Here is a 72,089-nt window from a genome sequence, read left to right as displayed (position 1 = left end):
AATACTGTGAACAATTTTGTGTCTTTTCTTTTTGCAGTTAACGGTACATTGTAATCGCCTCTTTATACCATTAAATTGTGTTCAAAAGTTTTATTTTTATTAGTTCTGTAAGATATTCTATTTATATTCCATTCTCTTTCTATTTAGATGGAAACCAAGAATGAGTCTCACTAGTATAAGATTTCTTATAACTTTCTTGTTGATTATTTGGGTCCTTTTTTTTTTTTTTTTTTTTGGTAGAGCAAGAACCCAGCGAGTTGAGTTTCAATGGGAGCAGGATGGAGAAGAGGTTGAGAAAGTGAGTCTTGTTGCATAGGGGCTGTGCATGTGTGTGTGTGTATCTTTGTGGAGTGAAGAGGGTGTGGCCTTGATATCCGGAGGGCTCCCCATATGCCATCCATGGGGCTGCTTGGATTCCACTGTTGTATTTCAGAAGCTCATCAGTTGAAGAAGCTGCATAAAGCTTGTTCTGAGATGTGGCTTTTTGTGAGCTGGGGCCTAATACAGCAAAACAAAGAAACAAGGTTTACAATCTTTCTGATGAGTTTCCTCTTTATTTATTTATTTATTTATTCATTTATTTATTATTTTTGAGACAGAGTTTGGCTCTTGTTGCCCAGGCTGGAGTGCAATGGTACGATCTTGGCTCACCGCAACCTCCGCCTCTCGGATTCAAGAGATTCTCCTGCCTTAGTCTCCCGAGTAGCTGGGATTAATAGGTGTGTATCACCATGCCCAGCTAAATTTTTGTATTTTTAGTAGAGATGGGGTTTCACCATGTTGGCTAGGCTGGTCTCGAACTCCTGACCTCAGGTGATTCACCTGCCTCAGCCTCCCAAAGTGCTGGGATTATAGGCATGAGCACCGCGCCCGGCCGGGTTTCCTCATCTTTTTCAGGCTTGAAATTTGAAGACATTAATAATAACTTCCCAAGGTGCATTTTTTCAAAAGCATGAGAAAGCTCCAGTTTGGAACAAGTGCTGAGATGGACGGTGAGTCAGGGTCAAGTTCTGGGCTGCCTTTGCACCTGGGCTTGTCTTTATCCAAGCTTGTGGTAGCCATTCTCCAAAGAGGACCCCCTAATCAACCATGCCTCCCAGTATTTCTTCCCTCGTATAGTCCTCTTCCCTTGAATCCAGGCCAGATCTGTGACTTGATTTTGACCCATAGAATGTAGCAGAAGAGCCCGCATGGCTTCTGAGGCTGCAGCTTTTGGGAGAGGCCATCTACCATTGATGACAGACATGCAGTGTGGAAGCCAAACCAGCCATGTGGGGAGGCTACCTGGACAGAGGCACAGGGCCAGCACCAGCTGTGTGTGGAGCCAGACATGTCAGTAAAGAAGACATCTTGGATGCACGGCCAAGTTGAGCCTTCAGATGACTCTGCTTCCAGCCACCTTCAGACTGCAACCACATGAAAGATCCTAACTAGAAACCTCCCAGCTGAATCCAGTTAACCCACAGTGCTGAAGGGGATAATAATACATTGTTGTTTTAAGCCGCTAAGTTTTGTGGGGCTTTGTTGCATAGCAATAGATTATCCAAACTAATTTATTGCAAGGTATTCTAGGTGTCTGTTGAGCTCAGGAAACTGGGAACTTCTTCAAGGCGGGGACTGCATCTTAGCATTTTTGTTATTGTGAAGGTTAAATCCTTCGGCACAGAGAGGCAAACCTGGAATGTTCAAACAGTGCTTTGTTAAAAGTCCTGGGATAACAGAAGCAGCAAATACAGAGAAGTATATGAAATGCTAATCTATCTACAAAATGTATCTTATTCGTTTTCTGCTTTGCTCCACCACGCCTAGTAGAGAGAGGGTTTCACTGTGCTGGCCCAGCTGGTCTGGAACTCATGGCCTCAAGCAATCAGTCCGCCTCGGCCTCCCAAATGCCCAGGGGCTGGGGAGTCCAGTACACCAGAGGGTCCCCAGTCACTATTCCAGGCACATGCTTCTATTCCAGGGACTTGACCAGCTTCTAGGTGACAGAGGCCATTTTTTTTTCTTTATATACTTTTGAAAGAGTAAATATACTGATTTAAAATAAATTGGTTTAAAATGGAAAGATACAAGTCTCCCTCTCGTCCCCGTCCACAGCCATCTGATTCCCTCCTAAAGGCTCCAATAATACCAGTTTCTCGTGTACTGTCCTGGAAATATTAGATCACCTATATGAGCATTTTATATGTGCATATGCTATGCATCTATCTGCACATATATGCAATAAATACGCTATGTACGCTAGCATACCATGTGCGCTTTTTTCATATAATATCTTGGAGATCTTCCCATATTGTTCTTTTTTATGGCTACCTAGTATTCTGTTGTTTCATTGTACCACAATTTATTGAATATCCTCCTGTTGAGAGACATTTAGAATATTGTCAATATTTTGCTATTAAAAACAACACTGCTATGAATACCATATGTTATAATATTACAATTTATACCAGTACCACTTCGCATGTGCATATTCCTCTGGAGAGTGTATTCCTAGGACTAGCATTGTTGGGTCCGGCTGTCTGAATTCATGGTTCTCATGGGAGATGGGGCCTTTTCTGGAGAAACTGCATCTGGGCACTAAAATGCCCAGATGCTTGCAGCCACAGCAGGATCTATTAGGCCTGGAGATTCTGATTTCCTCCCCCACAGCCCAAGTCAGGGAGTGCTGGTTGGTGAGTTTGTGTGAGGGGCCTCGGAGGGGACTGGCCTGGAACGATAGAGCATCTCACTCTTCTTTAGGGTGGGAACGAGGGAGTTATTTTCCCGTGTACAGCTGAGTTTATCTGGGTACTGGGGGAGAACAAGGACTGAGTTACTTGCTGAATCTTACCCATCAAGAAACTTTCCCCAGTTTTCAAGAAGAATAGACCAGGCTCTGGCCCTGCCTCCTGGCTATTGAAAGTTTAAAAGTATCTTTTCACTCGTGAGTGACCTCCAGCTTAGATTTTTGGCCAAATTAGACTGGCCTTTCCCCTAAACTAGAAGCAGAGAGGCTTTGTAGCGCTGAAGGTCAGTAGGCATCATTACTTTAGCTCTGTTAGTTGAAGTTCTCGAAAATAGCCAAAAGATGGCACTAGACACAAATGATTCCACCTGGTTCCAAGGCCACCGCTGCTTTCAGGGACGCCGCCAAAGCCAGATCCTGCTTGAGCTTCCTGCCTTTTCCTAAGCTTCTGAAGCACTTAATCCTTACTAGAACATGATGTTAATGAGGATGCCAAAAACGGGAAAGGAAGCAGAATGAAAGCAAGCCAACAAACAGAACAATGCCAAGGGAAGAAATAAAACGGTTCTGCTCGTGTGACAGAGGGCGGGCGGGCGGGCGGGCAGGCTCCCACGGGGGGCCGGCTCCCAAAGCAATGAGAGACCTTTAGGGAGCTTGCTTGCTCTGCCTCTAGCTCCATCCAGACGGGTCTTATTCAGGCGCTGTGGGTGTAGGCTAGATGGTGGTGGCTTAAGTTTTCATTCTGCATCTCCTAAGCAAGACCTTGCAAAGTCCCCAGCCCTGGAGGCGTCTTTGTCAGGGCTATCCTTACACCCTCTGTGGGTCTGGCCTTGGAACCATGGCCTTGGCCTGTCTGCTGCATCCCACATCCCATCTGTCCAGCCATGTGCAGCCCCCACACAGCCCCAGGGCTCCTCTCCCATCTTCTCGAGGCGCCTTCTGCCACCAGGCAGAGTGTGGTCATTCCAGGGTAATTCCTGACAAGAGTCAGGGCTGGGGACCCTCTGGTGTACTGGACTCCCCAGCCCCTGGGCGTGAAGGTGACAGCGGTGGGGACAGCACTGATGGAACTGTCATAGCACTGGCACTTCGTAAGTAGCTAATGAATAAACCAAACAGCAAGCGAAACTCCTTTGTCTGGATGGGACAAAGGAGTTTCAGAAGGTTACAGGGAGGGCTGGTGTTGTGAGGAGAAGCCCAGGCCATTGCCTTTATTCCCTCCTCCTGACCACCAGGGCTGATAGGGTTTGGCTGTGTCCCCACCCAAATCTCAACTTGAATTCTATCTCCCAGAATTCCCACGTGTTGTGGGAGGGACCCAGAGGGAGAAGTGATTGAATCCTGGGAGTCGGTCTTTCCCATGCCATTGTTGTGATAGTAAATAAGTCTCACGAGATCTGATGGGTTTATCAGGGGTTTCTGGTTTTGCTTCTTCCTCATTTTTCTCTTGTTGCCGCCATGTAAGAAGTGCCTTTTGCCTCTTGCCATGACTCTGAGGCCTCCTTAGCCATGTGGACCTGTAAATCCAATTAAACCTCTTTTTCTTTCCAGTCTTGGGTATGTCTTTATTAGCAGCATGAAAATGGACTAATACAATAAATTGGTACCAGTAGAGTGGGGCATTGCTGAAAAGATACTTGAAAATGTGGGGCCAGGCGCGGTGGCTCAAGCCTGTAATCCCAGCACTTTGGGAGGCCGAGGCGGGTGGATCACGAGGTCAGGAGATCGAGACCATCCTGGCTAACATGGTGAAACCTCGTCTCTACTAAAAATACAAAAAAATTAGCCGAGTGTGGCAGCGGGCGCCTGTAGTCCCAGCTACTCAGGAGGCTGAGGCAGGAGAATGGCATGAACTCGGGAGGCGGAGCTTGCAGTGAGCCGAGATCGCGCCACTGCACTCTAGCCTGGGCGAGGGAGTGAGACTCCGTCTCAAAAAAAGAAAATGTGGAAGTGACTTTGGAACTGAGTAACAGGCAGAGGTTGGAACAGTTTAGAGGGTTCAGAAGAAGACAGGAAAATGTGGGAAAGTTTGAAGCTTCCTAGAGACTTGTTGAATGGCTTTGACAAAAATACTGATAATGATATGGACAATGAAATCCAGGCTGAGGTGGTCCCAAATGTAGATGAGGAACTTGTTGCGAACTGGAGCAAAGGTGACTCTTGTTATGTTTTAGCAAAGAGACTGGCAGCATTTTGCCCCTGCCCTAGAGATTTGCTCAAAGAACTTGAGAGAGAGGATTTAGGATATCTGACAGAAGAAATTTCTAAGCAGCAAAGCATTCAAGATGTGACTTGGGTGCTGTTAAAAGCATTCTGTTTTAAAACGGAAACAGAGCACAAATGTTCAGAAAATTTGCAGCCTGATGATGCTGTAGAAAAGAAAAACCCATTTTTCGAAGAGAAATTCAAGTTGGCTGCAGAAATTTGCATAAGTAACAAGGAGCTGTATGTTCATCCCTAAGACAATGGGGAAAATGTCTCCAGGGCATGTCATAGTTCTTCACGGCAGCCCCTGCCATTACAGACCTGGAAGCCTAGGAAGAAAAAATGGTTTCATGTGCTGGGCCCAGGATCCACATGCTCTGTGCAGTGGAGGGACTTGGTGCCCTGCATCCCAGCTGCTCCAGCTATTGTTAAAAGGGGCCAAGGTACAGCTCGGCCCATGGTTTCAGAGGGTGCAAACCCCAAACCTTGACAGCTTTCATGTGGTGTTGAGCCTGCGGGTGCACAGAAGTCAAGAATTGAGGTTTGGGAACCTCCATTTAGATTTCAGCAGATGTATGGAAATGCCTGGATGCCCAGGCAAAAGTTTGCTGCAGGAGCAGGACCCTCATGGAGAACCTCTGCTCGGGCAATGGGGAAGGGAAATGTGGAGTCAGAGGCCCCACACAGAGTCCCTACTGGGGCACTGCCTGGTGGAGCTGTGAGAGGACGGCCACCATCCTCCAGATCCCAGAATGGGGGATCCACCGACAGCTTGCACCGTGTGCCTGGAAAAGCTGCAGACACTCAATGCCAGCCTGTGAAAGCAGCCGGGAGCGGGGATATACCCTGCAAAGCCACAGGGGTTGAGTTGCCCAAGACTGTGGGAGCCCACCTTTTGCATCAGCGTGACCTGGATGTGAGACCTGGAGTCAAAGGAGGTCATTTTGGAGCTTTAAAATTTGACTGCACCTGCTGGATTTTGGATTTGCACGGGGCCTGTAACCCCTTTGTTTTGGCCAATTTCTCCCATTTGGAACAGCTGTATTTACCCAATACCTGTACCCCCATTGTTTCTAAGAAGTAACTAGCTTGCTTTTGATTTTTACAGGCTTATAAGTGGAAGAGACTTGCCCTGTCTCAGATGAGACTTTGGACCGTGAACTTTTGGGTTAACGCTGAAATGAGTTAAGACTTTGGAGGACTTTTGAGAAGGCATGATTGGTTTTGAAATGTGAGGACATAAGATTTAGAGGGGCCAGGGGTAGAATGATATGGCTTGGCTATGTCCCCACCCAAATCTCAACTTGAATTGTATCTCCCAGAATTACCATGTGTTGTGGGAGGGACCCAGCGGGAGGTAATTGAATCATGGGGGCTGGTCTTTCCCATGCCATTCTTGTGATAGTAAGTCTCACGAGATCTGATGGGTTTATCAGAGGTTTCTGCTTTTGCTTCTTCCTCATTTTTCTCTTGCTGCCGCCATGTAAGAAGTGCCTTTTTCCTCCCGCCATGATTCTGAGGCCTTCCCAGTCATGTGGAACTGTAAGTCCAATTAAACTTATTTTTGTTCCCAGTTTTGAGTATGTCTTTATCAGCAGCGTAGAAATGAACTAATACAAGGACTTATGGAGAATTGCACCTGTGTGAGCCTTGTGGCAATTTTTGATAGCAGCTTCCGGGGCCTCTCTCCAGTTCTCCTTTTTTTCCCTTCGTTCCTTCCTTCCTGTCTCCTGAGCAAGGCCTTGCAGAGGGTGGAAAGGCCATCACTGCCATGCATGATGCAGAGCTTTGTTCTTTTTTTTTTTTTGAGACAGAGTCTTGCACTGTTGCCCGGGCTGGAGTGCAGTGGTGTGATCTCGGCTCACTGCAACCTCTGCCTCCTGGGTTCATGCAATTCTCCTGCCTCAGGCTACTGAGTAGCTGGGATTACAGGCACACACCACCACACCTGGCTAATGTTTTGTATTTTTAGTAGAGATGGGATTTCACTATGTTGGCCAGACTGGTCTCCAACTCCTGACCTCGTGATCAGCCCGCTTAGGCCTCCCAAAGTGCTGGAATTACAGGTGTGAGCCACCGCACCTGGCCAGAGCTTTGTTGTTTGTTTGTTTGTTTTTTTTAATGTATACGTCTGGTGGAGTGAGACCTGTTAGCTGGAGGGCTTCCTTTCCAGAAACTGAAGTAGCTCTGGGGTGGTGGAGAATGCTCTCTGGCTGAAGAGAACTGGCCAAGGGCAATGGCCTGAAAATGCTGCCTATGGTACACTGCTGTCCTCCTGTCCCACTGGGAAGTGTATCTACCCTGCGGAAGAGGGAACATTTCCTTTCCCCAAGCAAGGGGGTGCTAACGGAGAGATTTTTAGGTTTGGACAAAGGTCAGGGGATGGTGGAACTTGTTGGCGCCCAGAGTGGGCTGTGGCCTCCTCCTCCTCCCCAAGACTGGTCCTCATCACTTTGCACCACCTGCTGCATGTTTACTGTCATTGATTGTGTCGTAAGTCTGGGCTGCTTCTGGTTCCTCTTGGCGCTCGGCACAAGTGACGTCTGATGCAGGTATGAGTGACACTCAGGTTATGATATTCCGATACCCAGGGGCTCCACGGAGAAGGTGAAGGGCCAGCCACATTAATAAGATCCAAGTCTTCAGCTAGACACAAAAAGAGGAGAGGAATATGAAATACAGAGAAGGAAGAGGCCAAGCAATAGAGAAAAATGAAAATCATTAGATATTCGGTGAGCCTATTTTCCAGAACCAGGTGAAGCAGGAAATGAACTGGAGAACTGCACAAAGCCTGGCTTTCAAAGACCAGACATTTCCTGGAGGCAAAAGAAGGGGGGAAAAATGGGCAGATCTGTCCTATAAAGCAATCCTTTTCTTGCTTTTTGCAGATGCCTGGAATATTAACCAAAAAGATGAGAAAACAGTCCAGCTTCACATACAGCTTCTCAAGCCAGGCAGCTCTGTTCCTGTAACACCACTGAACTGTACAGTTCCTGGGCAGACTCCTCGACAGGGAAGGTGATGGGCTCTTTGCCTCTCTCCCCCAAAGGGGATAAAGAGCATCATTTACTGGCCAGTTAATAAATGCCAGTTTCTGTGCTAAGTTGTGCACATAGATCTCTTTACTGAGAGCACGCATTGCCTCTATAAGCTAGGTTCTACTGTCATCCCCATTTTACAGAAGAGGACACTGAGGCTCTGTAAGGTCATGGAACTTGCTGGAGGAGTCTGCACTGGTACTGAGCCTGACCAGAAGTCAGGATTCAGCCCCAGAAGCTCCACCCAATGTTGCTTTCATTAGTAGTGAAATGGATCTTGCTGCTCATGTTCAAGTCCATACGTCTAAGCATCCAGAGGAAACCAGGCTCTTAAATTTGGGAAAAAGAAGACAGAAAAATTGTCCTGCTGCCACTCCCACCCTCCCTGTATTCTTGCTGCCTCTGTTCTTCCTGCCTTTTGTCATTTGATGGCTCTCCCTTGGCTCCTGTCAAAGCCTGGCCACCTTCGGGGAGAAGGGACAATTGGGGATTGCTCAAAAGCATTCTGAGAGAGAGGTTTTGGGCAGAACAGAAAAAGGAATGATTAGGCCACCCTTGGCCCCCTGTGGCAAGTGGGGCAGGGAAGCACAAAGCCCGTGGTGTTGGCAGTACACTCTCCTGCTGCTCCCTTTTTATTCTCTAGGAGCTCCCTCCATCCATCCCTTCCAGGCAGGTGAGAGGAGGTTGCTGCCACTTGGCTGGCTTTGCCACTGCCACTGCCCCTGCCCTAGTTCCATGCCCTTAAACAGTGTGCTCTGAGGAGGCCCTGGTTGGGAAGGCAGGCAGTGGTGGTGACTTAGAGATGCCACCCAGGGAGGGCAAGGACTACCAGTAAGGTTGTCCCTCCTTAAAATGAGCGGAGGGGATGGGGCTGGGGAGCCGGCAGGAATTTGACACCTGCCATGTCCCAGGCACACAGCCACACACTCCCCATCTTGCTTAAACCTAAGGACACTTCCGCCTGTGTGGGGGAAGGCCCATCACCGCCCAGCTGGCACTCCCACCCCAGTGCAGGGAGCCACCAACCTGATGGCTGTGGGCGAGTGAAGCGTTTTGTTATGTGACCCTTCTGCTACAACTCACTGGTCCAGGGGTGGCCCCAGATTGTCTCCTGGCACAACCTGCTGAGCTAGAGCAATCAGATTCTTTCTCTCATCTTGAACTTGAACTAAGAAATGAGGAAAGGTTGCTAGGTGTCAGTGGCAGAGGTTAGGATGTTCAAGTGAGGGGGGAATAGAAACCCAGCTTGAAGCCTGCTGATAGAGAGAAGAGATTAAAAGCCTGAAAAGCAATGTACCGATTCAACGCCATTTTCTCTATTGCATTGCCTCTTCCCTCAAGGCTATTCCTATCAAACCACAAACGTCATTTTTCACAGAATTAGAAAAAACTAGGAACTCAAAAAGAGCTTGAATAGCCAAGGCAATCCTAAGCAAAAAGAACAAAGCTGGAGGCACTCACATTATCTGACTTCAAACTATACTACAAGGCTACAGTAACGAAAACAGCATGGTACTGGTACAAACACAGACACGGACCAATGGAACAGAATAGAGAACCCAGAAATAAAGCCACACACCTACAACCATCTCATCTTTGACAAGGTAAACAACAGTAAGCAATGGGGAAAGGATGTCCTCTTCAATGAATGATGCTGGGATAACTTGCAAGCCATATGCAGAAGAATGAAACTGGACCCCTACCTTTCACCATACACAAAAATTTACTCAAAGATGGATTAAGGATTTAAATGTAAGACCTCAAACTATAAGAATCCTGGGAAAAAAAGACTAAGAAGTAACATTCTTTCTAGTTACTGTATTATATAATATTATATTATATTATTATATTATTATAATTATTTGATTTGGCAAATAATTTATGACTAAATAATCAAAAGCAATTGCAACAAAAACAAAAATTGACAAGTGGGACCAAATTAAACTAAAGAGCTTCTACATAGCAAAAGAAACTATCAACAGAGTAACCAGACCACCTACAGAATGGGAGAAGATATTCAAAAACTATGTATCTGACAAAGGTCTAATACCTAGAATCTGTAAGGAACTTAATTCAATAAGCAAAAACCAAAGATCCCATTAAAAATTGGGCAAAGGATATAAAGAGACACTTCTCAAAAGAGGACATACAAGCAGCTAATATATGAAAAAATGCTCAACATCACTAATCGTTAGATAATTGCAGATCAAAACCACAACGAGACACCATCTTACACCAGTCAGAATAGCTACTTAAAAGTAAAAAATAACATGCTGGTGAGGCTGCAGAGTAAAGGGAATGCTTATACACTGCTGGTGAGAATATAAATTATTTCAGCCACGATGGAAAGCAGTTTGGCAACTTCTGAAAGAACTTAAGACAGAAATACCGTTTGACCCAGCCATCCCATTACTGGGTATATACCCAGAGGAAAATAAATTCTACCAAAAAGACACATGCACTCGTATGTTCATTGGAGCACTATCCACAATAACAAAGATGTGGAATCAACTTAGGTGTCCATCAACAGTGGATTGGATAAAGAAGATGTGATGCATATACACCATGGAATACTATACAGTCATATAAAAGGACAAAATCATTTGTAGCAAAAAAAATTGATTGCTACAAAATCAATTTGTAGCAATATGGATGTAGCTAGAGGCCATGATATTAAGCAAATTAATTCAGGAACAGAAAATCAAATATTGAATGTTCTCGCTTATGAGTGAGAGTTAAACATTGGGTACTCATGGACATAAAGATGGCAACAGTAGGCACTGCAGGGTATTAGAAAGGGGAGGAAGATGTGGGCCGAAAAACTAACTATTGGGTACTACGCTCACTCCCTGGGTGGTGGGATCATTCGTACCCCAAACCTCAGCATCATGCAATATATACATGTAACAAACCTGTATTTGTGTTCCCTGAATCTAAAAATAAAAGTTGAAATTATTGTTTAAAAAAAAAAGCCTGAAAAGTAGGTGGAGATTACAGAGACACACCATGTGCACCGGTTGTTTCCTACAGGAAAGCACTCGGATGTGGCCATGGGGGCTGAATCTAACCTGTGAGCCCCTCCCAGACCACCCCCGCGTCCAGGCCCCGCCCACAAGCGGGAGCGGCGCCTTTCTAACTGGGCTGCCGGGCCCCGTGGCTGTTTGGACAAGGAGGGAGGTGCAGCCGATCTTTAGACCTGCTTAGTCCTGAAGCTGCCAGAGCCTCAAACCTAGACCCATTTGCCTTGCCACAGGAGTCCTGTTTTCTGGGTGGCTCGTTTGCTGCCCTCTCTAATCATGGAGAGAGAGTCTCTGCTTGCAACCATCTGATCCTATTGTCTCCCATCTTAAAGCTGTTGAAACGCAGGCTCAGAGGCTGGCCCACCGTCACCCAGCACCCAGCTGGCTGCTTTCCTGCAGTTCCATAGGACGTGAGAAGTTCCTTGAGGGTTTTTTCTTTTTTGAGACGGAGACAGAGTTTTGCTCTTGTCGCTCAGGCTGGAGTGCAATGGCGCGATCTTTGCTCGCTGCAACCACGGCCTCCCAGGTTCAAGCAATTCTCCTGCCTCAGCCTCCCAAGTAGATGGGATTGTTGTGGAAGCTGCACGCTGCAGGGATGCTCACTCTGCCCTGGCTCCAAGGCACAGACAGCTCAGAGAGAGGTCACAGGCGCGTGCCACCACGCCCGGCTAATTTTTTGTATTATTAGTAGAGACGGGGTTTCACCATGGTGTCCAGGCTGGTCTTGAACTCCTGACTTCAGGTGATCCGCCCACCTGGACCTCCCAAAGTACTGGGATTACAGGCGTGAGTCTCCACACCTGGCCATTCCTTGAGGTTTTGTAAATGGGTTTGCCTGTCAGTGAGTCTAGGAGGACAGGGGAGGGATGTAAAGGGCCATGGGAGTGGGTGGCCGAATTAGGCTTCCATGCCTGGGACTCAGGCCCAGCTCTCCCACTCCCAGGCCCCTCCTTGCAAGGCTCTATACCTCCTCCTAGTCAACCTGCCTCTCCCTCATCTGAAGGGACGATGCAACTGCGCACTGACATCTTGAATCTCAGTGGCTCTTGTTGAGACCATTTTTTCTTTTGGTTATCTTATCTGGCTATATACTGCCCCTGAGATTTTTGGGTTGAATGAGGGCAAAAATCTAAGTATTTAGAGCTAGTCATAAATGAAGGCATCACACCTGAGTTGCTAGTTTCCTTCTTTGACGTGGCTCCATGCCACCAGACAGAGGCATTGCGTTCTCTGTGTCCTGTATTTGGAGCATGGCCCACTGCAGCGAGGAGCAGCTCTCCAGGCTTGTAGAGCAGAGGCCATCCGTCAGGCTCCTGGACATCTTCCTGTACCATGCTCCTCCTCCTTTGCCTTTGACAGCTGCGGTGGGAGGAAGGGAGCAGAGTAGAAGGGCAGTGAGCATCTGTTTCACCTCCCTTCCCTGCGGGCAAAGGCTGTTTCCAGTCAAATCAGTGCACACGTATGGAGGGGCCACACTCATGAGAATGGCCCATGAGGTTTGAGGGTGACTCAGGAACCCCGGGGCAGATGTCTATTTCTAGTAGCTGGTGCCCGGGGAAAGGCTGGTATGGAGGCCCATAGTTTGATTCACCCTCCCAAAGAGGGCAGCAGGGCAACCTTCCACCAGCTTCCCCGGGTGGGCCACGGGAGGCACTTGAAGGTTCCGTGCTCCCCACAGTGAAGAATCTGGAGGCTGGCTAAGAGAAGCACAGAGCACTGCCCCCGAGAGAGAGAAGTCCTTGCCCCAAAGGGAGCGCAGGAGTGCACATTCTAGCAGTGGGCAGGGGAGATGGGCAGCCTCTCTCTGAACTGTCTGTGCCTTGGAGCTAGGGCAGAGTGAGCATCCCTGCAGCGTGCAGCTTCCACGACAAGAAACCACAGGTGGCCGTGGCACAGTTCATTAGACCTGGCCCGCTGCAAGGAGCCGGCAATCCTCCAAGCTCATAACTGAAGGTGGAGGGAGAAGTGAGCAGTGGTTCAGAGAGAGGACTGCTCTTTGAAGTTCCCCTCGGGGGCATGAGCACTATCTCCCTTTGTCTTCCCCGCTTCTCTTCCAGGTCCGGCCCCCTTTGCTGGAGGGCAAGAGAGAGAGAGGGTAGGCAGCCACTCTGGCTCTGAGATGGGGCTTTGGGCTGAGGATTATAGTAATATCTATCTGTAATAAGGTTACACATTGCACTGTTGTAGTCAGAAGTGGCTGAGAAATTATCAGAAGGGCCAAAGACACATCTCTTTGGGAAGATGTGACTTTCTTCCCTTCTCTACTGGCTTCCCACACACAACCCCTCCATGACTGTTGAGAGAATGGGGGCTTAGAAAGTGGAATTACTGTCAAGTCAGTATAAACAAAAGGTTTTAAGTTTGTATGCAGGTGGGTGAGGGTATACCTAGTCTATTTCAGGTCCCTCTCAGGACTTCCCCAAATGCTGGGGTGGCATTTCTGAGCACTGTGGGTGGCTTACAACTCTAGACAGAAATTGGAGAGCCTGGTCACTGTGAGGCTAGGGCTGGGGCCTGGGAGGGAAGGTGTGCAGAGGTAGATATTGGGGAGTGACCAGGAGGGAGAGAAGTGGCGGGGGGAGGGGGCAGGGGAGGGGGGCAAGGAAAGTTATCAAAAGGCCCTTCTCAGGATGGGAATATTTTAAGGACGATCTCAAAGGGGAGAAGCAAAGCAGACCACAAATCTGGAGGCCTGAGCCCAAGGGATGTGTGGAGAAATGGTTGGGTCTCCGGAGTTGGCCAGAAAGAGAATGTTCACATGAGAACCATGGCCCCACGTAGCAAGCTTGGAGATGGTTGTGTTGTCTCCTGATTATCAGCCCAGGGAAGGGAGGGTAGGAGGTGAGGACGTCACCCAGAAGCCAGATTTAACTAGCCGACCTTGGAGAATTTGGGAGAGAAGCACACCCTGTCTAGCAGACTCAGCTCCTACATTCTTGGAAACAGGAGGCATCCAGAGAAGCGTAGCCATCCTTGCTGGGCTGCACAGTTTACTACGGGAAATGTAACAGGGTTGTGTTTAGTATTTTCTTTTTTGTGGCTCCATATTTAGAGCGCAATGCTGGGGCCTCGGATCATAGGACTTCCTCCTTGGTGAAGAGATGACGTCTTTCACTGAGGTTTGTTTGCTGCTGTAGGGAAGGCGAAACATTTGATGGAAGAAGGGCCTTCGCCAGGCAGGAGCCCTTTCCTTCCCCCTGGAGGAGAGTTCCAGGGAGGCAGGTGAGCAGCAATCAGAGTGCGGGCCTGGGCTTGCTTCTCCAGCACAGTCCTGGGAATCCTGGCACTGTTGGGGTTGGGAGGGCAAATGTCCAGTAGCTCGAGGAAGAGGGAAGCAGAGGGACTTAACCCTTCTCCCCAGGGTGGACTTTCTTGTGGGCACCCCTTCTCTGCACCAGGATGGGGCACCTGCATCCGGGCAAAGATGGTGTTGGGGGCAGAGAGAGGGCCTGAGTCAGCCTTCCTGGATTGCTGGGGCACCCATGTGACATGGCTGTGACCCCGTGTTCCTGGGTCCTTATGGGAAGGGTAGCTGAGTGGGGAGCAGTGGAAATTCATGGGGGCAGGGGTGAGGTCCTGGTGGTGCTGGTATCTGCCCATCTGCCCTGTGCCCTGTGCCCTCTGCCTCCAGGGCTGCAGCCAGCTTGCAAATTGCAGGCATGCTCAGAGGGACTTTCTGGCTCTGCCACTCCCATTTTAGCATCCTCAGTTTCCTCCAGCCATCCCAAGTGCTGCGTGCCAAGATTTTTGGTTCAGCCTCCTGGCTCCCATTCTGGACCCACAATTAAAAATTGACAAGAGAACCCCCGCTTGCCCCTTTTTGCAGGTCAGCCCTGGGTTCTGCAGCCAGGAATTCAGCGTCAGGCACCATCCACAGAAATGCCTGGGAGGAGTACACGGTTGTTTTCCGAAACATCAACCTCCAAGAGTCAGGGAGGCTCCTTAACAACCTGCTATGGATTGACCATGAGTTTATTTAAGCCCTCCCTGAACCTGTTTATGTTTCATTAAACTCTTTTATTGATCCTCTTAATTTTCCCTTTGCTGATTTACTCAAGGCCTTGACTTCACACCCGTCTCCCTGGAGTTCAGGTTTCAAGGGCTTCCAAAGTGCATCTGGGGTACCCAGGCCCCAGCCAAGGGCCAGAGCCGCGGAATGGGCCTTATGTGCCCTTCTGCTACCTTCAGCAACTTCCTCTTCCTGCTCCTCTAGACCCCATAGGAAGGTCAGGTCTGCCTCTCCCCTGCCTCCATTCAACCTTTGCCTTTTAAATGCTTAACCCCAAACAATAAGTCTTTGGTGGAGAAATCTCAGACCGCTCTTATCTAGTGGTAGAGATGCTTTGGGGTGGCAAGGCCTTTAAATTCCACTTTGTATGTGGCCCTCTAGTGGTAGAAATAATGTTCATTAAAGCCACAATCCGTTGAGAGGGTAGGGAGGTGGGAAGTTTGCAGAATGACTGCTGGATCAGCTTGGGAAATTTACAGATGATCTGTTTCAATCCATTCTCATTTGCTCCCCCAAATTGGGTTCTGTTTACACTTGGCATTAAAAAAAAAAGAAAAGAAAGAAAATGAAGGCTTGGTATGTGGCTATGGCAGACAGAAAGAAAAGGCTTGGTGACCACGTGGTGTTTGCCATTCTGTTCATTAGACCAGGAGAGAGGTTTCCTGGGCCTGCTCCTCTGGGGTGGTTACTCCTCTCTCCTTGATATATTTCCTTTCCAGCACCATTTAGGAATGGGGTTTCTAATTAGAGGAGAACTTTTTAAAAAGTTGATTAAAATATAGTTTTTTTCTATTGATTTATCTACAATCTCTATGTATTTGTGGTGGAAGGGTTTTGTGTTAGCTAACTTCACCATTTTGCTGAACCAGAAATTCTCCGCTTCTATTTTTCTAAGGAAATAAGTACATGCGCTGTTCAGTAAGAACATTTTTTATTGTTTACTTTTTAGTTTCAGTAATTTTTAGGGGTACAGGTGGTTTTTGGTTACATGGATTAGTTCTTTAGTAGTAAATTCTGAGATCTTGGCATACCTATCACCTGAGCAATACGCTGTACCCAATAGTCTTCTATCCCTCACCCCCCTCCCAGCCTCCTCCCGCTCAGGCCCCACAGTCCATTATCACTGTGTATTTTTGTGTCCTCATAGCTTAGCTCCCACTTACAAGTGAAAACACACAGTATTTGATTTTCCATTCCTGGGTTACTTCGGTAAGAAAATTCTTAATACAAGACTGACCAACCCGTGTTGCCTTTTTTTCTTACTCTCTCAAAGTTATAACGCAAATCAAAAAATACAAGCTCTTCTGCAAAGAGGTGGACTGATCCCTAGACAGGGGCTAAGAGGCCCGTGTTGACTCCTCTCTCATTTCTGTGTTCCAGCTCACCAGCCGTGCTCCCACGGGCCTGAGCCGCTCTTGTCTGCCGCGGGTCACCTGGCTGCGGCTTCCCTCCCTGAGGCCCTGATTCTTGCTTCCTGACTGTGAACTTCCTCTTGTCATTTACAGCAGGCTGTGCTTCACACTGCACACCTTGGGGGCGGGGTGCTTGGAAATCGCAGACACCGTAGATCAGGAGAGTGACTGTAACAATTTTGACAGATGGTAGGGAAGTGTCTTGTGGGAACCTTTTTGTAATTTGCACCAAGTCCCCATTTGGGATCGTGTTGGGGCTGCTTAAATATTTCTTTAAGTCTGCTCTGTATTGATTTCTGTGGAGTTTTGCTTCTTCAGATATGCTCTGTTAATTGCTTCTGTTAGATAGCGGCAGCAGCAACAGAAACAAACATAAATGAACTCCTAATAACGTCTATTATTAATTGCTAACATTTACTAAGTGCTTGCTATGGACCAGACATTGTGCTAGATGCTTTCAAAATACAACTTGTTGTTGTTGCTGTTGTTGTTTTTGTAGAGACGGGATCTCCTAATGTTGCTCAGGCTGGTCTTGAACTACTGTGCTCAAGCAGTCCTCCCACCTCCGCCTCCGCCTCTGCCTCCCAAGGTGTTGAGATTACAGGCATGAGCCACTGCACCTGGCCTTTAACTTACTTCAACCTACAAGGCAGCGCCAGTGTGAAACCCATTCTACCACTGGGCGCCAAGGCATGACAAAGCGATATAATTTGCCAGGCGTTGCAGAGCACAAGTGATGGAGCTGGTACTAACCCTCCAGCTGTTTTACTCTAAACCCATGTTTTCTTCCTGCTGTACTGGGTCCCTGGGTTCAGAGATGAAGCAGCTCTCAGTCATGTGGGACACATTCAAGCCAACTGTTCCCATATAAGGAGCTACTGGCTATGTTGGGGTTACCCACCGGGCAGTGGGATCCCAGGAGAGGGAGAACTGCAGTAGCTGAGGGTGATCAGGGGACGCTTCACAGAGGAGGGGACTCGTTCCTTTACCTGGGTGTGGCTTCCACTCTTTTTCATCCCCTACAGTCCTGCATCTCTGCCTGAGTCTGCCGCCTCTGTTCCTGGGTGTGCTCAGGGTTCAACATGGCGGATACTGGGAAAAATTATATTTTCCAATGGACTGGAAGGGTGAACTCCTGACAGGGATGCAAGCTGAAAAACAAGCTCTTTACCAGATAGAGAATGGACACATGGTGATGCTTCCTGAATAATTCCATTCAGCAGCCTCCTGGGATCCATCATCCATAGTTTTATAAATGGTGTATCTCACAACCCACTCCCAGATGGGCCACCTCTGCCCCTCAGGCTGGCCCTGGCTGCACCTACAAGTTCCATGAATTCCTAATTAAGAAAACAATAGCTCTCTTTCACTGAAGCCCAGAGCTGTCAGAGTCCTTTTCAAGACAAGGAGAGATTCATCAGCTTCCAATCAAGGAAAATTAATTTATGTTGGTACCAGTGTCTTGTAGCATTGGATTTCAAATAATTGTAAACAAAATGAAATAACTCAGGCAGCTCTCTGTTTCTCACTCAGTTCTCGCCGTCAATGGGATAAGATAAATAGTTGGCTGTCCTTAAACTTTGGAAAACACCACCAAGGAACTGTGTGGCTTGATGCCACTGGGCTTAGTGTCAGGAGGGTTAGGACTCAGTGGAGGTGGGAGCATCACCCAGTCAGTGGGTGGCATCACAACCACCTGGTGATGTGTTGAGATGCCCCGGGGGCAGGAGGAGTGCAGCCAGTGACCTCAGCAGGCACGAAGAACACTCCTTTAGGGGCAGCATTGCTAGACATCCCCCACAATAGCACATGTGTTGGAAAGAGCACTGTGATCAGGGTTCTGGATACCATCCTGCCTCTACCAGTGAAGTCACGTAATCCTGGGGGCTCCTGCTCTCCCATCTGTAAAGTGAGAAGATCAGACTGTAGCTCTGTCCGGGAGATGCCCACAGCCTGGGTCCCTATGGCTGTATTAGTGCTGATTCAGTTTTTGCTGTCTAGAAGACTACAGGCCTTTATTTTATTTATTTATTTATTTTTGAGAAAAGACTCACTGATGAAGCAAAACAGTGTAAGATAGTGGGTAATCCACTATTAGTTTGGGTGAGGGAGATGGAAGATGCAACCACTTTTCAAAAACATACTTTCAAAGGTATTTTTGTCAATTTCTGAGTGGTAGGGAAATTGGGTATATTTATTTTATCACACATTTTATTTATTTTATTTGTTTGAAGCAGGGCCTCATTCTATCACCCAGCTGGAGTGCAATGGTGTGATTATAACTCACTGCAACCCTGGACTCCTGGGCTCAAGTGATCCTCCTGCCTCCACTCCCTGAGTAGCTAGGACTACAGGTGTGCACTACCATACCCAGCTAATTTTTATTTTTATTGTTAGTAGAGACAGGGTCTTGCTATGTTGCTCATACTTGTCTTGAACTCTTGGCCTCAAGTGATCCTCCCACCTTGGCCTCCCAAAGTGCTGGAATTATAAATGTGAGCTATAATCCGTGCCCAACTTTTTACCACACATTTTTGCATTTTCTAAAATCATTACAATCATATGTAAGACCTTATGAAATCCTTGCCTACCTTAAGGTCATGAAGACTTTCTCTTATGTTGTTTTACCATTCACATGTAGATCTACAATTCATTTGGAATTGCCTTTTTCTGGCATGGTGTGAGGTAGGGGTCAAGGTTTATTTTTGCACTGCAGCACTACTATTACTGTAAATCAGGGGACTGTATGTGGTGGTTTCTCCTTTGTCTGATTAGTCTGTTTGTCTATCCTTGTGCCAATACAGCACTGTCTTAAATGTCACAACTTTCTTAAGAAGGTTTTGATAATCTGGTAGTGTGAGCCTTCCAACTTTGCTCTTTCTCTAAACTATTTTTATTATTTTTGACTCTTTTCATTCCATATGCATTTTAGAATAAACATCAGTTTCCATGAAAACACTTGCTAGGATTTTGAATGAGACTTTATTGAATCTATGAATTCATTTGGAGAGAATGGGTATGTTGATAAGATTAGATCTTCCAATAATATACCCAACTTCAGAGGGTTGGCTTTTGCCAATTCCCCTGGGGCATCATTTAGCTGAGAACCAAATTTTATGTGACTTTTTTAGCCTAGGGGTTCCTGACCAAGTTGGGTGGGATAAATTTGAGCCCCAAATATATGTGAAGTCAGATTTATGTTCATTAATTCCCAGATAACTATCTTATTTATTTATTTTCCACTTTAAGTCTAAGCTAAGATTTCTTTATCATCCACCTGAGTTGGTGAGAATTTTTTCTTTTCTAGTTTGTACTTTTGTTTTTCATCAGACCCACTCCCTGTAATCCCCCATCCCCCTGGGAGTTGCAAGCTCATGCCCCTTCCTGAATCCATCCTCTTGGCCAGGTTTCACAGCAGCAGCTCATGGTTTTTCTTGGCCCCTGGGGAGTTCTATTTCCTTTGTTCAGGGCTCTGTCAAGATTGAAAAGGCTGCTTATTATATTTACCCAACATTTCATGGTGTTTGTGCTAGGAGGTGGTGTTCTCTGATCTGTTCTCTGATCAAAATTTCAGAAAAGACATTGTTCTGAGTAGCCACAATGTAAGCATAGAGATGGGTCCCTTTTTCAGTTTGGGATATTCTTTCCATTCTTTGGTTAGCAGAGCTTTGTTCTTGGTTCTGACCAGGAAGGCTTGGGCATTAGGTACTCCTTAGCAGAACAGATGTGGCCATGTATGAGGCCACTTAGTGTGAAATAGTCTCCCCAATGGAAGAGACCATGCCATGGGACTTCCTTCCACATGACGTTTTATTATCAGTTGACCCACCACCTTCAGTCTATTCTCAGCTTCCATCCTCCTCCCTTTCTCATTGCCTCACTGTGGGGCATTTTGCTATATTTTCATTACCTCCTTTTAGGGATATCAGCCCTCCTGGGGATCCCTGTATTTCTCGTGAATAACTTCTGATAATGAGGGTAGAGAGAGAAGGTTGATTATTTAAAAAAACAGAAGAAAACAGCATAAACTCCTACATCTGCAGACTGTCTCTCACCTAACCCTACTTCTCACTGAATCCTTCTGGGGCATCCAGCCAGAAATAATTCTATCTATAAGTAATTATAGATAAAATTATTAGACACTGACATAGCATTTGTGAATTAATTAAACCAGTAGGAATCAGGATGCCTGACTCTGTGTCAGGCACTGGGCTAGTGATGCATAAGACAGACAGGATATACAAGAAATTATTCCAACACTTGTTAAAATGGCAAGGAATATTTTCTTCAAGACTATGATAATATGGGAGGGAGATTGAACTGAACTCTAAATACAGCAGGGACAAATGGGGATTTATAGGCCATGGGCAGGGTGAGGGAGTGGAGGGAAGACCACTAAGACCCTTGATCAAGTCTCAAGGGTGGAGGAGGAGGAGCTGGTTTGGCTAAGTTGGGGAGGGTTTCAATAACCTGGCTCAGCAAGATTCTCTGCCAAAACTGGATTTGGTCATGAGGCCTGGACAAGTCTCACTTGAAAAGAGGGCCAGGGGAGGTTGACTGAAGTTTGGGCAAGGAGGGAGTCCTTGTCATGGGTTCCTGATCTCATGGAGGTGTGAGCCAATGGGATGCAAAAGGTGGGCCTGGCACCACCTTGAAATCCCTGCTGTAGCTTTGTCAATGATGCCCTGACACTAGGTCCTGTGGTCCTTGCTGTGGGGCATTTTGCTATATTTTCATTACCTCCTCTTAGGGATATCAGCCCTCCTGGGGAGCCCTACATTTCTCATGAATCACTTCTGGTAATGAGGGTAGAGAGAGAAGGTTGATTATTTAAAAAAACAGAAAAAAATAGCATAAACTGCTATGTCTGCAGATTGCCCCTCACCTAACCCTACTTCTCACTGAATCCTTCTGGGGCATCCTGATGTCTCACCAGTCACTCGAGGGCAAGCCACATCTTTTCTTGGATCTGGAAGCCTTTAGCGTCATCCCCACTTGGTCTTCCACGGACTCGCAGGGGAAGCTTTACCATTCGTTACTTGCCAGTTGCTGACTTAGTCCTCACACACTCCAGATGCCCAGAAAAAACACCTGCGTTTTTCTTCCCAAGACAGCTAACATCTGTCCCAGCCCCGTCTGCTGCAGGAAGCGGCCTGTTTACTCCCTGTAGCAGGGTAGGAAAGAGTATGTTACAGCTGGCTGTCCCTTGGTGCCAGTCCAGAGCCACACTTCACACACATCACTGGCACCTCCTCTGCAAAGGTGCCCAAGGTCCCACTACGACACCTTGGTTATCTGGGGTAGGAGCATGTGCACTGCTAGCCATTCACACTTCAGGTAGAAAGAGTGACCTCTACTGGCCTAGAGGAAAGTCATCCTGAGAGAGTAGGAGAGCTGGATGCAGCAAAAGTCAAAGGTTAGGAGAGTCCTGGAGTGAGTGCAAGTGTGTGTGCTCATGCCCCCCCACCCCCACACACAGCCAGCTGTAGAGGTGGGACAGAGCAGGCCTGCATTACCCTTCCTGTTTTCCTGTGGACTCAGGGAGGTGTGGTGAGAGGATGTGGAGTGATTTTATTTGTTCAGCAAACATGGGAGCACCTGCTCTGCATTAGGAATGGTGCTGGGTGCTGCAGTCAGGAGGAGGAGGAGGAGGAGGAAGAGGAGGACATGGTCACCAGATATACAGGAGCAGGAGCAGGGGACAGATGGAGGGACAGATAAGGAGAGGCCTGGTGTGCTGGCAGAGACTGCACAGGAAGTGGTGGGAGGGGACAATTGTACCTGAAGGGTGGGGGCCAAGAGGGGCTCAACCTCTGAACTGGTATTCAAGCTACGCAGAGTTTGCCAGACAGGTGGAGATGCAAGTGGGAAGGGCATTTGAGTGGAAGGAAGAGTGTGAGCAAAGTGCAGCCGTGGGGCTTACTCTGGGAACTGCAAGTAGCTCTTTGTAGGCAGGGAGACCGTTAGGTGTGAAGAGTGGAGATGGGAGACAAAGCTAGAGAGGCCCAGGAACTTGGAAACCATGCCCAGTAATTTCAGATTTAATCACATGGGAAACGGGGACCAGGAATCTGGCAGCTCTGAAGCTTGGTTCAGGATTCTGTCCCAGGGGCACAGGCTGGATCATCTTGAAGGCTCTGTCCCCTCTCCCCACTTCCAGCACAGGGCCACTAACTTCTTTTCTAGAGCCACAAGGATTTCCCAGACTCTGAGCAGGAGCTGCACTCTGATAAGGAATGCGAATGGGCCTTTAGTTACCCCCCGCATCCCAGAGATGGAGCTAAGCCACTGAAATAACAAGCTGTTTCTCCCTTTGGCTCTTTCTGAAGGCTGTGCACTGCCCAGGGCCGTTCCTACTGTTCATTACTCACAAAGCAAAAAGCTGCCAGGGATAAATGAACTGCACCTTTAACCTCAGTCTGCCTCAGCACCCAAATTTCCCTGCAACTCTCCCAGATCACTGTCTTTCTGAAATAGGGGCCGTTTGCAGCTCCTCACGTGATGGATGGTGTGGGCAGAGCGGGAGCTTTGGCCTGGAGTCCAGGTTCCTTGTCCTGTCCTGTGGCCTTTGTATTTGCCCTTGATATTTATGATGCTGCCAATTACCCTGATCCATTCAGTCACCGAGAGCAGCAGTCACTGAACCTCACTGGGCTGTGAGATGCTTGGAAAGCCACAGATGTGATGGCCACAGGACAAGGGAATATCAATTTTGCTTTCCCACAGCGTCCCCTCTGCCTAAATTTCTATCCTAGTGTCATAGCAAGAATAATGCCTGGAGTGGCGATTCTCAAGCTGGAGTGATTTTGTGCCCCAGGGGACTTCAGCAATGTCTGGAGACATTGGGTTTAATAAAACCTGGGGGCTGATGCTATTGGTATAGAATGGGTAGAAGCCAGGGATGCTACTAGACATCCTGCAATGCACAGGACAGCCCCCATAACAAAGAACTATCCAGTCCAAAACCTCAGTAATGCTGAGGTTGAGAAGCCCTGATCTACAGCACCATGGGATACTCCACTTGTATAAATTTCTTTTTTTTTTTTTTTTGAGTCTTGCTCTGTTGCCAGGCTTTAGTGCAGTGTTGTGATCTTGGCTCACTGCAACCTCCACCTCCTGGGTTCAAGTGAGCCTTCTGCCTCAGCCTCCTGAGTAGCTGGGACTACAGGCGTGTGCCGCTACGCCCAGCTAATTTTTATATTTTTAGTAGAGATGGGGTTTCACCATGTTGGCCAGGCTGGTTTCAAACTCCTGACGTCAAGTGATCCGTCCGCCTCGGCCTCCCAAAGTGCTAGGATGACAGGCATGAGCCACTGCGCTGGGCCTAAAATTCTTCTTTCAATGGCCTTCTGAACAGTCTGTCTAGTGCTTCTTGTTCTTTTCCCTTGGAAGGGCCTTTCAATCCTAATTCATCTGGTAAACTTCCATGCATCCTTCAAAACCCATCTCAAGTTCGCCTTTTTTTTTTTTCTTGAGGAAGGCGTCCCTGGCCTTCCAGATCCTGACCATGAGAGTTAAGGATTCCCTTCTCTGTCCTATTTCTCTACTTGCACAGATTTTGAATGCAGATGCTTTTAAGCTACCAGTACTTCATCTCTATGTCTGTCTCTCCTATTCCCTTTGAAAAGAGGGATCCTCAGGTCCCAAGTCCTTGGGAGAACAGCTGAGGAGCTCACCATATTCAGAAACAAAGTTAAAAAAATGTTGGCCAGGCACAGTGGCTCATGCCTGCAATCCCAGCACTTTAGGGGGCCGAGACAGGTGGATTACTTGAGGTCAGGAGTTTGAAACCAGCCTGGCTAACATGGTAAAGCCCTGTCTCTATTAAAAATACAAAAATTAACTGGGCTTGGTGGCAGGCGTCTGTAATTCCAGCTACTAGGGAGGCTGAGTCAGGGGAATCGCTTGAATTTGGGAGGTGGAGTTTGCAGCAAGCTGAGATTGTGCCACTGCACTCCAGCCAGGGTGATAGAGCAAGACTCCATCTCAACAAAAAAAGTTAAAAAATATTAAAAACATGAATGAAATTGTTTCTGAATTGAATGACATAAACCTCAGTCTTTCTAAACAGATTCTCTTTACTGGGTTTCCAGCTCCAAGGGCCTGACACGGTAATGACATAAACATGTGTTAAATTGAGTTGATAATGAAAAGAGAGAGGGTTTTATAACATGGAAATGGTCAGCAAATGGAAGAATCCCTGGAGAGCACCAAGGATTTTCATTACTTGTTAAAGACTTTGGGTCTTTTTGTGTTGGTTTTGTAACTTTTCTTGGTCAGATGAACTGTAGCTCTGGAAGGTGTGTGTGTGTGTGTGTGTGTGTGTGTGTGTGTGTGTGGTCTGCAATGGTAAATGGTGCCGAGTGGCCCCTTCTTGGAAATGAATGACTCATTTCTCTTTTTTCATGCCAAGCAGGTGCAGAGAAAATGTTTACCCTGAAGAAATAAGCAATCCTAAATATAGGTTTGCTTAATGAGGGATGAATATTGCTAAGTAAAGAAGGCTGTGTTTTAGATTCCATCATTCCTGAAGCCCCAGCACTCCTCCACGAGGGCTCAGCAAGGATATGAGGCTTCTGGGGAGAAGGGGAATGATTTTCATTCTGCTTAACTATTTCTAAGCCGTAGCTGAAGTGAGCTTTGCCTTGGCACCTGTTTCTATAATGTGAATTGACCCACGTGAGCGTGACAAATGGGAATGATGTCAGTAAAACGTGTGGCTCACTCACCTTCGTTTTAAAATTTGACATCATGTGGCGGTGGGTGGAGCAAGCTTTCTCCCAATGAAAGAGGAAGCCTCAGGGATAGAGGAAAACTTTAGGAACAAATCAAAATCCTTTGCCCCAGTGGAAGCAGAAGGGCTTCCTTTGAGTGGCACCCCGAGTGTGCTGGGGCAGGCTCATACCCGCTCATGGGAGATGATTATTAAACGCTCAGGAATTTGTGCAAGCCAGTTGTTAAACTCAGCCATTATTAAAAATGAAATTATATAAGCTTCAATGACAGAAACTATTTTAATTTTTTCTTTTCTTTTTTTTTTTTTTCTGAGACAGTCTCTTTCTGTCGCTCAGGCCAAGTGCAGTGGTGCAATCACGGTTCACTGCAGCTTTGACCTCCAAGGCTCAAGCAATTCTCCCACCTCAGCCTCTGGAGTAGCTGGGACTGCAGGCTTGCACCACCATGCCTGGCTAGTTTTTGATTTTTTTATAGAGACAGGGTCTCATTATATTGTTCAGGCTGGTCTTAGAACTCCTGGGCTCAATCTCCCAAAGAGGTGGGATTTCAGGTGTGAGCCACTGTGCCTGGCCTAAATTATGTTTTAAAAAGATAACAAATACTCAAAGCTCATCACTTCCCCATTATTTTGCTACTATGTGTAGTAGTGAATGCCCTGGAGGTTATTTCCATTTACTGTGGCTAGGTGGCTATAGAAATACTGTGTGTGCTACTGTGCATCTCTCCCTAGTTTTGTATTCCAGGATGTCATTGATAGCATCCTGTAAATGGGAGTATTTATACCACAGAAATTGGCAAACATACAACTTGAGGCTTTTCTCTTTTTTCCAGAGAGCCAGTTTGTAAAGATTTACCAGTACACCACTGTGTAGACCCATGGGGCATGTGGAGGCCGGGAAGGTGCAGTGGGGGAGGGAGTCCTGAGGACCCAGATTTGGCAGAACGACTTCTGGGAGTGGCCAGAAAGCGGGTAAGAGGGCACCACTTTCAGTGGCCAGTGTTAAAAAAGAAATGAAGAATATTTTCATGGAAATCTTTCTGGCATGGTGACATAAACCCTTGCCTTCCTATACAGCATATACCAGGTGTAACGTAATCCTTTCTCAGTGACGCGAGGGCATCATTGTGAACCTCATGGGTGTGGTGAGTGGTGCTAGTGAAGGCGGATTCTGAAGTTTGGGAACTCCGGGAGGGCACAGTTCTGCTGTGTCACCACCAGCCTCCCAGGGCCCAGCCCAGTGCTTGGCACATAGTAGGCACTTAGGGACTGTTTGCTGGAAGAAGGCATCATGGTGGGTGTTTTATCCACATACAAAGTGGCTCTGCACTGCTGTGTGACCTTTTTTCTTCTTCTCTTTTAGAGACAGGGTCTTGTTCAGTCACCCAGGCTGGAGTGTAGTGGTGTGATCAGGGCTCATCGCAACCTTGAAATCCTGGGCTCAAACAATCCTTCTGCCTTAGCCTCCTGAGTAGCTAGGACAACAGAGGTACACCATCATGCCTGGCTAATTAATTTTTTTTTTTTTTTGTAGATACAAGATCTGGCTGTTTCCCAGGCTGATCTTGAACTCCTGGTCTTGAGCAATCCTCCTGCCCTGCCCCACCAAAGTGCTGGGATTACAGACATGAACCACCTTGCTCAGTCTTAAAAGTTTTTTTTCCCAAAATTTTATTTTTATTAATTATATCCATTTTTAAAGAGGTGGTGTCTCACTCTGTCATCCAGGCTAGAGTGCCATGGTGTGATCAGAGCTGACTGCAGCCTTGAAATCTTGGGTGGAAGCAGTCTTCGCCTGCGGCCTCCGCTATGTGGTCTTTGATGAGGTGCTGGGCTAAATGGCAGCAGGAATGAAAAAGCGATGCATTGGAGAAAAATTTAGAGAGTAAAATAAATAGACAGGACTTAGGTGATGGATTAGATATGGAAGGTGAAAAGTGGAGGATGAGTATTAATTTCATATTTTTAATTAAAAAATCTCAAACATACAGTAATGAGACTGGTGTAATTAAATCTATCACCTAGACTTAATCATTTCTTGCCATATTTGCCTCATCTTCTTTATTGAAGTATTTAGAGTAAATGATAATCATCGTGACATTTCAACTCTAAATACAATAGTATCCCCTTATCCTCCGGGGATATGTTTCCAGATGCCCAGTGGATGCCTGAAACCACTGATAGTACCAAACCCTATATAACACTTTTTCTTCCTATGCAGTAATGGTGGCAATGGTGGGGAGGGGAGGGGAGTGTCCACAGCATGGATATGTTGGACAAAGGGATGATTCACATCCCAGGTAGATGGAGCGGAACAGCATGAGATTTCATCATGCTACTCAGAACAGTGTGCAATTTAAAACTTGGGAATTATTGACTCCTAAAATTCCCCATTTCCATTGTAGACCATGGTTGACTGTGGGTAACTGAAATGGAGGAAAGTGAAACTTCTGATAAGCAGGGACTACTTTAATTAAGTCTACATCCCTGACATCTCCAGTGTCACCAACACCAGTTCATGGATCATTTTCCCCCATTATCCTCAAAATATATTTTACAGACGTTGTTCAAGGGTTTCTGGTACTTTAGGTTTTGCAGGTCAAGAGACAAAATCAAAGGAGGCTAAAGATTTTTACATTTTATGTTTGCAAATCTAAAAATCATTCTTAGGGCTGGGCATGGTGGGTCACGCTTGTAAGCCCAGCACTTTGGGAGGCCGAGGCAGGTGGATCACCTGAGGTGATCGAAACCAGCCTGGCCAACATGGTGAAACTCCATCTCTACTAAAAATACAAACTACTAAAAACTACTAAAAAAAAAAAACAAAAAAACACCGGGCATGGTGGTGGATGCCTGTAATTCCAGCTACTCAGGAGGCTGAGGCAGGAGAATCGCTTGAACCTGGGAGGTAGAGGTTGCAGTGAGCCGAGATTGCACCACTGCACTCCAGCCTGGGCAACAGAGTGAGACTCCATCTCAAAAAAAAAAAAATCTTAGCTAATGGACCACACAAAAACTGTTGGTGGGCTGATCTTAGCTACCCAAGCCCTGATTTGCTGACCCCTGCCTTGACACTTGCCTGGGATAAAGTGGGAACCTTTCTTGGCTCCTTCTCCTTTCCCGTCTGGCTTCCCTTACTCCCTAACAGGTTTTCCCCAGGAGCACGCCTTGATAATTCACTTGCTCACAAATCCTCATCTCAGAGTCTGCTTCTGGGAAACATGACCCACTAGACGGCCTGACGCTGCTAAACTCTTGCGCTGGAGCTTGATGGGAGGCAGCTGAGAGCAGGGCCAAGACCACCCGCTCCGAGTCCCTGGCAGACCTGGGAGCTGGAACTGCTTGCCTGCAGGCTCCATGGAGAGTGGACGGATGGGCGTGGCTGGCCCAGACCTCAGTCTGCAGCCCAAACCAGAGGTGTTGCCATCAGAGGGATGTGGAGAGAGGCCCATAGTTAGGCTTCAGTTGGGAGATCTGGTGTCTTTCCTGAGGAGCAGCATGAGGCCAGGAGAGGGCTGCAGCCTCCTGGGCGGTCATGCAAGGGCAGCTGTTCTCTCTCCCACCCATCCCCAGAGGGATGAACATTGGGAAGGGGAGGGAAGGTTAATAAATCAGCCCTGCCCCAGGCCCCCCACCAACTCCAGGGCCCATGAACCTGGTCTATGCGGGAGGAGGGGTGGACAGGGAGTGCTCTGAATCGAAAATGAGATTGAAGCTGTAAAATGAACAGGACTGAGCCTTAAAAACCAGAATGAGATTGCTTTCATTAACTGAAATGACCACAAAATTATGGAATCCAACTGCGATGTCGTTAAGGGAGCCGCTCCCCCATGGGAAGTGGGGGTGGGGCTGTGAGCGAGCCCAGCTGGTGGTGGGTACTGAGAAAAAAGAAAGCTTCCTGTGCGCACCCCAATGCACAGATGAAGAAGGAAGAATGAAATGGAGCCCCAGTGCAAAGTGGCATGCAGATTTCTCTAAACTGGGCCAGTTAGCGGCTCCACTGACACCATTAGAAGTTACAGGGAAGGGCAGAGAGACGCCGTGGGAAAATGGAGATGAATGATGAAGATCTGGAGAAAACAGATGTGGGAGGAAACAGATGCAGCCAGGACGATGAGCTTGTCCTCGAAGCTGCCTGAAAAATGATGGTTTCTATGGGCTCCAAGAGGAGGGGTGTGATAGTGTGGCTTAGAAAGTTAGAGAAATTGAAATGAAGGGTGAAGTTCCATAGTCATCCATCACGCCGGCACGGTGTGGGACCCCTGCCTCCCTACGCTGGTTTATTAATGATCCAGGACAGAGAGCCCAACAGTGCCTTTGTTAAAGTCACAAATGATTCTGAGCTGGGAAGCCTTGGGAACCACGGTGGGGAGGACTGACAAATTAATACCCAAATTAGGAGGTTGAAAATATATGGGTAGCAAAAAAGAGGAATTTTCCCTGGGAAAAAGAAAACCCAGTAGATATTGAATGACTGACTCTGTGCCTACTTAAGAGAAGAAAATTCCCCTAGCTGAATTCAGTTCTTTAAAAAGTTTGTGTGGTTTTAAAAACTGTTACTAATTTTTTTCAAAAATTGATTTTTTCCCCCAAAAATCAATTAAGTGCTTTTTTCCCCCTCCTCTAAATCAGTGTGCGCGGACACTTAACTCATCAAATACAGTACTGGAAAGCAGCGTTATTAACAATGACCTGGGTTCCAAGCCTTCATAAAATCATAGACTGGAACTAACCCATTTCAGATATGAGGGACCTTGGGGATTATGAGCTTCCATTCTTCATTGTACAGATGAGGCACGGAGACCATGAGCTTGAGTGGCAGTGCAGTCCAGGCCCTGTCAGGCATTCCCACTGCCTCTCCAGTGCGCTGCTCCTCCTCCACCCCACATCATGCCACTCCGTACTTATTGGGAGCTCACTTTAAGGGAGGCCGTGGGGTAGTTCCTGGGGCACACAAAGGGGACACTGCTTGTGACATCAAATGTGTGTTTGTTTGTTTGTTTGTTTTTAGACAGGGTCTTGCTCTGTCGCCCAGGCTGGAGTGCAGTGGTGCAATCTCAGCTCACTGCAACCTCCACCTCCCGGGTTCAAGCAATTCTGTCTCAGCCTCCTGAGTAGCTGGGATTACAGGTGCGGACCACCATGCCCGGCTAATTTTTGTGTTTTTGGTAGAGATGGGGTTTCACCATGTTGATCAGGCTGGTCTCAAACTCCTGACCTCGTGATCCACCCACCTCAGCCTCCCAAAGTGCTGGGATAACAGATGTGAGCCACCGCCCCTGGCCGCTTGTTTTTTTTCCACACCAACTCTGCAATGCTCGAATATCAACTGCACATCCAACAATTCAATTCCAATCTGACGCTACCTCTGGAGTGAGCGCCAGCCCCACAGGTTAGGGACTCAGTCCCAGAATACTTCCCCACTATGATGCCATGTAAGTTCCAGGGGCCACCAGTATTTCTGACTGACCGGCTATACATTTGGGAGTTCCCACAACCCCCTTCTCAGGTTTGTTAATTTGCTAGAATAGCTCACAGAACTCAGGAAAACACTTCACTTTTGTTTGCTGGTTTATTGTAAAGGATTTAACTCAGGAACAGCCAAAATGAAGAAATGCATAGGGTCATGTATGGGGGTGGGGTAACATGGCACTTCCGTGCCCTCTCTGGGTGCACCACCCTCCCAGCACCCTGATGAGAGGTGCTCACCACCCTGGAAGCTCGCTAAACCCCATAAATGAGGGGCTTCATGGAGGTTCTTTACGCAGGCATGATTGATGAAATCGTTGGCCAATGGGGATTGCACTTGGTCTCTAGTCCCTCCCATCTCCTTGGAGGCAGTTGGGGATCGGGTTGAAATTCTAACCCTCTAATCACAGGGTTGGTTTTTCTGGCCACCAGCCCCCATCCTGAAGCTCTCTAGGGTATGCCTCCCTCTAGAAGCCATCTCAGAATATAAACATTCAAAGGGTTTTAGGGGTTCTGTGCCTGAACCAGGACAATAAGGTGCAGGGTGAGCTGAGCTGTGTCCCAGGAGGGGATGGGAAGAGGTGAGATGGTGGGTAGGGAAGAGCGGGAATACTTCCTGCAGGGAGTGGCACTGGAGCAGTGGTTTGGAAGACGGGGACTCGTCACCCAGAAATGGAGGGAGGACATTTGTATTGTCGGGCAATGCCAGCAAGGCGGGTGTAGGGAAGGAAGAGAGGCAGGTATGTCCAGAGCATCAGAGACCCGCATTCTCTGTGGCTGGAGTGTGGGTTCCGGGAAGAGGGGTAAGGGACTTGGTGTTAGGGTGGTCTGTTGGGGTCTGGCCGTGGGGAGCCTTGAATATTAGATTTTTCACATCCAGAGGGGGCCACTCAGGTTGTGAAAGTTGTCAATCAAAATGGAGTCACTTGTGTTGAAACATTAACACTGGAGCAGGGGCAGGCCATGAAGGAAGGGTTCTCATGCACAAATGCCGGACAATAAGAACTATCACAAAAGGTTCTGCAAAAACCACAACCTTGCACAAAGGCCACTACAACCTTACACACACTCAAAATACTTCTGCAGGGACATTTACCCAGCAACTGCCTGTCCAACCTTGGACTGACACCACTCTTGTTCTTGATCCTTGTGGCCAAGGATAATTTTCTCAAAATGATTTATGTAACCCTCCTCGTTTCCCCCTTAAAAATCCTTGTCTTCCTTTACCTCCCTGAGTACACCCGCGTAAATTCCCATCGCAGTGTCCATTCCCAAATCAACATCACTTTCCCTTACAACGTCTTCCTCTTTGTGATTTGGGTTTGAAAAAGTGCTGGATGAAGGGACCAGCTTGATGTGAGCTAAGCCGTCAGATGGCTTGCCTGGCAGTGTTGTGTAGGGTGTCCTGAGGCCGGCAGAGCCTGGAGGGGTGTAGAAGATACTGGAGCAAAGCACCCAGTGAATGGAATGATTGAAATATGGCACCCTCGGGATGTCTTCAGTTTACCGAGACCTTCTCCTCTGAGAAGTGCTTTCCTCTACCAACGGGGCGGGTGGGATAGTTTCTGAGATGAGTGGAGTACAGGGCCCCTGGGCAGCTGTTTCTGTGATGTGCGGCACAGAACGATGACCAAAGAGCTGAAGAGGGTGGAGGGAGAGACAGACTTACAGAGAGGAACAGAGACCAGATGCCGGCCACCCGAGAAAAGAAGGAACCCAAGACAAGGCTGCCTGGGGTCCTGACCGCTTCTCAGTTCTGGGTTCCAGATCCCAGGCTCGTAAGGGGCTCCCTGGCTTTGGCTGGGTCTGTGTTGAAACTCGGTATCCTTATTTAGGATTTCTCTTGTGATGTTAGTTCACTTAAGATAGTGGTTTTTAAAAAGTTTTGGTCTCAGGAAAACTTTTACACTTTTAAATCTTGTGGAGGACCCCAAACAAACTTTGTTTTTGTGGATTATATGTATTGGCATGTCCTGAATTTAGAATTTAAAACTGAGAAATTTAAATAATATTTATTAATTCATTGAAAAATAACCATAAACCCATTTGCAGATCTCTTTCATGTCAAACCTCACAAAGGATGGCCAGATTCTTTTTTTTTTTTTGAGACGGAGTCTCACTCTGTTGTCCAGGCTGGAGTGCAGTGGCACGATCTTGGCTCACTGCAAGCTCTGCCTCCCGGGTTCACGCTGTTCTCCTGCTTCAGCCTCCAGAGTAGCTGGGACTACAGGCGCCCACCACGCCCCGCTAGTTTTTTGTATTTTTAGTTGAGACGGAGTTTCACCGTGTTAGCCAGGATGGTCTCGATCTCCAGACCTCGTGATCTGCCCGCCTTGGCCTCCCAAAGTGCTGGAATTACAGGCGTGAGCCACCGTGCCCAGGCTAGGATGGCCAGATTCTTATCTTTGCCTCTACATACAATCTTTTGCCATGCCACGTGGCCTCTGGAAAACTCCACTGCATCCTCATGAGTGAATGAGAGTTAAAAAGGCAGATAATAAAAAAAAGGCAGATCATGTTTTTGAAATATAATGAAAATAGTTTCGTCCTCACACTTTAGATAAACCAACTTAGGTTCTTCTGAGGTTGGTTTATGTAATTAACCAAAGGGTCTTAACTAAGACAGTGGTTGACCTTAAGTGCCAGTGTCAGCCTGAGGAGGGTAGCTTCACTTTGCTAAGAGTTCATTAATAAATATGTAATCCAAACACCATCTCCTGATTTTCTGAGAGTGAGTAGATGGCAGTCACTTAAGTAGCCTTCACATGGACACACACACAGAGACACACAAATACACAAGTACATACAGACACACACAGGGACACAGACACAAACAGAGACACATATGCACAGACACACAGAGGCACACACACAGAGACACACACGGAGACACACAAACATGCAAGGCACACACATAGATATACAGATATATACAGACACAGAGGCACACACAGACACACAGACACACAGACATACAGAGACATATACATAGACACAGGCATACACAGACACAGACACACACAGGCACACACCACACACAGATACACAGACACACACGAGACTTATGTACAGACACATGGACACATACACGTACAGAGACACAGGCACACACAGACACACACACAGATGAACAAGTGCATAGGAGGAGAAGCTAATGACATGTCAATGCCATGGATACAGGGGTAATGCCTTCCTTTTAAAAAAAAAAAATATATATATATATATATATTTTTTTTTGAGACGGAGTCTTGCTCTGTTGCCCAGGCTGGAGTGCAGTGGCACAATCTTGGCTCACTGCAAGCTCCGCCTCCCAGGTTCACACCATTCTCCTGCCTCAGCCTCCCGTGTAGCTGGGACTACAGGCGCCCGCCACCGCGCCCGGCTAATTTTTTTAAAAAATATTTTTAGTAGAGACAGGGTTTCACCGTGTTAGCCAGGATGGTCTCTATCTCCTGACCTCGTGATCCTCCCATCTTGGCCTCCCAAAGTGCTGGGATTACAGGCGTGAGCCACCACACCCGGCCACTTAAAATATTTTTGAAGGACCTTCCCTTTGCCGCTGTTGGAGCTCCCAGCCTTGCAGTGCAGCCCAGCTCAGGCCACGGGCGCCTGGTAGCTGTGTGCTGTCTTCACTAAGAGCTAAGGCCACTCTTTGACCTGCTTTTGCTTCTGCCAATTGCAGGCCCTGCCCCGGGCTGGAACCTTGCTATGGGAATGTGAGATCGATTTAGATACTGCATGCAAATTTGGAAAAACTGGTGAGCTGTGAAGGCTATGAGTCCTCTGAAGACCAGTATGTACTAAGAGGTTCCTGTGTTTGGGAACATAATCTAGATTTTACAGAACTTGGTGAGCAGAAATGGGGAGAGTCTGGAAAACACCACGGCTTTACCCCTTTCTCACTGGTCACTGTAAGTAGTGGTCCCCAGATTCCCGCAGCGTGGGCAGGTTGATCAGCATCGTGTGCTCCTTGCTCTTGCCTTTGTGGTGTATAAGTTGTTCCTCAGTGGTGGTCAGTGTTCTGCTGCACTGTATTCTGAGTGTCCTCCATCCTCCCACTGTTATCAGAGATTCACCAACTCAGCAGGACCTCCTTCCCAGGCTCAAAGTCTGAGTTCACAGGACCGCAGAATCCTGGTTGTGGTGCAACTTCTGGTTTTGGCAGTACTTTTGCAAGAAAGTTGAGGTCCTGGAAACTGGACGAATGTTAGAATATTTGTTTGGCAGCAATAGAGCAGCAATGCCCTTCTCAGGCTCATGGCACCTCCCATCCTTTCCTCCATCATCCTCTCATCCTATCCTCCTCACCCTCCCATCCTATCCTCCATCACCCTCCCGTCCTATCCTCCGTCACGCTCCCATCCTATCCTCCGTCACCATCCCGTCCTGTCCTCCGTCACGCTCCCGTCCTGTCCTCCGTCACCCTCCCGTCCTGTGCTCTGTCATCCTCCCACCCTATCCTCCATCATCCTCCCATCCTGTGCTCCATCACCCTCCCATCCTATCCTCCATCACCCTCCCATCCTATCCTCGTCATCCTCCCATCCTGTGCTCCGTCACCCTCCCGTCCTGTCCTCTGTCACGCTCCCGTCCTGTCCTCCGTCACCCTCCCGTCCTATCCTTGTCACCCTCCCGTCCTATCCTCCGTCACCCTCCCATCCTATCCTCGTCATCCTCCCATCCTATCCTCCGTTATGCTCCAGGACGTGGAGTAGCCACGCTTATCTGCTGCTTCATGAAGACTCAGGCAGCCATTTTGCATATTCAGACTCACATATGAAAACCAGAGTGGCTTCGGGATATGGTGGTGCCAGAAGCTGATAAAGCAGAAATGCGATGTCAAACATTGGATGTAAAACTTTTGGATTTTTCATCACTTCCTTTTTAGAAAAAGTGCTACCTCCTAACAACTGGGGAAGGGGATATTACAAAGTTCTGTGGTGTTTTGTCCTGTATAGTGTTTTTGATTCTGTTATTTGAGACCAAGAGTAGATATATGATGAAATACTTAAGTATCATATGTCAGTGTAGCATGCAGATGCATATTGCAGTTTTGGAAGTGATGATTACTGTGGAATGTTAAAAATATATTGTTTAATTTCTGAAACCTATGATGCTATAAGCAGCATTGGGAATGAAGGCATTGTACTAAAAGAAACTGTGGACAGAAAACTTCAGTCCGAGGTGGTTGTAGTTATTACCTCATAGAGACAATCATATTCTGTTTGGAATTATATTTTCTGGTGTCTGCTCTTCTTCAAACATGGAAGCCAAGCTGTGGACTGCTAATTGTGGGTTCTGATCACTTTTGAACTCTGGAGCTTTGAATCCCTCGGTGGTGGTTCTGGTGGGGTGGCCTTCTGGGAAGTGGGCATTACCTTCTATAGGGAAAGGTGGAAACGAAGCTTCTAGAATGTGGCCGTGAATGATTGTGTGCTGACAGAAATGCTCGAAACCTCCATATTTCCTCAGTTCACGAGAGGTAAAGCTCAAATGCTTCAACAAAGGCCTTTTAAAAACGAAAGTTCTCTTTGGAATCTCAAATATTGTTGTAATGGTCTATTACAATCTTTCGTTAAAATGATAGGATACATAAAACAAAAAACAATCTTTTTTTTAGCAAACAAGTAATTCATTCTCATTGTGGAAAAATTAGAAAAAGCCAATAGACAAAGGAAGGGATTACCCTTCATCCCGCTACCCCAAAGTAATCTCTGATAACATTTTGGCTACATCCTTCTGTATAGATCTATGTTAATTTTTAAACAAAATGGAAAAACAACCAGGTCTGGTGGCTCGTGCCTGTAATCCCAGTGCTTTGAGAGGCCAAGGCAGAGGGATCGCTAGAGCTCAGGAGTTTGAGACCAGCCTACAGGGAGACATGGCCTCTACGAAAATAGTCTAAAAATTAGCTGGCATGGTGGCAGTCCCAGCTACTTAGGAGGTTGAGGTTGGAGGACCACTAGAGCCCAGGAGTTTGAGGCAACAGTGAGCTATGATCGAGCCTGGGTGACAGAGTGAGGTCCTCTCTCCAAAAAAAAAAAAAAAAAAAAAAAAAGTGGCAACACATTGAACATAATTTTTATAAACTTTCTTTTTAAGATTGCACAATATATTATAAATATCTATCCCTGTATGTAACATATATTTCAGTAACAGTTTTTTAAAGGCCGCTTTGATAATATATCTGTTCTATAATATAAATGTATCATAATTTATTTAGAAAACTCCCATTATTGTACACTTAGTGAGTTTTTTATTTTGCTATGAATATACATCTTTGCACCCATTATTACAACTGTTTTTAAACTTTTTTTTTTTTTTTTTTTTTTTTTTTTTTTTTTTGAGACAGAGTCTCGCTCTGTCGCCCAGGCTGGAGTGCAGTGGTGCAATCTTGGCTCACTGCAACCTCTGCCTTCTGGGTTCAGGCGATTCTCCTGCCTCAGCCTCCTGAGTAGCTGGGATTACAGGCGCCTGCCACCATGCCCAGCTAATTTTTGTATTTTTAGTAGAGACAAGGTTTCACCATGTTGGACCAGGCTGTCTGGAACTCCTGACCTCAGATGATCTGCCCGCCTCAGCCTCCCAAAGTGTTGGGATTACAGGCATGAGCCACTGTGCCTGGCTTAAACTTTTTTTAAATGAAAAATTTCAAGGAGACACAAAAGTAGAGACTAGGGTGGTGAACTTTCACTTATCCATTCTCTGGCTTCAATAATTATCAAAATATCTTCAGTCTTGTTTAATTTTACACTCTGCCACTACTGCTATATTTAATGCAAATCTAATATCTCATAGTATTTTCCCCATAAATACTTCAGTATGAATTTATAATATGATTGAATGAATTTATAATTATAGATACATACTGAATTATAAATTGCTAATAGAATTAACACCTAATAATAATTCTACCCAAAAGACTTGAAAGCAATTTCTCAAAGAGAAATTTGTATACTTATGTTCATAACAGCATTATTCACAATAGCCAAGTATCCATCAACAAATGAATTGATAAACAAAATGTAGTATACACATACAATGAAATATTATTCAACCTTAAAAGGGAAATAAATTCTGACACATGCTACAATGTGGATGAACTTCGAGGACATTACGCTATCTGAAATAAGCCAATCACGAAATGACAAATGCTATATGATTTCACTCAGATGAGGTACCTAGAGTTGTCAAATTTAGAGTCAGAAGGAATAGAGGTAACCAGGGGAAGAGGGAATGAAGAACTATTATTTAGTGGGTATTAAGTTTAAAAATTTTTTTTTTTTTTTTCGAGATAGAGTCTCACTCTGTCACCCAGGCTGGAGTGCAGTGGCGCGATCTCACCTAACTGCAACCTCCGCCTCCCGGATTCGAGCGATTCTCCTGTCTCAGCCTCCCCAGTAGCTGGGTTTACAGGTGCACCACCATGCCTGGCTAAGTTTTGTAATTTTAGTAGAGATAGGGTTTCACCATATTGGTCTGGTGGGTTTCACCATATTGATCAGGCTGGTCTCAAACTCCTGATCTCAGCTGATCCACCCACCTCGGCCTCCCAAAATTATAGGCATGAGCCACTGTGCCCAGCCGCATTTAAATTTTAAAAAACGAAGTGTTCAGAAAATGGGTGGTGGTAATGACTGCACGACAATGTGAATGTAGTTAACTCGACTGAACTGTTCACTTAGCAATGGTTGAGACGGTAAATTTTATGTTATGTGTACTTTGCCACAACTAACAATAAAATCAGATAAAATTAAAAATATATTTAAAAATCCAAGGCAATCTGAATAAAATATTGACTTTAGTTAATAAAAAGTTATTAATAACCTGAGTATCATCAGATATCCAGCCAGAATTCAAACTTCCTTCATGGCCTCACAAATGTCTTTTCACAGTTAGTCTGTTGGAAGCAGGAGTGAAACCAGGTCCGCACATTGCATTTGGAATCTGGAATCTTCAGAATAAGTTCTGGGAAGTGAAATGGCTAGCTAAAAGTATATACATTTTTAAAGAATTTTACTGCATATTACAAAATTGCCCTTCATAAATTATGTATCATTAAGCTCCTGTGTTCACTTTTCTTTAAAAGCTGAACTTTTGAAATTATTTCTGGAGATACTGCCTCCCCGAACTGGACATGCGTTCTTATGGGTCCTCGTATTCTTGCCGGCTTCTGCGCCCACCTCCATCCACCTTCTTGATTGTTCCTCTCTAGTTTTCACTGTCAAGTTATAACTCTAACTGGAAACGTGTGCAAGAATGTTCCTAGCTCACCAAAACCCCAACTCGCCTTTACTCTCTCTGGGTCTCACCGGCTGCCAGACACCTCTCCACATGCCTCTGCCTCCTCCTCCTCCCCTCCTCGCCTTCTGTTTCTCTGACCCATGGCAGCTCACTGGTGTGGTGGTGAGATGGAAAGTATGGCTGGTGGGGTATGGGGGATAGGGGAATGGGGTATGACTTTAAAACAAGGGTCGCAGGAGGAGCAAAAACAGCTTTGAGGGGATCTGAGGTGACAATCACCTGCTCAAATAGACATTTCTATGCCTTTAATGTCTTCGCCTTGGTGACTTTGACATCATAGTCTTCCTTGGGTTGTAGCTTTAGAGCCCCATAAAAATAAAAATGGTTGAGGGATGGAGCTACGAGAGAGGGAGGCAGATAACATTTATTGAGCATGTGTTTGGTGCAGGCATGGCACTTGCCATCTCATCTAGTCCATTCAAAACCCTATCACTTCCTGATGAGGAAACCAAGGCACAGAGAGGGTGAACAAGCCAGTGGGCCTAGGGGCGCCTGGTGTGCTTTGAAGCCCTCCCTGCCCCAGGGGTCTCTCCAGTCCGGGTTGGGTGGCTGCTCTGGGTGAAAAATGACAGGTTTACCGGCGGGGGTGGTGAGGTGGAGGTAGGGGGAAGCAAAGTCGGCAAACAGCTCAGTCTGCAAACCGAAGAGACAAAAGGAAATAACACAGGATTACAGATTTCGTAAGCCCTTGAACTTTTCCTGAACTCTCCCAAAATTTCCTTTTAAAAATACTTTCGCCGGGCGCGGTGGCTCAAGCCTGTAATCCCAGCACTTTGGGAGGCCGAGACGGGCGGATCACGAGGTCAGGAGTTCGAGACCATCCTGGCTAACACGGTGAAACCCCGTCTCTACTAAAAAATACAAAAAACTAGCCGGGCGAGGTGGCGGGCGCCTGTAGTCCCGGCTACTCGGGAGGCTGAGGCAGGAGAATGGCGTAAAAACCCGGGAGGCAGAGCTTGCAGTGAGCTGAGATCCGGCCACTGCACTCCAGCCTGGGCGACACAGCGAGACTCCGTCTCAAAAAAAAAAAAAAAAAAAAAAAAAAAACACTTTCAGGAGAGAAATTAAACAAAAATTTAGAATCTTTTTTTTTATTTTAGCCAAATAGGAAAAAAAACAATGTTTCCTCTGGAGCCAGGAGGCATCACTGACAAGGTTTAGGAAGGAGCTGTCTTTAGAAGGGAATGTCTTCTGACATTGCTTTCTCACTCTGAGCCCAGAGGGGAGACCTGATTCAGGGGATTAAGCAGTCAAACGTGAGTCCTCGAGGCGCAGCTGGGAAGGAAGAGGAGGCCAGAATAAATCTTATTTTCATTGGCCAAATCTCCAGTGATCTAATTACAGCGGGAAGATATACTGAATGCCAGACCAAAGGAAAAGGCACGAAGCCTGCCTGAGTGTCAGCAGTGTTGTTATCTGTGCTGCCGGGGTTTGCAGAGGACCTGGTTAGAATTGACTCCAGACTCTGCTTCAAATGCAGGGCTATTCTCATCTCAGCCATCCTGGAGCTTCTTTGGCTGAGTGTGTGCTTACAGGACTACGAGTGTGTGTGTCTTCCATGCGCTCATCTGAGGTGGCATTCCTCATTTCTGATATTGACAGCGTCTGTAACATCCAGCATAAAAACGAGAATGATCAAGGGAGGAGAGCCGAAAGCCTGTGATCTGAGTTCACGTGGCAAGCATGAAGCTGCTTCAGTTTTAGGAGGTTGTGGCTGATGCGGGAAACAATTGAGAATTACAAACTCACAAACATGAGTTTGTTCACCAGATCTGGGGAGTGAGACAGAGAGGGTCTCCATGAATCTAGAAACAGTTGGAACTTTAGAATGAGGAAAAAAAGAGATTCTTCACCTAATTGGGATGGATTTGTTAGGAATAAAAACATAGAAGATAGCCCCGTGGTTTTGTAGCTCTTCTTCCTGAACTTGGTGAAAGCAAACACCAATTATTTTTAGTACTACTTGTGTCCAGGTGGGCCTGTTTTATTTCTCTCCATCCTGAAGCCTGGAGGTGGGTGAAGCGGACCCGGGTAGCTCGTAGCTAGTCTAAATGAGAGTGAGCTTCAAGGGGATCTATATGTCCTTCCCACTAGACTGGGAACTCGTCAAGTCAAGGACCACCACTTCTTTTTCATCTCTCTGTCTCAGTCCTTGGTATTCAGCAGTTGCTGCAAAACGATGACCCAGAGGCCCTTCATTGTGTGGCTGACTGTTTCATTCTGATTGCAGCAAAGAAGACTTAGGTAGGGAAGGAGGTAGAGATGCTCATCAACTCGCAGGGCGTGGCTGATGTCTTCAATGGCTTACGATAAAGTTGAGTGGCAAGTATAGACATAGCCTTCTGTGATAAGAGGCGCTGGTGCCTGCCCAGGGAACAGGCAGCACAGGAGTTCTATCTTCAGCTGTTTGTGATGAACTCAGGCTCAGCTGCGAGTGCTTAGTCAGCTGCCTCTGCAGCACTGCTGTTGCTACTTTATTAACAGCTGTGTGCTACAAAGGAGGGCCTTCAAATTGAATTGCAGTGACCTGATGCTCCAGTTGTTGCAGGTGTGACTGGCTAGGGCTGGCATCGTGGGTGGTAAAATAATTTACCAAGACAGTTGTAGGTAAAAAAAAAAAAAAAAAAAAAAAAAAAGGCAGGTTTATTAGAGACAGTATGAAAATATGTTACAAGAGTGCAATGGGCAGTACAGCAGAGAAGAGGCTGTCTGCCAAGAGGCAGGGGCTGGAAGGAAGTTTTATAAGTTCGTGCTGAGGGGGCTACATGCGGGAGGAGGTATTTGGGAAAAGCATGTTGTGCCAGTGGATCATCTGTGATCAGCCATCTCACATCTCTCAGAACAATTGTTCTCCCCTACCTGGGGGCCCCTCCTCGTTGTTGCATACGAATCAGGACTCCACACCAGTTACTGTTGCTGTGCAACAAAAATCCCAAACCTGGTGATGTAGAGCCATTGCTGCTTTATTATGCTCTCAGATTCTGCAGGTCCGGAGCTTAAAGAGAGCACTGCCAGGACTGCTTGACTTTGCTGCATGATGTCTTGCACGTCAACTGGGAAGACTCAAATGACTGGGGTCTGAAATCATCCAGAGGCTTCTTCACTTCTTTGACACATGGACTCTCTGAGCTGCATGACTTCCTCATGGCACCAGGGTAGTTGGACTTTTTACATCTTTTTACAACTCCTTTTTAACAGAGGGGTTGTACTACTCAGGGTTCTGCAGAGAAGCAGAACATATATATGCACATACACTCATATGTCGCCTAAGGACATTTTGTTCAATGATGGACCGTGTATGCGACAGTGGTCCCTTAAGGTTATAATGGAGCTGAAAAACTTCTATGGCCCAGTGATGCCATACCCATCATAACATCATAGCACAGCACATTACTCATGTGTTTGTGGAGGCACTGAAGTAAATGCTTACTGCACTGCCTGTCATATAAAAGTCTAGCAATACAATTATGTACAGAACATAATATTTGATAATGATAATAAATGACTATGTTACTGCTTTCTGTATTTACTATACTATGTTTTAAATTGCTATTTTACGGTATACTCCTCCTACTTATAAAAAAAAGTTAACTATAAAACAGCCTCAGGCAGGTCCCTCAGGAGGTATTCATAAGAAGGCATTGTTGGCTGGGCACGGTGGCTCATGCCTGTAATCCCAGCACTTTGGGAGGCCGAGGTGGGCAGATCACCTGAGGTCAGGAGTTCAAGACCAGCCTGACCTACATGAAGAAACCCCGTCACTACTAAAAATACAAAAATAGCTGGGTATCGTGGTGCATGCCTGTAATCCCAGCTACTGGGGAGACTGAGGCAGGAGAATCGCTTGGACCCAGGAGGCAGAGGTTGTGGTGAGCTGAGATTGCGCCACTGCACTCCAGCCTGGGCAATAAGAGAGAAGCTCCACCTCAAAAAAAAGGAAGGCATTGTTATCCTAGGAGATGACAGCTCCATGCATGCTATTGCCTTTGAAGACCTTCCAGTGGGACAGAATGTGGAGATGGAAGACAGTGATGTTGATGTTGAAGATCCAGACTCTGTGTAGGCCTGGGCTAATGTGTGTGTTTGTATCTTAGTGTTTAACAAAAAAGTTTAAGAAGTGAAAAAAAATTTTTTTTAGTAGAAGGAAGCTTATAGAATAAGGATATAAAGGCTGGGCGTGGTGGCTCACGCCTGTAATCCTAGCACTTTGGGAGGCTGAGGTGGGCAGATCACAAGGTCAGGAGATCGAGACCATCCTGGCTAACACAGTGAAATCCCGTCTCTACTAAAAATACAAAAAAAAAAAAAAAAATTAGCCAGGCATGATGGCGGGCGCCTGTAGTCCCAGCTACTCTGGAGGCTGAGGCAGGAGAATGGCGTGAACCTCGGAGGAGGTGGAGCTTGTAGTGAGGCGAGATCACACCATTGCACTCCAGCCTGGGCAACACAGCGAAACTCCATCTCAAAAAAAAAAAAAAAAAAAAAAAAAAAAAGAATAAGGATATAAAGAAAGAAAATATTTTTGTACAGGTGTAAATGTGTTTGTGTTTTAAGTTGTTATAAAAGAGTCAAATATCTAAAAAATTGAAAAGTTTGCAAAGTGAAAAGTAACATTAAGCTAAGGTTAATTTATCATTTTAAAATAAATTTAGAGTAGCCTAATGGTACAGTGTCCAGTCTATAGTAGTGGACAGTAGTGTCCTAGGCCTTCACATTCATTCATCACTCACCCATTGATTCACCCAGAGCAACTTCCAGTCCTACAAGATCCATTCATGGCAAGTGCCCTCTACAGGTGGACCATTTTTTATCTTTATACCGTATTTTTTCTCTACATTTTCTACATTTAGATAAGTTTAGAGGCAGCAATACTTACCATTGTGTTATAGTTGCTTACGGTATTGGGTATACTAACGTGCTGTACAGGTTTGTAGCCTGGGAGTAATCAGCTAGACCATCTTAGCCTAGGTGTGTAGTAAGCAATGCCATTCAGGTTAGTGTAAGCTCACCCTACGATGTTCACACAGTGACAAAATTGCCTAACGATGCATTTCTCAGAACACATCCCTGTCGTTAAGCGAAGCATGACTATATAAAAAATATTTATTTAAAATATATTTATTATGAGGAATTTGGGATTTTGGAGGCTGAGAAGTCCCATGACCTGCTGTCAGAAAAGCTAGCGGTATAATTCATTCCAAATCTAAAGGCCTGAGAACCCGGGGAACCCAGATGTAACTCCCAGTCTGAAGGTCAGAGAAGGTGAGATGAGAGACTCCAGCTCATCAGTGAGGCAGAAAAAAAGGCTCAAATTCCCAAATTCCTCCACCCTTGGTTCTATTCCAGCCCTGGAAGATGCTCATCTGCCTCAGGGAGGGCAGTCTACTTGACTGAGCCCACCGATTCAAACACTAATCTCATGGAAATATCCACACAGATACACCTGGAAATAATGTTTATTCTGGGTCCTGACCGTCAGTCAAATTGATGCATAAAATTACCCACCATGAGAATGTTCCCAGTGAACAAGGTGAAAGTCAACTAGTGTCATTTCCACTGTCCTCTCTTGGTCAATGCAGTCATACGTCTGCCCAGATTCATGGGAGGGACACAAACTCCATCTCTCAGTGGTTGAAGTGTTGAAAAATTTTTAGCCGTGTTTTAAAACTGCAGACACTCCCCACCCCAACCAAATTTTGCTTTTTCATCTCAGGCAAACTTTTTCTTATAAACCAACTTTATTGAGGTAAAATTTACATGCCATAAAATTCACTCATTCTAAGTGAATAATTCAATGAGTTCTAGTAAAGTTCCTGAGTTGTGCAACCATTACTATAATCCCGCTTTGGAACTTTTTCATTCCTCCCAGTAAGATCTCTTGTGCCTGTTTACAGTTAATCCTGTTCTCAGCCCCAGGTAACCACTAATTTACTTTCTGTTGCTCTACATTTGCTTTCTCTTTGCACACAGACCGTTTAAGTTAAAAGAGGCAGGACTTGAACCTTTTTTTTTTTTTTTTTTTTTTTTTTTTTTTTTTTTTTTTTTTTTTTTTTGAGACGGAGTCTCCCTCTGTCGCCCAGGCTGGAGTGCAGTGGCCGGATCTCAGCTCACTGCAAGCTCCGCCTCCCGGGTTCCCGCCATTCTCCTGCCTCAGCCTCCGAGTAGCTGGGACTACAGGCACCCGCCACCTCGCCCGGCTAGTTTTTTGTATTTTTTAGTAGAGACGGGGTTTCACCGTGTTAGCCAGGATGGTCTCGATCTCCTGACCTCGTGATCAGCCCGTCTCGGCCTCCCAAAGTGCTGGGATTACAGGCTTGAGCCACCGCGCCCGGCGATGGCAGGGCTTGAACTTTTAAAAGAAGTCCCTCCGCTCTCACTCTTGCCACCGCGCCTCCCTCGCCACCACCATCTGATTCCTTCCCTCTCCTTGGGGCTCAGTAATCCGGACTCTGGTGACCCATCTGGAAGGGAGTCCTGGGGTTCTCCATTTGTATAATAAGATGAGGCTGTCAATAGCACCTACATGTCGGATGGCGAGGAGGACTCTGCGCATGAATGAAGGTAAAGTGCTTTGAGCAGGGCTTTGCACACAGTAGACCTTTCAAAACAGGGAGCCCTCTACAGTATTAGCTATTTAGGTCCATCAGCATGAGAATGCTGGGGAGTGGGTATGAGAGTCGGCATTCTACAGAGAAGGAAACCGGAGCCCAGAAGTCTCGGGGCTCAGAAATGTTGGAGCAGGTTGGGCATGCAGCTCCTGACTTGAGAACATCTCAGGATGTTTCCTATGGAAACATAGGGCTTGGAAAAAGTTCCCACTGCCTGGGACACTCAGGTTCTTTATATGCTTTAAGATATGTTTCTGAAGAAGTTTCATATCTATATTAATTTATTTCAGACCCCTCAATATAAGGGCAGGAGCAAACTAAAGTTTTCACTGCCCTCCACAAACAGATACCAGGGGAAGCTGCTTCCTTTCCAATCGGAGTTAATGAACAAACACTCCTTAGAGGAATGGAAGCAGACTGCGGAGGGAGGGAGGGAGGGAGAGAGAGAGAGAGAGAATGGGGAGAAACAAAGGATATTGAGTTTGGTCTGGGAAACTGAATTTACCCCACCCCCTCTTAGCTGGCAACTGAGTTCCTGTACCAGACTTGCCAGTGATTAATATTACTTAACCTCACGTAGCTTCAGCTATCCTCTTTCCAGAGTGGGGATTATGAGGATTAGAGGTAAAGCATAAAAGCGCTTAATATTTGGTAAATGCAAGATACATTGTAGCTAGCATGGTAGTCACCATTACCGTTGTCACCGTCACCACCACACCACCTCATCCATCACCACCACCATCAACATTGTCATCACCATTAGTATTTTCACCATTCAAGTTTTTATAAAACATGCTCTTCCTCGGCCAGTGGGAGGGGTGATTGCTCTTTGTGTCACCCTTACCTGCACCTGCATCATTTCTTCTCCTTTTACTGTGGTTATTAAAGATGAACTAACTGTGCTTTGAGTGAGGACCATACCTACATGCACTGTAGACCACATCCCCTGCTTCCTACCAACGTGGTACGCAGAATAAATGGCCCCCAGAGATGTCCACATCCCAGTCCCCAGAACCTGTGAATATATTACTTTACGTGGAAAAGGGGACTTTGCAAATGTGATTGAAAACTTTCAGATGGGGAGTTATTCTGGATAATCACAAGGGTCCTTAAAAGATGGAAAAGGGAAGCAGAAGTTCAGAGTCAGAGAAAGATTTGAAGATGCTGTGCTCCTGGACTTGAAGATGGAAGAAGAAATGCGTTGGCCTTCAGAAGCTGGAAAAGGTGAGAAACACATTCTCCCCTAGAGCCTCTAGAAGGAACACAGCCTGGTCAGTATCTTGGTTTCAGCCTCGGAAGACCCATTTTGGACTTTTGACTTCTGGAAATGTAAGGGTATAAATTTATGTTGTTTTAAGGTACAATTTGTGGTGACTCATTCCAGCAGCAATAGGAAACTCATGCCCCAACAACTTTGCTCCAACAATTCCCCTTCTGTCCTGGACCACGTCTGTCTGGACACCCTCATTGTGCAAAATCGCCTAGTAGAGAGAACGTCCTGTGAGCCCACGTCCCTCTTTGGATTCCCACCGCCTCCACTCCTCTCTTGAATGCACCTGCGTCATGAGCTTGTCCTTACACTCCGCTGGGACTGTTCTTGTTGGGTGGCCTTTATGGGTCAGTTCTGAGTCTTCACCTTACCTGGCCTATCAACTTTGCACAGTGCCTCACTCCTCAGATTCTTTCCTCACTTGGTTTCCGGGGGTTTCTCTCTCGGCTGTCTCCTACACTCCTGCCAGCTCCTTCTCAGTTGCCATTGCTGATTCTTGTCCATCTTTCTAACTTCTAAATGCTGAAGGTCCCCAGATCCATCTTCCGATCACTTCTTTTCTGTATTTGCATTTATTCCCTAGGTGGTCTTATTGGGTCTCATGGTTTCAAAGACCATTCAAAGGCTGGCGACTGCCCAATCTGGACCTGCAACCAGTGATCTGTTTTGAATGCATATTCTCACAGCAGCTACCTGCTCCATGACTCTACCTTGACCCCTAACAGGCTTCCCAGAGATGAAAGGTCCTAAATCCAACTCCCGATTTCTAACACTCAGTCCCAGTCCTGCCCCTCCTTCCAGAAAATAGCTTCTCTATGTTTCTAATTGGTGAGGCCCCACGTTTTAGAGTCATCCTTAATATTTTCTTTCTGCTCACCATCCCTCATGATCCATCAGCAAATAGTATCAGATCTACCTCTCAGCATATACCCAGAATTTGACCATTTTTAACCATGGACACTACTCCTGAAGGTATGATGGTCTGAACTCCCTTCTGCTCTCCCTAGTTCTTCCTAACTGGTGTTGTGGCCTCTATTCTTGCCCTCTGACAGTCTAATTCTGAATCTAGCAGCGGATGGACTCTTTTATGATGCAAGTCATAGCATGTCACTCTTCCACTTAAAACCTCCCGATGGTCCTACTTTTACCTTAATCCCACTTAAGGTAAAAGTCAAAGTCCTTGGGACAGTGTGGTTGTCCCAGAGCTGTGCATCAGGTCTCCCTTCAACAGCACCTGCTGTGACGAGGGTGGTTGGTGGACAGCCCCAGCACTGCACCTTCATTTGCCGGGGTGTTCCTGCTGGGTCCACTCTGTGGGCTGCTCCTGCCAATCACTCGGCACGGCGAGGGTACTGAGCCAGCCAGGCCGTTTCTGTTTGGAATGGGACTTGTCCACGGGGAGATCTCTGCATGAGGGTCCCCATCACTCTGCTTGAGAAGTTCTCTGGCCTGCACAGCTGCCGTGCCTCTTCCTCCACAGCCCTCCTTCCTTCCCCTTTTCCTTCCAGAGGTGTCAGACTGGCAGCATTGTGGTCTGAAAGCACTCCCTTCACATCTCTGCTCACATGCCTCCTTGTCTGAGAAATTCCCTGACTACTCTGGGAACTAGCAGTGCTGCCCCTCTTTTTCCTCTCCCCTGGGCCTGGTTTATGTTTTCTCATGTTGCTTATCACCAGCTGACGTAGTCCTATCTGCTTGATTATAATTGCATGTCTCTCTCAGGAGGGCACATGCCCCATGGGACGGTCTGTCTGTCTGTTTTGTTCATTGCAGCATTCTCAGCACCAAAACAGTGCCAGGCACTCAGGTGACAGCCTAACATATACTTGTCCAATAAATGGACAAATTGAATGACAGACTCTTGAGTTTTATTCTAGCTGATATCTAGGGAAAATTATCTTGAGACCAGAGTGCAGGTCAGTTGGACCTTACCTAAAGATCTCTCTCTCTCTTTTTCAATAGCAACTTTATTGAGATATAATTCTCATGCCATACCAATTCATACATTTAAATCACTCAGTTCAATGGTTTTTAGTAGATTCTCGGAGTGTGCAACTATCACCATAGTCCATTTTTGAATATCATCTCCTAGCCCTTCGCTCACTACCTAGTCCAAGGCAATCCTAAATCAATGTAATCCCTGTGTCTATGATTCGCCTGTTCTGGATATTTTATATAAGTGGAATCATATAATATATGGCCTTTTCTGACTGGTTTCTTTCACTTAGAATGGTGTTTTCAAGCTTCATCCATGTTGTAGCATGTGTCAGAACTTCATTCATTTTTATGGTTAAATACTGTTCCACTCTGTGGTTAAGCCATATTTTTCCTTGGCCATTCATCAGACGATGGACATTTGGGTGGTTTCCACTTTTTGGCTAATATGGATAATGCTGCTATGAACATTCAGTTACAGGTTTTTGTGTGAACACTTCTTTTCATTTCCTTTGGTGATATACCTACGAGTGGAACTGCCGGGTCATAAGGTAATCATATATTTAACTTTCAGGGGAACTGTCAGACTGTTTTTCACAGTGGCTGCACCATTCTAATAATCCCTTATGACTTGAATGATCCTTAAATTCTACCCTTGACTACCTATATGATTTTAAAAATTAATATAATTTAGAGCAGTCCCCAGTGTTCCTCTTAGATATGGGACTTTAAAAATGGAATTTAATCAAAGAAATTGAATGGCTTGCCACTCAGTGCTGGCACTCAGTGCTCTGGAATTCATTCGGCAGCCAGATGTATGGAATCTATAATATGTTAATTGGGAAGGCAGAGTGGTGCCCTCACCAGGGAAGGCCTTTCAATTCCAGCAGCATTTACTTATTGGTTGTGAAAACTCCAGGGCAAGAGGGGGTGACTTTCCCAGAGGCTTTCCTGTGGTCTTTAACGCTGTCTAGTTTTGAAAATGGGCCCAGGATGTTCTGAGAGGGCCAAATTCAACGTGGGGATGGTGGTCGCACCTTGGCTTTGTGCAGTGATCTCCAGTGCGAATGCTCTTTGCTATGAAGACACTGCACAGCAATGTCCAAGTGACTGTAAAGTTAGGCTTCCCCCAGTGCAGACACAGTCTGCTGGAAGGAGTGCAGCTGGGAACTCAGAGACACGTGCAAATGTTAGTCTGACTCTGCTAGAAGAGCCCCAGTAGCTCAGTCTCCAAAGGCCATAACAGGGCCAGCGAAGGACCCTGTGTGGTCCAATTTATTGATTCAAATGTACTATGCAATAAAATGACACAACCAACAGATGGTCACATTTGCTATAAACATGGGAACACCTCAAAACGAGAGTGAAAGGTGAAAATGCCCCTTTGTATTCCTCCTACAGCCTCTCTGCCCTCACCAGCCCCCGACCGCCTGCCCTGCTGCCATCACCCTTAGCAGAGGAGTGGGCATCCTGCCACCTTTTCTGAAACATCCTCATCTGAAGGCTATTTTTTGTCCCCAGTGTCTGAAGGGGTGTGCCTGTCATCTCTTACTTGAAGGACCCCTTATTGCTACTAACTAAAGTATTCCAAGTTCAGAGAATGATACAAAAAACTTCCTAACGTTCCCTATGGGGTGTCTTTTAGCCCAGCCAAATGGGAGGAGTGCTCTTAAGTCTCACTGTGCTTTTTCCTTCCTTGTCTACTCTTCAGTCAGGCTCCTGTCCATCTGCCACAGACTCTAGGGGCAAGGCTGGAAGACACGTTCCCGGTCCCATCCTTGGATGGTCATCACAGGTCACGTCCTGTACATCCTTTGGGGAAAAGCACCTACATGCTAGGCAATGTCTCCTGCTCTACTGATTGCCTTTGGTGTGCTACTGAACTAAAAGCCCCTTTCCCATTAGGGGTGAGGATTGGACTGAGCAAAGGGGATGGAAGGGAGTGAATTCTGTTCTATCTCACACACATGTATATGCACAGACACGCACACAGATGTTTGTATAGTTTTTTTTTTTAACATAAATGCGATTATGCTTTGAGAATTGTTTTGCAAGTAGCTTCCCCCCACCCCCCCACGATATTATGTCTTGGAGACTGTATATTAGTACTCATTCTTTTTAAGCATTGCCTGGTTGTCCGTAGTGTGGGTGTCCATATTTTATGTAACCAGTGTGTTGAGTAAGCATGACTAGAGGGCTATAATCAGAATACAACTTCATTTTGCTTCCCACCGTCTCTTCCAATGTTGCCAGGGAAGAGTATCTCTCCATGTCTTAGATAAAAACTCAGGTGGTCCCATGACTAGGCTATGTATTCGTAGGTCTCTTTAAACAGCAGAACAATATTTCTCCCCACCCCCCAAGTTTATTGCAGTGTAACTGACAAATAAAAATCATATATATTTAGGGTGTACAATGTGATGTTTTCACATATGTATACATTGTGAAATGATTAAATCAAGCTAAGTAACATATCTATCACCTCATATGCTTATCATTTTTTTGGGTGAGAATGCTTACAGTCTACTCTTAGCAATTTTGAAGTGTACAATACAGTATTGTCAGCTATAATCCCCATTCTGTATATTAGATCTCTAGAGCTTCACTTATAGCTAAAAGCTTGTACCTCTGACTGATGTCACCCCATCGGTGACCCCTAAGCCCTAAGCAACCAGCATTCTACTCTCTGCTTCAACAAGTTCAATTTTTTTTAGGCTCCACATGTAAGTGAGATCACGCAGTATTGGTCTTTCTGGGTCTGGCTTATTTCACTTAGCATAATGTCCTCCAGGTTCATCCATATATGTTTTTTTTGTTTCTAAGATGGAGTCTTTCTCTGTCACCAAGGCTGGAGTACAGTGACGCAATCTCGGCTCACTGCAACCTCCACCTCCCAGGTTCAAGTGATTCTCCTACCTCAGCCTCCTGAGTAGCTGGGATTACAGACACCTGCCACCACACCCAGGTAATTTTTGTAGTTTTAGTAGAGATGGGGTTTTGCCATGTTGGCCAGGCTGGTCTCGAACTTCTGACCTCAGGTGATCCATTCACCTCAGCCTCCCAAAGTGCTGGGATTACGGGCGTGAGCCACTGTGCCCGGCTGGTTCATCCATATTATTGTAAATGATAGGATTTTCTACTTGTTTAGGTGGAGAAATATTCTATTGTGTGAATTACCATTTTCTTTATCCATTCATCCATTTCTGCACACTTATGTTGCTTCTTTTGCTGTTGTGACTGATGCTGAAATAAACATGGGAGTGCAGATATCTCTCCAAAATATTGATTTTGTTTCTTTGTATATATACGCAGAAGTAGGATTGACAGATCTTACAGTGGTTGTATTTTTAACTTTTTGGGGAACCTCCATACTGTTTTTCATAATGGCTGCGCCAATTTACATTCCCATCAACAGTGTTCCAGGGTTCCCTTTTCTTAACACCCTTTCCAACACTTGTTATAGCAAAACAGTCTTGATTCAGAAATTAGAATGCGTCATCCAACATATTAACTTTTTCATCCTGTCTCCTGCACCTGCCAGGCTGTGGCATGGGTGTGGTTGGGCCACCAGCCTTTGGAAAGGAAGCGTTGGCGGAGTGGTCACTTTCTTCTTTCTTTCTTGTTACCTCATCCAGGGTTAAACATGGGAAGGGTGGAGGAGAAAGGGAGCATAAAGTTCCACGTCAACTGATCCCGTCTCAAGATGACTCTGAGTCCACTTGAAGGGGCTCCTCCAACTTCAGCTCCTCTGATGCGGCAGGGCGTTGGGTATCTCTGACTGCCGCTCTCCCTGGGGCCCTTGTGTCCCGCAGTCCTCTCCACAGCCCTGGCTTGTTAGAGACCCTCCACCCTTTCAGGTGACCCTTCAGGCTGGCTCTCTCTTGAATGGCCCACCTCTGCGCCACACGAAACCCTTGCATATCCTTACCTGACACATTCTGGGAGCACCAGCCATCCCAGCACAGCCACCTTCCCCAGGCCCCATCACTGAAGCTGCTCCCTTTCACTCGCCTGTGGACTTCCTGGGCAGGATTCAGATTGTGTTTGAACCCTAGGGATACACAGCAGGCTCTCCGAGTGTTGACTGGGAAGTATGTCTCTCTGGATGCCTGGTGAAGAGGAGGTGCCACTTCCCTCTGCATGAGGTCTGTCTCATAGACTTCAACGGGGCTCTCTGAACATCCTTCTCACTAAATCTCTCTTCAGCTCTTTTATCGCCCTCTATGTTTGAGAAGGGGTCTCAGGATCCTGCAATTGCTGTGCAGACTCCACTTGGGAAGTTCTCACAGCTGATCTTTCACACGGTCTCCTGCTTGTGTGCTCTCAGTTGTCTCTTGGCACCTCAGTCAAAACTCCTGATTTAGTACTGATCACGTGATGTGTCCATTTCCCTACTAATGAACAGTGTGGTTGTTCTTTTACATTTTTTTCCTTTGTGATATAAATACCACTGCTGTGAATGTCGTTTTAGAAAAATCTTGGTGCATAAGTGCAGCTCTCTTTTTTTGACTGGATTCCACAAAATTCTGATACCCTTGGTCATTTGCTTTCTTATCTCACCCAAAGATTTAGGAAGTGCTTGGAGAAATGCCTCTGTGTGGACGTGTTTGTGTATGTGTGTGCCTGTGGGAGCACATGTGTGCCTGTGTCTGTAGACTGGATTAGTGATGGACAATTAAGAAAAATAAAGGTGTGGAGTAGGACAGAATATAGGACATATCTGAGCTGCAGACAAATCTACACAGCCACCTGAGCCACCATGGTGTTGGGGCAAAACTCCCCTGCCTGGGCAGCTCACGGGGACAGCACTGGGCAGCCAGCATGACACTTCCGGGGTGTCAGTAGCAGCATGGCCAGGACACATTTTAATAAGGCACGCAGCAAATGCTGTAAACCTGTCACAAGGATTTCTAGAGGAATAGGAATGCTAATAAATTGCTGATAGTATCAGGAATAGATAATACTTAAAAGAATTTAAAAGGAGAAGATTGAAAGGGTAAGTTTCAGTTTTTACAAAATTTGCTTATAGGGATTCACTTATTCCTTGATGGTGTAAATAAGCACTATTATTATTATTATTTTTGAGACGAAGTCTCGTTCTGTTGCCCAGGCTGGAGTGCAGTGGCGCAATCTCAGCTCACTGCAACCTCTGCCTCCCAGGTTCAAGTGATTCTCCTGCCTCAGCCTCCTGAGTAGCTGCGATGACAGGCACTTGCCACCAGACCCGGCTAATTTTTGTATTTTTAGTAGAGATGGGGTTTCGCCATGTCGGCCAAGCTGGTCTCGAACTCCTGACCTCAGATAATCCACCCACCTCAGCCTCTCAAAGTACTAGGATTACAGGCAGGAGCCACTGCACCCAGCCCAAATAAAAACTATGATAATAACGAATGATACTGAGAGTTGCATAGGGTTATTTATTTGTTTATTTTTGGTATCCAATTGATTTTTGTTGATCTTATAATCCTTGACAGATAAACTTGAGGCCTGTGAATTCTCACTGTGTCATTCAAAAGCATCATGTCTGACCGTAAAAATATGCTAAAAAGGGAAGACTTTATGAATCTACAGTATGACCCTGCTGTTCTACTTCTAGGCATTTACCGAAGAGAAATGAAAACATATGTTCCCACAAAGACTTTGACATGAATGTTCTCCGCGGCTGTATTCATAATAGCTAAAAACTGGAAACAGTCCAAATGTCCATCAACAGGTGAATGGGTATAAAAATGCAGTATTTCCATACAATAGAAAACCACTCAGCAGCAAATAAGAACGAACTACTCATACATGCAAGGATGTGGATGAATCTCAAAATCATTATGCTGAGTGAAAGAAGCCAGGCACAGAGATCACTCTGTAGGCTTCCATTTCTAGAAAATGCAACCTAATTTACAGTGACAAAAAGTAGAAGAGTGGTTGCCTGCAGATGGAGGGAGACGGAAGTGTGGACTGCAACAGGGCACAAGGAATCAAGGGCACAAGGAATCTTTTGGAGGTGACAGAAATGTCGGGCGTTTCGATGGTGGTGGTGGTTTCTGGGGCGTATACAACTATCAAAACTTCTGGAATTGTACCCTTTAAATGTATGCAGTTTATTGTATGTAAATTATTTCTCAATAAACTCGAGAAGGAAAAAAAATACAGTCTTTCTTGAAATCGAGTTTGATTACCTTTTGATTTGATGTAAGAATTAAGGGCAATAGATGTCAAATGCCCGGGACAGTGCCTGGTACACAGTGCTAGGAAAATGACAGATGTTACTGTATCACCATGGAAATAGACATGTCCACAAATGTGTCTTACGTGTACTTGTGTTCCCAGGATCTCTCTGGATGCCCAACACATTGTTGGTGTTCTATAAATGATTTTTGGTGAATTAAAGAGATTTTAGGTCATATCAACCCCCTTTTTTTTTAAGGCGGACTCTCGCTCTATCGCCCAGGCTGGAGTGCAGTGGCATGATCTTGACTCACTGCAACTTCTGCCTCCCGGGTTCAAGCAATTCTCCTGTCTCAGCCCCTCAAGTAGCTGGAACTACAGGTGCATGCCACCACGCCCGGCTAATTTTTGTATTTTTAGTAGACACAGGGTTTCGCCATGTTGGCCAGGCTGTTCTTGAACTCCTGACCTCAGGTGATGCACCTGCCTCAGCCTCCCAATGTACTGGGATTACAGGCATGAACCGCTGTGCCCAGCCATATGAGTCAGTCTTAATTTACATCACAATTGGGGCCCGAGGGCAGGGAGGGAATGATATTCTGGTTGAAGAATTCTATGGGCAGTAGAGACAAAGTGCTAGGGACACTGGAAAGGCTGCCTCAGTTTTCCTCTTCAGAAGTCCATCTCTGCAAGTGCATTACTGTGCCTGCTGCATCATGTGTAGAACTGGGAGCCCACAGAGGGAGCCGGAGCAGTGTGACAGATACTGCCTGCTGTGTTCTCCCAGAGCTGCCTACAGGAAAGAAGAACTTTTTCTGTACACTGCTTGGGCAGGGGATAATGCGCCTGTGTAGCAACTTCATCTCCCAAGCATAAAATATTGATAGTCTTGGCGCTGGATGGAGACCTGGAGACACCGGCTGGAAGGTGCTGTTTGCCAGCAGGTGGTGAATGATTGATGAGTGGGAAATAAAATATTGATGTTCTGAGTCGCACATCAGTCCTGTTTCCACCCAATGGGGCTTGCATCATGTGTTATTAAAGGCAAAAATTCAGAGAATGGGTTACTTTTCCTCTGCTTGGGACATGACAGCTTTTGGCCTGCTGTGACTTGGACATACCCCCGAATATTAAGACTGAGGACCTCTGGAAACTTGGTAGATGGATGTTGGAATCAACAACAGGAAATTCTACTTTCCCTGGGTCTGTAAAAGTTACAGTAACAGCTTTTTCAACGCATTCTTCTTCTTACAGAAATTATGTTGATCAAAGTTGTGCATGCACATAATTTGTTTTTATTTTATTTTATTTTGGAGACAGAGTTTCGCTCTTGTTGCCCAGGCTGGAGTGCAATGGTGCAATCTCGGCTCACTGCAACCTCTGCCTCCCTGGTTCAAGCAATTCTCCTGTCTCAGCCTCCCAAGTAGCTGGGATTACAGGCACATGCCACCATGCCCAGTTAGTTTTTGTATTTTTAGTAGAGGTGTAGTTTCATCAAGTTGGTCAGGCTGGTCTCGAACTCCTGACCTCAGGTGATCCGCCTGCCTTGGCCTCCCAAAGTGCTGGGATGACAGGTGTGAGCCACCATGCCAGGCCACAACAAAGACTCAAAATTAGTCAGTGTTAGTGTTTGGACTTTATTTCTTTGCATCTAGATGTTAACTCTCAAATCTCCAAGGCAAAGAACAAAGGATCAGCAGGGATGGACCCAGGTTCTCTTTCTTCAGCTGTTCCCAGGAGAGTTTGGCCATCAGTCTTCCTGGAATTGGTCCCAGAGGTGGGCTTTGCATGCACATAGTTTAAAGAGACAAATAGATCTACAGGAAACACCACGCCCTCTCTTATGCACCCTGGGTCCCCTCCATTTGATCCTCTCCACAGATAAGCACTTTCAAAACATCCTTAAGCTGATTATTTTTACAAAAAACAAATAACATGTTTCTATTGCTACTTCTCTCTCTCTCTCTTTTTTTTTTTTTTTGAGACAGAGTCTCACTCTGTTAGCCAGGCTGGAGTGCAGTGGTGTGATTGTAACTCACTGTAACCTTGAAATCTTGAGCTCAAGTGATCCCCCCACCTCAACGTCCCAAGTAGCTGGGACTACAGATGCGCACTACCATGCCCGGATAATTTTAAAAAATTATTTCTAGTAGAGATGGTGTCTCAGTATGTTGCCCAGGCTGGTCTTGAACCCCTGGGCTCAAGAGGTCCTCTCGCTTTGGCTTCCCAAAGTGCTGGAATTACAGGCGCGAGCCACTGTGCCCAGCCACTACTTGTTGACTTCAACAATTTCCTTCCTTCCTTCCTTCCTTCCTTCCTTCCTTCCTTCCTTCCTTCCTTCCTCCCTCCCTCCCTCCCTCCCTCCCTCTCTCCTTCCCCCCTCCCCCCTTCTCTCTCTCTCTCTCTCTCTCTCTTTCTTTCTTTCTTTGATGGAGTCTCACTCTGTTGCTCAGGCTGGAATGCAATGGCACAATCTTGGCTCACTGCAACCTCTGCCTCCTGGGTTCAAGCAATTCTCCTGCCTCAGCCTCCTTAGTAGCTGGAGTTACAGAAACATGCCACCACGCCAGGCTAATTTTTGTACTTTAGTAGAGACGGGGCTTCACCATGTTGGCCAATCTGGTTTCGAACTCCTGACCTCAAGTGATCCGCCCACCTCAGCCTCCCAAAGTGCTGGGATTACAGGCATGAGCCATCGTGCACGGCCAACTTTAGCAATTTTCGAATGATATATGGACAGTGAAGATGAGGTAAGGATTTGACTCCTTTATCCTACAACATGAACACAAGCACCCATCTGTGCTCTCCATTTCCCCAGTATAATTATACTAGAATTTTGGTTACATTATTATTTGGTATTTACATTATTATGAAAATGTGAAGACATCGATAGGTGAGTAAGTAGTACACTAAGATTACACTTGCTTTCTTAGCTTGCTTTTTGTTTTTCCTTGGAGTTAGGAAACGTCTTATTTTAGGTTTGTTTGCTGAATGTTCCATCTGCTTATCATTCGTTCAACCCCTAAACTCCTTGCCAGTTATCTAAATTTCTCAGGATGTTCAGATTCATCGGCTGTCCTATCAGCTTCATCTCCTGAGGTCTGCTGATTTTGCACTTTGGTCTTGGTTGCCCTTTGGTCTTGGTGCACGGTGTCATCATGGAGTTTCTACGCATCATCCAGAGGATTCCCTCAACCCTTTCCTGTGCTGTGTCCCAAGGCTTTTATCTATTTATTTATTTTTTGGTGATTACTTGCTTATTTTGGTGGAACACAGGCTCCATCATTTTCCTGAGAAATAGTGCCAGGCAGTCACAGTATTTTTTTTAGATTTTATATATGCTTATGATAGTTTAGCTGAGTATAGAATTTTAAATAGGAAATTGTTTTCTTTCATAATTTTGAAGGCTTTGCTTTATTATCTTCTACCTTTTGAAAAGTTTGAAACCATCTGATTTTTTAAAATTCTTTGTTTTTGGTGACTTTTTTTTTTTTTTTTTTTGAGATGGAGTCCTGCTCTGTTGCCCAGGCTGGAGTGCAGTGGTACCATCTCGGCTCACTGCAAGCTCCGCCTCCCAGGTTCACGCCATTCTCCTGCCTCAGCCTCCCGAGTAGCTGGGACTACAGGCGCCCGCCACCACGCCCGGCTAATTTTTTGTATTTTTAGTAGAGATGGGGTTTCACCATGTTAGCCAGGATGGTCTCCATCTCCTGACCTCGTGATCCACCAGCCTCGGCCTCCCAAAGTACTGGGATTACAGGCATGAGCCACCACGCCTGGCCTTTGGTGACATTTTTATCCTATGAAAGCTTGTAGACTCTTGTCTTTGTACCCAGAGATTTAAAATTTGTGATGAAGTGTCTTTGTTTGGGTCTTAGCTCATCACTTTAGAGGTATTAGTTGAGCCAGCTCTTTTTAAAAAATTAACTTTATTGAGGTTTAATTTGCATACAACAAATGCAAACATTTGTGAAAAAATTTCATGAGTTTTGATAATTGTATAAAAGACTCACTCTTCTAATTTATTAGTTCTGAAACATTTTCTAGAATTATTTCTTTGATAATCTTTTCCCTGACTGTTTTCTTTGTTCTTTCTTTTTTGGAAATTCTATTATTTGGGTATTAGACATCCTGGAACAATCTTCTAATTTTCTTGTCTTTTCTCTCTGTCAGGGAAAAGAGTTTTGGGTTCCTATTTAGTGTACTCTTCTGGGTTATCTGATTCTATAAAGGCTTCCACCTCCATTGTCTTTGAGCTAGAGTTGTGGAAAACTGCGAGTAATGTAAATGCCTCCTTTTCATAGAGATGCAAATATACTTTGTCTGGTGCAGCGGCATATTGATATCCCTCTTTCCCCAAAAAGCCAGTTTTGCATCGATTAACATATTCACTTCAGCATTCTCTATTGTCTACGTGTCTGCTCTTTGATTTCTCCACTGAACCATTTGTAACATCTTACTGGTTCTCTTACTAATTATGAATCTTTGACATGTGGTAATTTTAACGTCTCAACTTTTTACATTTTTCAGTCTACTGTGACTCTTTTCACTCTACTCTGGGATTTTTTTTTAACTTTATATTCCAAACTTTCTTAACTTTACATTCCAAACTTTCTACTATATAAGATATATTTCTTATATCTGCTTTCATATTTTTAATTTCCAAGAGCTCTTTTTGTTTCCTGAATGAGAACTTAGAAAACGAAAACTCTGTTTTTATTTCCTGGGTAGAACACTTGATCTTATTTAGCTGAGGATCTTAAGGACCGTTGATTTTGATGTTATCTTCTCGTGCATAGTTCTGTTTCTTCCAATTTGCTTTACTCTGTTTTGGCATCTGGTGTTCTCGTTGGATGTTTCACTCAGATGTTTGGCAACTTTCCCTGTTTACTCCTGATCAGTAGTTGGGGCTTGGAGGCTGACCGGCAGTTTGGACACTGTGAATGGTCATCCACACAGGCTCATCTGGCTGGGCTGTTCCACTGGGGAGCCTCTGACATCAGCATCTTTGGGTCTTTTGCTCAGAGAAGACCTTCCCCATCTCTGGTTGAGCATATTTGCACCTAGCTGACAGCGCCCTGTGAGCCTCTGAATTCTATTAGTAAATGCCCACTTCACTATTTTTAAGAAAATAGTTTCTCCACCCTGGCCTATGCCTGGTGCCTTTGGTCTAAAGCCCCTTTGCTTTATCCTCTCCAGAGAATAAGCCTCCAGCTTTCTGCTTGGTGATGAGGGGGCAGTCCCAGGCTGTGTGGAAGTGGGGAGGTTACTAGCTTTTATATAGACATTTTATTCATCCTTCTGTCTTCAGTCCTATTTTTCTGCCACTTCCAGAAGTATTAGGTACCTCTACTTCTTGAATCTTTTAGGGGCAGTGCAGGGTAATTTGGGTGCTTCCTGGCTCTCCCTATACAACCAGCTAAGGATTCTGTGCTCTCGAACTTTCTAAGTCCATTCTCACTCATTCATCTTGCCTTCCGGTTTCCAAAATTTGGAAGCAGTGATTTCATCTTCTGTTTGCTCTGTCTTCATGACTTTACATTTTTAAAAATTCATTTCTAATTGGGTTTTGGAGGGAACAAAAGTAAAAGTGTCACCGAATGAACCCAGCCTCATCTAAGCAATAGGAATTTTACTTTTCCAGTTTTTTTTTTTTTTTCTTTCGTCTCTTTATCTATAGGCACAGCTGCTTGAAGAAACCAGGCACTGCAAGAGCTTTGTGACCCCTTGCCAAATACCAGAAGAAGATAAGACCTGCATGGAACTGGTGCAAACCGGAACAAGTGACCCCTAGTTACCTTTAGATCATGAACATACCATTATAATGCTGAAATCTCCTCCTGTAAAAGAAAATCTCTACCATTTTGTAAACATGCGGTGTATGGAGAATTATGTTTGGGACTGCACCTGCGTGTCTGGAACTCCAGCCTGCACGCCTACATCTCTCCTGGCCCGCATTTAACTCTAAGATTCCCCCGCCTCCCAACACTCCAGGGCAGAGAAGATGCCTTTGGAGCAAGAGCTACCCCTTCTCCATTCTCTGGCCATTGAATAAAACCCGGTTGCTTTTTCTTTATCTTTTTTTTTCCAATTGGATGTTCTTTCTTTGCAACCTATACAAAGCAGGGGAAAAAAAACTCAGTTTACCAGTGACAAAAGCAAGTGTTTATTTTTTAATCTTTTCTTGGGATTTTAATGCCTCTTTTACTTCAGTTTTCATTTCTTCAATTTACCTGGTATCTAAAGGCAGTATTTTGTTATTAAAAGGCACAGGAAATGGCACTAGGCAGAGATAAGTCAGAATTCTGTGTTCCCTACTTACGAGTTGTGTAATATTGCTCAGGCTATTCCATGTTTCTCAGCCTGAGTACAGTCATTTGTAAAGTAGTCATTGTAGTCAAAGTTATTGGAAAGTAATAATACTTACTATTTGGGTTGTGATGCGGATTAAAGATAATGTATATAACTTGCCTGACTCTCCAATTCTGTTGGCTTTGACATATTCTTTCCCACTACTCCTAAGAATGTCAAATTTAGGACCAGCACTTCCTGCAGAGTTTTACTAATATGCCTTCAACAAGAGAAGGCAACATGTATTTGGTGGCCGGTACATGAAACGTGAAAAAGTCTTTCCTAAAGCAGACATGTTCATAATCTAGTGGACATCTGTCAGCCAGCTACAATGTTTGAAAGGAGTTTGGACTTTGGCTCCGAACTTTCTTGGTGCTTCTGCTCAGCCTCCCATGGGACAATTTTAGTTCCACCATTTTGGACTCTGAAGCCTGCAAAGAAGCTTCCGGCTGCCATATTGTTTTGCCTCTCATTTCCAAATTGAGTCTCTCATGCAACTAAACTCAATCGTATTCCATCAGAGGCAGCAGAGATTATTTGAATCTGCTTGAAGTTTCCATTGTCTTCTTTCTTACACTCTGGTATCATTCCGCCTCCCTCTTCTGTGGAAGTGATTTTTTCCCCCGCCCTCTGAGAAGGCTTTCTAGCCCCAATCAACTTGTGTTCTGTGTTCTCCAGGATGCTTCAGAGTTTTACCCAGAGTTCCCAATATGCCACTGGTTTTCTGAAATTCCCTTTTCTGGTTTTCTTTTTCCCTTCACTCTCTCATAATATATTCCCTTTGGGTGGTCCCATGAGGAAGAGTTCTGTCAGGTATAAGTACCAGAACTAGCTGAGCATCCCCTGAATATCTGGCTGAAGTTTTATCTTATGAGTATTTCTGGATTATATAGCACTCTTTCATTGGCTGCCTGGAAGCTCAGAAAGCATATTGGACTTTCCCCAAGCAAGTGCACAGAACCCCACAGTATGCACTATGTATAATGTTATCCTTGACTTTGTCTTATTTTTCCCATATCTATTTTCTCACATTTATTTTTTAAACTTACTTTCTATGCATTTTTTGTTACACTGCAGCAAGTCTTTGTTAGAATGTGGTGATACATATAAGCATCCAAACTAAGAGACTAGCAACTAGCAGCATAAAATCATTTGCCTGCAGAGGCAAGACAGGCCAGAAATAAAAGCAGTTCCACAGAGGCCAAGGTAACCTGCAAAGGAGAGAGCATCATGCTGGAGATTTGAGATGAATCAGGTCATCTCTGGGATGTCGCGAAAGTCCACGATTGAAGTCAGTAAGACATTTGTAGTTTCCTGCAACGCTGTGTGTTCCTTCTGGACCCTGAATTCTAAATTGGATGAATTCAGGACTGACTTCACGTGGCAACAGCTCTGATGGATTTGAGCAGTTGCTTTTCTGGATCCCACAATGATTTGTGAACCTTGGAGAGAGACATGTAGACCAGTTTCAAGTCTCAGCTCTGTGGTTTAGCACAATATTCTGAAGCTAATGGAGAATTGTGGCCGTGACATTTGTTGCTCATCAAATATCCATGTGCTCATGTACGTGTCACAGTGTACTTCCTTGCATTGAGGTAAGGATTAGTTCTTTTGTGCTGAAGAATAGAACAGGTGTGAGGAAACTGTACTTGACTTTTGCTGCCTGGGTGATAAGGAAGCCAGGGTCCCAGACCGTGAATCTGCAAGAGGGTGTAAGCCTCCATCTATCTGGGTCCTTGAGTGAGTGATAGGGCAAAGCCCCATCAACCCATGTTAGACACTACATGAACAAAGACTAAACATCAATTTCGTGAAAACAGTGAGATTTTGGGGTTACATGTTACTGCAACAGAGCCTAGCCCAACCTCACTAAAATAACCCTCAGTATCCATGGTAGTAAAATGAGAATCATTATCACTCCCTGACATATTTCTTTTTTGAAGTTTAACAGTAATACAAATGGAGTCCCTGGCACCAGCATCCAAGCTGGAACAATATTACAGATGTTATAATAATGAACGTTTTAAATTAATTTCTTCAGCAGAGTCTGGAGATGAGGTTTGATAGGACGTGGACTCAGGGCAGTACAATAAGATGGAAAGAAGATGGTTTTGGGGATCAGGCAGACCTAGGGTTATAACCCAACCCAACACTTACTAGCTGTGCGATTTTGTGCAAACCATGTAATCACTCTAAGTCTATTTCTACAACTGTAAAATGTGAATAATTGTATTTAGCTTGCAGGCTTATTGCAAAGATTAAAAGAGCCTGTAAAGGGTGTAGCAAGTACCTTGGCACACAGATGATTCCTTTCTTTTTGCTTCCCTGCATGTTTCCAATATATATTTGGTCTTTGTCTGTTTCCTGGTTTCTTGGCATACAACTCCTAAAATCACTGGACTCTTCAATGTGCTGAGCGTCTTTTTGAATGCTAATGAGTTGACTAATGACTGAAGTCCCTAGGTAGCTTCAGGATGGGAGCTGGTCACCAGGAAAGACCATGGCAGGATTAGAGTGATGGGATTTCTAGTCCACCCTTGAACCTACAGGGAGGAGAGAGGGGCTGAAGGTCAAGTTGATCGCCAATGACTAATGATTTTGTCAATCATGCCTATGTAATGAAGCCTCCAAAAAATCCAGAAGGATAGAGTTAGGAGAGCTTCTAGGTAGTTGAATGCCTGGAGGCTCCTGGAGGGATGTGTGCCCAGGAGGGCATGAAAGCTCCACGCCCCTTCCCACATACCTTGCCCTGTGCATCTCTTTATCTGTGTCCTTTGTAATATCCTTTATAATAAACCAGTAAATACAAATAAGTGTTTTCCTAAATTCTGTAAGCAGCTCTAGTAAATAAATTGAAGCTGAGGAGGGGATTGTGGGAATTTTGATTTAGACCAGTTGGTCAGAAGCACAGGTGAGGCAACCTGTGCCTCGTGACTGGTGTCTGAAGAAGGGCCAGTCTTGTAAGACTGAGCTCTCCGCTTATGGGATCTGAGGCAATCTCCAGACAGACGGTGTCAGAATGGAATTGAATTGGAGGATGCCCAGCTTGTGTCCGCTGTAGAACTGCTTGCTTACTTGGTGGGGAGGAACCTCAACACATTTGCTCACAGAAGTCTGCTTTGATTGTTGTGGTGTGAAAGCAGAGGAAAAACTGTTTTTTTTTTTTTTCACAGTTTGTGTTTTCCCACTCATTTCCACAATAGGCTGCCTCAAGGAAACGCACAGGCTCCTTCTCATGGAAGTGGCTTCCTTTAGGAACATTGGCTCTGGCCATTCAGCGAAGGACTAAGACAACCACACTGCTTTCCTTAAGGCCTTCTTGACATTCTTGCTGCATTTGTCAGTAGGAATCATGCAACAAGGCTAGGCTTTGCTGATCTCATAAAGACTGACAGTGTCATGAGTCATGCTGACTCAAGGTTATAGGATTTTTGGGGCATGCAGCAGGAAGTCAAAGAGATGTTAGCCAGGCGATCTTAGCAGGAAGGTGGTGAAAGAGGATGGGAGGCAGCAGCAAGCTTTGATGGAGATAGATAATGGAACCAACACAAGCCTCTCTCTTCCCCTCCTGTTCTCCTCCCTGTCAAGAGGTGAACAGCTCATAGAGGACGAGAGTCCAGGCTACAGCATAGACCCCAGGGTCCATGAAAAGGATCTGAATCTGTGATGGAAGGAGAAGTTCAATCAAAAGATATCAAAGGGCAAAGTGTTTCCAGGCTACCATTCTTAGAGTCCCTTGCATTTGTCTTGCTCAAATTGCCTCCTCTCTGCGCAGGTTTCAGCCCGCCCGGAAATGACCTCTCCTGCCTCTGAGCGACTCCAGGGCTGGCCAACCACTCAATTCATTCAATGATTAATCATGCCCTGTGCTGTGGCATCTCTTCTACTGCTCTCCCAAAGTCCTATTTCTCTCTTGAATTCCCGTTTGAATTTTCAAGTGTTTGGGTCTTAAGTTACACTTATGTTGCAAGTGCCTGGATTTCCATGCATTCCACCATGCCTGGAGCGGGGCAAGGAACAGGCTTTGGGGAAGGCCAGGGAACGTGATTTTCTTACTGGTTATTTTATTATGCCTTTGTGTACTTCATCTCTGTTTCTGCTTTTCTCAATTTATCTATTTCCCTCAAAGCGGATCCTTGTCATGCTGGAAGTTTATGTCTTGAGATGTTTACCATTTCTTGTGAAGACTATATGTGTGTATACATATGTGTGAGTATATGTGTGTATACATATGTATTAGTCTGTTTTCATGCTGCTGATAAAGACATACCCGAGACTGGGCAATTTGTAAAGAAAAAGAGGGCCGGGTGCAGTAGCTCACGCCTGTAATCACAGCGCTTTGGGAGGCAGAGGCGGGAAGATCACGAGGTCAGGAGATCAAGACCTTCCTGGCCAACATGGTGAAACCCTGTCTCTACTAAAATACAAAAACAAAAAGAGGTTTATGGACGTGCAGTTCCACATGACTGGGGAGACCTCACAATAATAGCTGAAGGCAAAAGGAGAGGAAAGGGGCGTCTTACATGGTGGCAGGCAAGACAGAACTTGTGCAGGGAAACTCTCCCTTATAAAAACAGCAAATCTCACGAGACTTATTCACTATCGCAAGAACAGCATGGGAAAGATCTACCTCCATGATTCAATTACCTCCCACTTGGTCCCTCCCACGACATGTGGGAATTATGGGAGCTACAATTCAAGTTGAGATTTGGGTGGAGACACAGCCAAATCATATCAAATCTCATACATATATATAAGAACGAGACCATATATATATATATATGGTCTTGTTCTGTCACCCAGGCTGTAGTGCAGTGGTACAATCATAGCTCACTATAGCCTCAAACTCCTGGGCTCAAGCAGGCATCCTGCCTCAGCCTCCTGAGTAGGTAGGACCACAGGCCTGCATCACCCTATCGATTTTTTATAAGACTAAAAAAAAAGTTACAGTAAATTTTTTAGAGGTCTCACCATGTTGCCCAGATTGGTCTCAAACTCCTGGGCTCAAGTGATCCTCCCGCCTCAGCCTCCTGAAGTGCTGGGGTTATAGGCATAAGCCACCATGCCTGGCCAAAGCACATACTTTTTATTAGACCATTTCATTCTCTCTTCATTGCCTTCACCAGCACTTGCAATTGGCTTTCTTTTGCATGTCATTTTCCACAAAGAAACAAAGTGGGCTGGGTGTGGTGGCTCATACATGTAATTCCAGGCCCTTGGGAGGTTGAGGTGGGAGAATGGCTTGAGTTCAGAAGTTTGAGACCTGCCTTGGCAACATGATGAGACCCAATCTCTAAAAAATAACAATAATAAAAAAATCAGCCAGGCATGGTGGCGCATGCCTGTAGTCCCAGCTACTTGGGAATGCTTCAGCCTGGGATGCTGAGGCTTCAGTGAGCTGTGATCATGCCACTGCATTTCAGCCTGGGCAACAAAGCGAAACGTCTCAAAAAACAAAAACAGAAACAAAGACAGTGCTCATTATTCTCAAAAACTTTTATGGATGTTTCAATGAAAGACTGAGTAACAATCTTTTTGGAAGAGAAGTTGTTGGCAGTCTGCTCTACCCATTAGAAAGTTAGGAAGTTGGCCAGGCGCAGTGGCTCAAGCCTGTAATCCCAGCACTTTGGGAGGCCGAGACGGGCGGATCACGAGGTCAGGAGATCGAGACCATCCTGGCTAACACGGTGAAACCCCGTCTCTACTAAAAAATACAAAAAACTAGCCGGGTGCGGTGGTGGGCGCCTGTAGTCCCAGTTACTCGGGAGGCTGAGGCAGGAGAATGGCGTGAACCCGGGAGGCGGAGCTTGCAGTGAGCTGAGATCCGGCCACTGCACTCCAGCCTGGGTGACAGAGCAAGACTCTGTCTCAAAAAAAAAAAAAAAAAAAAAAAAAAGAAAAAGAAAGTTAGGAAGTTTAGCCACTTCCTCCCTCCAGGCCGCCATGTGGGTGAAATATTCTAATTTGTGCCCCAGGAAAATGACAAATGGCCCCTATGTCATGAACCTGGTACATAGCAAAACTGTGAGGGTAGATGCTATGATGCCAATAGCCTCTCAGGTGTCTTTCAAGATTTGGCTTACCTAACTTGTTCCAAAAGCAGTCCTAAAACAATCCAATTATTCATTTTCCATTACCTACATTTCTTTTTCTGTTTTCAGCTGCTTTATTGAGATGTAATTCACATACATACAATTCATCCATTTAAACATAAAAGTCAATGGCTTTCAGTATATTCACCCGGTTGTGCAGCCATCAGCACAATCAGCTCTAGAACATCTTCATTTCTCCCAAAAGAGACCCCGAGCCCATTAGCAGTCAATCCCCATTCCCACCCAGTTCAATGCCTCCAGCTCTAGGCAGCCATGAATCTACTTTCTGTCTCTATAGATTTGCCTCTGGTAACATTTCATGAAAATGGAAGCATGCAATGTGTAGCCTTTTGTGATTCAGTTTATTCACTTAGCATAATGTTTTTAAAGTTCATCCATGTTGTAGTATGTATTAGAACTTCATGCCTGTTCGTGGCCAAATGCTACTCCATTGCAGGGATGTGCCACGTTGTATTTACCCATTAATTAGCTGATGGACATTTGGGTGGCTTCCACTTTTGTCTGTTATGAATAATGCTTCTACAAACAGTTATATGTGTTTTTCTATGTTCATTTCTCTTGGGTATATATCTAAGGGTAGAATTGTTCTGTCATACCATAACTCCATGTTCCACATTTGAGAAGCTGCCAGGCTGGGCGTGGTGGCTCACACCTGCAATCCCAGCACTTTGGGAGACCGAGGTGGGCGGATCATGAGGTCAGGAGTTCGAGACCAGCCGGGCCAACACGGCGAAACCTGTCTCTACTAAAAATACAAAAATTAGCCGGGCGTGGTGGCGGGTGCCTGTAATCCCAGCTACTAGGGAGGCTGAGGCAGGAGAATTGCTTGAACCCGGGAGGCAGAGGGTTGCAGTGAGCCAAGATTATGTCACTGCACTCCAGCCTGGGTGACAAGAGCAACACTCCATCTCAAAAAAAAAAAAAAAAAAAAAAGAGAGAGAGAGAGAGAAACTGCGAAACCATTTTCCAAAGTATTGCAGCATTTTGCAGTCCTCCAGCATGTGAGGGGTTTCAGTTCCTCCACATCCTCACTTGTTTGTTTGTTTCTTCTCGATCTCCTTGAGTCGATTCCCTGTGTCTCAGTTTCTCCAGTTTTCTGCTCCTCTCCAAGGTGGCCATTACTATGGTCTAAATGTTTTTGTCTTCCCCAAGTTCATATGTTGAAATCCTAACCTCCAAAGTCATGGTGTTAGGAATTGAGGGCCTCTGGCAAGTCACTAAGCCATCAGGGGGAGCCCTCGTGAATGAGATTAGCACCCTTACAAAAGAGTCCCAAGGCAGACCCCTTGTCCTTTCCACCATGTGAGGATACAGCTAGAAGGCATTATTTATGAAGAATGGGCCGTCACCAGGCACTGAATCTGCCAGTGCCTTGATCTCGGACTTCTCAGCCTTCAGAACCGTGAAAAATAAATTTCTGTTGTTCGAAAGCCACTCAGTCTGTGGTATTTTCTTACAGAAGCCTGAATGGACTGAGACAACCATGGAGTGAGGTTGAGCTGGGAGGAGACACTGCAGGAACTAGGAAGGGTAGGGATTCTGGGCAAGGTGTTCTCTGGCCCCTGAGGCCTCTAGTTATTACAGGGCAGCTTGCAGGGCCACACGCTGGGAATCACACAGATCCCAAAATACAGTCAGGGCTCCCCGTGCAAGCTGAACACAACACCTCATCCTGGGGAAAAAGGTGGGGAAGAACACCCAACAGCTTTGCTTTCTTGCAATCTTTCAGGCTGTAATGGGATGGAATTTAATTCCGTTCCTCCTTTGATGCAGCAGCTCCATGACTTGGCTGTCACGTGCAGTAGGTCTGTTTTCCCTCACTGGTGGGGGCTGTGGGGGTCTCCACGCCATGGTCATTCTAGGCTTTGTTCTTCATATACCAAGTCAGAGCTAAAGGAATTAGAAACCTTTTGCTCACTATCAAATCCCGTCTTTCAAGTGTATCTCCTTGCTGCAGAATCCTATTTTGCATGCCGGAAGCAGACTACTAATTTCCTCATTTTTTTCCTTTGCATTCTTTCTATAACACATGAGTCCTGAATGACTGAATAAATAAACAAGTACATCTGACTGACTATGATGAAGAAGATACATTCAGGAAGGCAAAAGAAAAAATTAAATATTTTTCAAAATATTATTCTTATTAAATTGCTATCATTTCTGTGTTTGTCAAATTATTTAGCCTGTGACTCACTGCCTAAAAAGATTTTTGTCTAGCTTTAATACTTTAGTTTGTATTATGATTATAAGGAGTTACTTTGTTTTCCAAGTATAAGATTATTTAACATTCCTAAAATACTTTAAATTAGCAAGTATTTAATGATCGTATTATGACTGTAAATAAAGTTTACATAAAGCTAATGTCTGTCTTCAATGCCACCCCCAAATCCAAGACCTCTAAGAGATAACTACACCTATCTCCAGCATGTATCTTTCCAGATCTTTTCCTTATGCATTTACATATGAACATAACTATCTACAGAAACAAGTAGGTTTACTGTCTTTCTACTTAATTGTTATTTATTCTTTGTGCACTGCCTTGAAGCTTGCTTTCTTTCGACTTACGAAATGTCTTAAAAGCCTTCCATATCAGTACAGATAGCTTTACTTTTCTCTCTTTCTTTCTTTCTTTCTTTCTTTCTTTCTTTCTTTCTTTCTTTCTTTCTTTCTTTCTTTCTTTCTTTCTCTTTCTTTCTTTCTCTCTCTTTCTTTCTTTCTTTCTTTCTCTCTCTCTCTCTTTCTTTCTTTCTCTTTTTCTCTCTTTCTTTCTTTGTCTTTCTTTCTCTTTCTTTCCTTCTTTCTTTCTTTCTCTCTTTCTTTCTCTTTCTCTCTCTCTCTTTCTTTTTCTTTCTCTCTCTTTCCTTCTTTCCTTCCTTCCTTCCTTCCTTCCCTCCCTCCCTCTTTCCTTCCTTCCTTCCTTCCTTCCTTCCCTCCCTCCCTCCCTCCCTTTCCTTCCTTCCTTCCTTCCTTCCTTCCTTCCTTCCTTCCTTCCTTCCTTCCTTCCTTCCTTCCTTCCTTCCTTCCTTTCTTTCTCTCTTTCTCTCTTTCTTTCCTTCTTTCCTTCTTTCCTTCTCTTCTCTCTCTCTCTCTCTCTCTCTCTCTCTCTGTCTGTCTGTCTCTCTCTCTCTCTCTTGGCTAGTCTTGTACTCCTGACCTTAGATGATCCACCTGCCTTGGCCTCCCGAGATGCTGGGATTACAGGCATGAGCCACCGCACTTGATCTACTTTACTTTCCCTTAACAGCTACTTAGTAGTCCCTAGTACAGAAACACCCAGGTTCTTAAGCCAGGTCCCTATGAATGGGCACGCAAGTGGGTTCTTATATATACATTTTTATTGCTACGAACTATGATGGAGGAGACGTTCTGGTACATGCCTCTTTCTGCTTACACACAAGAGTTTCCCCAGAGATTTAGATGAGGAATTTTTGGGTCAAAGGGTATTCACATTTAACATTTTAATATGTGCTACCAAATTGCCCTTCTGAAGGCCTGAACCGAGGCTGTGCTATTGAGTGTGTCCGTGGAAGAATCGCACATGTCCTCAATCCCGGACCTGTTGAGATGATGACATACTCCTCCACTCCCTCGAGAACCATTCATTCATATTTCAGTGTGAGCGTAAGCATTGTGTTTTCTTGACCAGAGAAATCTATGTTAAAGCCTTGCTTCTAATTGTGGAATAAAGCATGTTCTTTGCTGCTGAAGTAATTTCAGGCACCAGTGAGCAAGCAAGGGAGGAATTTCACGGTATGCAAGCCTTTCTGTGCCCCTGAAATTACTCTATCTTGGTAGTTGTCTACCCTGTGGGGTCCACATAAGATCTGCTCTCCATCTTTGTTTGGGGGAAACGGAATGCCTGGGGGAGCTGGGTCTACAGCCAGGGCTTGGTTCAGAATGGGAAGACCCTCAGAGATGAGATTTTTACTCTTGATGTTTGGTTCCTCTTTGCAAAGGGCTGTAGTAGACCTGGCTAAATATAGGCCTCCAGGACCTCTGTGGGAGAAGCCCAGAGCCACTGAGAGCAGACACCATCCCAGCAGTCCTGAGAGTCCCAGCAGAGGAGGAAGGGTGGGGTCAGCCAAAACATTATGTGTGAGGAGCACAGGCTGAGACCATCCCAAGAGGCTGCCGGGAAGCAGAGCATGAGGCTGGCCAAGGAGGAACGGGCCGTGACTAAGATGCTAGCTTTCATCCTTGTGAGATCCTGGCCACGTGGCTTAAGGTGGGCTGCTGACTTTGGGGCTCCAGAGTTGTAAACGTGGGTGGATGATGGGGAGTCGAGCAAGGCTGTAGAATAAAACTAGAATGTATAGAACTCTCACAGAAATTCTGAACAATGGATCTTAACGTTGTCCCATTCAGGAGGAGACAGGCTGAGAGGTTAGCATTCTTGTGGGCAGAGTCACAGCCCGCCTTCAGATCTGTTAGACACGGGGTCTCATGCTCAGCCCCAGGGAGAGAAGGCCACTACAGGTGTCCATTCATCTGAATGTCTGTCCTGCTGGCCGGTGTGCATGGTTCCCAAGGGCGCACAGTGGATACTCAGCATGTGTTTTGTGAGTGACTGAAATGGAGAACCAGAAGAACACTCCAGCCACGGAGAGGCCCCATCCGCAAAGGGTGACAATTGAAGAATCACCCTCATCCCTATAAAGGCCATCTTGAAATTCTTCTCCCAGGGATGCACTACTCACATAAAGCCCACTCATGAGAGGCCTCCACCTTCTG

At 45.6% G+C, this 72,089-nt stretch overlaps 1 pseudogene; it reads left to right on the top strand.

Annotated features, from left to right (window-relative positions):
* The first annotated feature begins 32,303 nt into the window (after positions 1-32,303).
* LOC114671278 (store-operated calcium entry-associated regulatory factor-like) lies at positions 32,304-64,912 on the top strand (annotated as a pseudogene).
* The last annotated feature ends 7,177 nt before the right edge of the window (positions 64,913-72,089 follow it).

The sequence above is a fragment of the Macaca mulatta genome, chromosome 12, assembly GCF_049350105.2.
Source record: "Macaca mulatta isolate MMU2019108-1 chromosome 12, T2T-MMU8v2.0, whole genome shotgun sequence".
Classification (NCBI taxonomy): domain Eukaryota; kingdom Metazoa; phylum Chordata; class Mammalia; order Primates; family Cercopithecidae; genus Macaca; species Macaca mulatta.
This window is presented reverse-complemented; position numbering and strand designations above follow the sequence as displayed.